Genomic DNA, 72,089 nt, shown 5'->3' on the forward strand with positions numbered 1-72,089 from the left:
ACCAAACGGAACAAGGTCCTTTGATGGCATGGATGAGACTGGAACGACATCAATTGGATTGTCAATTGAACTGATCAGAGTCTTCATCTTCTTCGGAGCTGAAGAATTTGAAGAAGTTGATGCCTTCCTTTTCTTGACTATTGGACGTTCTGCAGCCTTGGTCTTCTTCGCATCTGATGCGGATGGAAGGCTTAGAGTTGGTGTAGGCGCAGGAGGTGCAGAGGACTTTGGTTCATTTACCTCAGGCACAACTGATGCAGTTGTCCTGATTTGTTCACTTTCCTCAGTCACATCACTAGTGGATGCCCTGGCAATATCTTCAGTGGCTGGAATGGAGTCATCAGCCCTGGTACTCTCAGTTTCTTCAGCATCCTGACTGACATCAGCGGTGCTGGCATGTTCTTCAATAGGCTGGATAGATGCTTCAGCCTGAGTAACTTCAACGTGCACAGGTGGAGCAGTACTTGAAGTGAATTTCTTCATCAGATTGACAAAACAAACTTTTGCTCCCTTCCAATCAGCATAGTACCGATTGAAATCATCACTCAATTGCTTGATTTCATCTTGTACTGCAATGAGTTGTTCAGGGGTAAGAGTGAGGACATTGTCCTTGAGGTAGCGCTGTTTCTTATACTACGCTTTCTTCAGCCTTCGTCCTTCTTCATATTTCCAATTCTCTTCCTCAATGAAGTGAGTGAGAACATGACTTTGACCAAGAGTGAGGTTCATCTCTGCTAAAGGTGTAGTGGGGTCCTTGTGCCATAAGTCAATGAAATCAAGGATCAACTTGGGATCCAGAATTAGTGGCACATTGCTGCCTTCGGCTCTAGCGGCCTTGGCTTGCCTGTCCCTGATGATTTCAGCAAGTTCTTCGTCATCAGCCTCATCGTCATCAGAGGGGATTTGGAAGGCAACCTGCTTCTTGTGAGGACTTGGGCGAAGGCCTCGTCCAGCAGTGGCCTTTTTCTTCAGCAGAGATGGTCCGGCTGAGGAACTTGGTGCAGCAGTGGAGCTAGCAGATGCTCCTAAGGCAATAGAGATGCCAGTTGTCCTTTGGCACGTGGCAAGATGCACAGGTGCCGAAGATTTGGTCGGAGCAGCTGAAGACTTTGTCGGAGGAACTGAGGACTTTGGAGGAGGAGGAGCAGACTGAGGAATTTGCTGTGAGAGCTTTGAAGATACTGGCCTTGAGGGCATTTCTGAGGAGCTTGGCCGTGAGGGCATTGAAGGAGAAGCACTGGACTTGTGGGAAGGCTTATTTGGCATAGCCTTCCTAGGCTTACTACCAGAGGCCTCAGCAGCATTAGCAGCAGCAGCAGAATCTTCATTGAATTTCCTCACTACTTCCTTTGCTTGCCTAGCCAGTTTGGCCTGGCGCCTAGCCCATTCAGCAGCATAGTCCTCACCACGCTTGAGGCTGGTGGGATCCGCCAGTTGGCCAGGTCTCAGTGGTGGTCTTGAGCATGGAGGGTTGAGCGCGAATTTCTTCATGTATTTGGGAGTAACATACCTGTACTCCCTCCATTCTCGTGTCCATCTCCTCTCAATCCGTTGTATGCGCACTTTGCGCTGATTCTTGTCCTCCTTGCCAAACTTGGCCTCATTAGGAGTGCAGTATCCAGCATAAATATCCTCAGGGATTTCAAATGTTGTATTGACCTTGATACGTATCCAACGTATCTATAATTTATGAAGCATTCGTGCTATATTACTATGTGTTTTGAATGATTATGGGATTTATTATACACTTTTATATTACTTTTGGGACTAACCTATTAACCGAAGGCCTAGCCCATATTGCTGTTTTATTGCCTATTTCAGTATTTCGAAGAAAAGGAATATCAAACGGAGTCCAAACGGAATGAAACCTTCGGCATAGTGATTTTTTGGAAGAATATCATCCTGGAGGCTTGGAGATCAAGTCAGAAGACCCGCGAGGAGCCCAGGAGATAGCCCCCCCTACAGGGCACGCTCCCTATCTCGTGGACCCCTCGAGCACCTCCCAACCAACTTCTTTCGCCTATATAACCCTATGTACCCTAAAACTATCGAATATCAAGATAGATCGGGAGTTCCGCCGCCGCAAGCCTCTGTAGCCACCAAAAACCTCTCGGAACCCTTCCCGGCACCCTGCCGGAGGGGGATCCTTCACCGATGGCCATCTTCATCATCCCGGCGCTCTCCATGACGAGGAGGGAGTAGTTCACCCTCGAGGCTGAGGGTATGTACAAGTAGCTATGTGTTTGATCTCTCTCTCTCATGTTCTCTCTCGTGTTCCCTCTATGGCACGATCTTGATGTATCCCGAGCTTTGCTATTGTAGTTGGATCTTATGATGTTTCTCCCCCTCTACTCTCTTGTGATGAATTGAGTTTTCCCTTTGAAGTCATCTTATCGGATTGAGTCTTTTATGAGAACACTTGATGTATGTCTTGCCGTGCTTATCTGTGGTGACAATGGGATATCATGTGCCTCTTGATGTATGTTTTGGTGACCAACTTGCGGGTTCCGCCCATGAACCTATGCATAGGGGTTGTCACACGTTCTTGACTCTCCGGTAGAAACTTTGGGACACTCTTTGAAGTACTTTGTGTTGGTTGAATAGATGAATCTGAGATTTTGTGATGCATATCGGATAATCATGCCCACGGATACTTGAGGTGACAATGGAGTATCTAGGTGACATTAGGGTTTTGGTTGATTTGTGTCTTAAGGTGTTATTCTAGTATGAACTCTTGAATAGATTGATCCGAAAGAATAACTTTGAGGTGGTTTCGTACCTTACCATAATCTCTTCGTTCGTTCTCCGCTATTAGTGTCTTTGGAGTGACTCTTTGTTGCATGTTGAGGGATTGTTATATGATCTATCTATGTTATTATTGTTGAGAGAACTTGCACTAGTGAAAGTATGAACCCTAGGCCTTGTTTCCTACCATTGCAATACCGTTTAAGCTCACTTTTATCGCTTGCTACCTTGCTGTTTTTATAATTTCAGATTACAAATACCTTTATCTACCATCCATATTGCACTTGTATCGCCATCTCTTCGCCGAACTAGTGCACCTATACAAATTACCATTGTATTGGGTGTGTTGGGGACACAAGAGACTCTTTGTTATTTGGTTGCAGGGTTGTTTGAGAGAGACCATCTTCATCCTACACCTTCTACGGATTGATAAACCTTAGGTCATCCACTTGAGGGAAATTTGCTACTGTCCTACAAACCTGTGCACTTGCAGGCCCAACAACGTCTACAAGAAGAAGGTTGTGTAGTAGACATCAAGATCTTTTCTGGCGCCGTTGCCGGGGAGGTTAGCGCTTGAAGGTATATCTTTAGATCTTGCAATCGAATCTTTTTGTTTCTTGTTTTATGACTAGTTTAGTTTATAAAAGAAAACTACAAAAAAATGGAGTTAAGTTTGTCTCATACACTTCATCTTTTTAATATCTTTTGTGAGAATGATGGAAGGGAAAATTGTGCTCAAGTGCTAGAAGAAGAATGCATTAGAATGTTTGGTACTATATCTTTGTATGATTAGCATGATTGCAATGTTGTTAGTATGAATTCCTTGAATATCCATGATGCTAATGATATGCAAAGCCACAAGCTTGGGGAAGCTATGTTTGATGAATATGATATATTTTGGCCCCAAGTTTTGATGAGAATATTTATTCTGATGAAAGCGTGCCTCCTATTTATGATTATTATATTGATGAAAGTGGGTTTGGAAGAGTTTCAACTTTAGGAAGTAGTGATCCCACTATTTTGGAGGATGTTGAATCTTATTGTGATGAACATGAAAGTGGATTTGGAAGAGTGTCAACTTTATTTAGTGATGATTCCACTATTTCGGAAGAGGTTCCAATTGATTATGAGAACAAAGTTGCTATCTACGATGATTATTGTGATGACTTGTATGCTATTAAGAATAATGATAACCATGAAACTTGTCATCATGATTTTAGTTCTCAATTGGATTATGCCTCACATGATAGTTATTTTGTTGAGTTTGCTCCCACTATTATTCATGAGAAGAAATTTGCTTATGCGGAGAGTAGTAAATTTTCTATGCTTGTAGATCATGAAAAGAATGCTTTAGGTGCTGGTTATATTGTTGAATTCATTCATGATGCTACTGAAAATTATTATGAGGGAGGAACATATGCTTGTAGAAGTTGCAATAATGTCAAGTTTCCTCTCTATGTGCTTCAATTTTCAAACTTATGCTTGTTTTACCATCCTATGCTAGTTGATTATTGTTCCCATAAGTTGTTTGCTCACATAATCCCTATGCATAGGAAGTTGGTTAGACTTAAATGTGCTAGTCATATGCTTCATGATGCTCTCTTTATGTTTCAATTCTTATCTTTTATGTGAGCATCATTGCCATCATCATGCCTAGCTAAAAAGGCATTAAAGAAAAGCGCTTGTTGGGAGACAACCCAATATTTATCCTTACTGTTTTTGTGTGTCCACATGATTATGCTACTGTAGTAATCATGTTTTATAGCTTTTGTTTCAATAAAGTGCCAAGTAGAACCTTTGGGAAGACTTGGGTGAAGTTTATGTGATCTTGGTGTAAAAAACAGAAACTCTTGTGCTCACGAGATTAGCTGCCATTTTTACTGAAGAGTGCTTTTAGGTTGATTATTTTTGCAGATGATTAATAGACAAATTACTCAGGTCCAGAAATTTATTTCATAATTTTGGGTGTTCCATAGGTATACGTTTGATACAGATTACTACAGACTGTTCTGTTTTTGACAGATTCTGTTTTCTATGTGTTGTTTGCTTATTTTGATGCATCTTTGGCTAGTATTACGTGGTATGAACCATAGATAAGTTGGAATACAGTAGATTTTCACCAATGTGAATTTAGAATGAGTTCATTATAGTACCTAATTGGTGATTTATTTTCTTATACCAACGGAGCTTACGAGTTTGGTTTTGAGTTTTGTGTGGTTGAAGTTTTTAAGTTTTGGGTAAAGATTCGATGGACTATGGAATAAGGAGTGGCAAGAGCCTAAGATTGGGGATGCACAAGGCACCCCAAGGTAATATTAAAGGAAAACCAAGAGCCTAAGCTTGGGGATGACCCGTAAGGCATCCCCTCTTTCTTCTTTGTTCATCGGTAACTTTACTCGGAGCTATATTTTTATTCGCCACATGATATGTGTTTTTCTTAGAGCGTCATTTTCTTTTGTTAGTATTTGCTCTCTGTTAGTTAGAATAATGTTTTTCATCTTTATTTCCAATAAAAATGTCAAGGATAGCCTTTGCCATGCTTATTTTGCTATTATACATGTTGCTGTTTGAAAATAGAAAGTTTACTGCTGTTGCAAAAATTCCCTAGAGAAGTCGGAGAATGGTATAATGTTGAATCTTTTTGAATATTAAGCTGTGGTAAATTTATTACAGTGGGAATTTTAGTTCATAATTTTTGGAGTCAGGGAAGTATTGATACTCTTGCATTCTTTACATATTGTACTGTTTTCGCAGATTGCTGTTATGTTTGCATTGTTTGCATATGTTTGCTTGTTTAATGATTCTATTTGAGGATAGGAGTATTAAATATGCAGAGGCATTTAGTATTCAATGTTGAATAATAATTTTAGTGATTTGTTACAGTAGAAGATGATATGGTTTTGCATTGGTTTATACTAACCTATCTCACAAGTTCTTGTTGAGTTTGTGGTGAATGAAGCTTTTGAAAAGAAGAGAAACCATGATATGAGAGGAATTAAGGAGACACAAAAGTTCAAGCTTGGGGATGCCCCAGTAGGCATCCCACCTTTATTCTTCAACAATCATCGGTTAGTATCGTTTGAGCCTAAGTTTTTGCTTCTTCACATGAGTTGTGCTATCCTTGCGATGTCATTTTATTTTGTTTTGCTTGCTGCTTGAATACAATACCAAGGTCTGAAATTCTTTAATGAGAGAGAGTCTTCACATAGTTGCTTAATTATTTAGCTACTCATTGATCTTCACTTATATCTTTTTGGAGTAGTTTGTCATTTACTTGTGTGCTTCACTTATATCCTATGAGTAAATGGTTGAATGAGTTGAATGTCATAAATCTGAAATTATATATGTCTCGTTTGCTTATCCCATGGGGAGTAATGACTTCACATCTAAGAAGTAGAGGTTGTAAATTTATTGATGGTTAGCAAGCATTGCATTGGTCATTTGAACGATTCATGAAAGAATATTGAAGGAAGGGAGGTTTCACATATAAATATATTATCATAGACATCTTTTATAATTGTGAGCACTCATTATGTATGACATGCTAAAGAGTTGATGTTGGACAAGGAAGACAACGTAATGGGTTATGTTTGGGTTATGTTTTCTCACATCTCAGTTAAAGTATATTGTCATGGATCATTCAAACATGTTGAGTTTGCCTTTCCCCTCATGCTAGCCAAAAATTCCTAGTACCAAGTAGAGATACTACTTGTGCTTCCAAATATCCTTAAACCCAGTTTTTGCCATGAGAGTCCACCATACCTACCTATGGATTGAGTAAGATCCTTCAAGTAAGTTGTCATCGGTGCAAGCAATAAAAATTGCTCTCTACATATGCATGACTTATTAGTGTGGAGAAAATAAGCTTTGTACGAACTTGTTATGGAAGCAATAAAAGCGACGGAGTGCATAATAAAGGTCCATATACAAGGGGCAATATAAAGTGACGTTCTTTCACATTAAGATTTTGTGTATCCAACCCTAAAAGCGCATGACAACCTCTGCTTCCCTCTGCAAAGGGCCTATCTTTTACTTTATGTCTTTTATGCAAGAGTCAAGGTGATCTTCACCTTTCCCTTTTTCATTTTATCCTTTGGCAAGCACTTTGTGTTAGGGTGATCCTGATATATATATCCAATTGGATGTACGTTAGCATGAACTATTATTATTCACATCACCCAAAGGTGAATACGTTTGGAGGCAACATTATAAGCCCCAATCTTTCTCTGTGTCTGATTAAAACTTCATAACCACAAGTATTGCGTGAGTGTTAGCAATTGTAGAAGACTATATGATAGTTGAGTATGTGAAGTTTGCTAAATCAAAGCTCTGACATAGACTCTTCCTGAAAGTAAGATGAATTGCAATTGTTTTGATGACTAAGAATGAAGTTTGCTAGTTTTCAAGAAGTTTATGGTCTATGCTTTGACATGTGAATTGCTTGTTACTTGATTATGAAAAGTTTTATGAGATGAACTATTGTTATGACATATAATGATGCTAGTAAAGGTGATTGAAATTATCATTGATCAAACTTGTGCACCTGCTAGCATTCACACTTCATAAATTCTTTCTTTTATCATTTTCCTACTCGAGGACGAGTAGGAATTAAGCTTGGGGATGCTAGATACGTCTTCAACGTATCTATAATTTATGAAGCATTCATGCTATATTACTATGTGTTTTGAATAATTATATGCTTTATTATACACTTTTATATTACTTTTGGGACTAACCTATTAACTGGAGGCCCAACCCATATTGATGTTTTATTGCATGTTCCAGTATTTCGAATAAAAGGAATATCAAACGGAGTCCAAACGGAATGAAACCTTCGGCATCGTGATTTTTTGGAAGAATATCATACTGGAGGCTTGGAGATCAAGTCAGAAGACCCTCGAGGAGCCCAGGAGATAGGGGCCGCACCCCCCCCCTACAGGGCGCGGCCCCCTGTCTCGTGGACCCCTCGAGCACCTCCCGACTGACTTCCTTCGCCTATATAACCCTACGTACCCTAAAACTATCGAATATCAAGATAGATCGGAAGTTCCGCCGCCACAAGCCTCTGTAGCCACCAAAAACCTCTCAGGAGCCCTTCCCGGTACCCTGCCGGAGGGGGGATCCTTCACCGATGGCCATCTTCATCATCCCGGTGCTCTCCATGACGAGGAGGGAGTAGTTCACCCTCGAGGCTGAGGGTATGTACCAGTAGCTATGTGTTTGATCTCTCTCTCTCTCTGTCGTGTTCTCTCTTGTGTTCCCTCTATGGCACGATCTTGATGTATCCCGAGCTTTGCTATTGTAGTTGGATCTTATGATGTTTCTCCCCCTCTACTCTCTTGTGATGAATTGAGTTTTCCCTTTGAAGTCATCTTATCAGATTGAGTCTTTTATGAGAACACTTGATGTATGTCTTGCCGTGCTTATCTGTGGTGACAATGGGATATCATGTGCCTCTTGATGTATGTTTTGGTGACCAACTTGCGGGTTCCGCCCATGAACCTACGCATAGGGGTTGGCACACGTTCTTGACTCTCCGGTAGAAACTTTGGGACACTCTTTGAAGTACTTTGTGTTGGTTGAATAGATGAATCTGAGATTGTGTGATGCATATCGGATAATCATGCCCACGGATACTTGAGGTGACAATGGAGTATCTAGGTGACATTAGGGTTTTGGTTGATTTGTGTCTTAAGGTGTTATTCTAGTACGAACTCTTGAATAGATTGATCCGAAAGAATAACTTTGAGGTGGTTTCGTACCCTACCATAATCTCTTTATTCGTTCTCCACTATTAGTGTCTTTGGAGTGACTCTTTGTTGCATGTTGAGGGATTTTTATATGATCTATCTATGTTATTATTGTTGAGAGAACTTGCACTAGTGAAATTATGAACCCTAGGCCTTGTTTGCTACCATTGCAATACCATTTACACTCACTTTTATCGCTTTCTACCTTGCTGTTTTTATAATTTCAGATTACAAATACCTTTATCTACCATCCATATTGCACTTGTATCACCATCTCTTCGCCGAACTAGTGCACCTATACAAATTACCATTGTATTGGGTGTGTTGGGGACACAAGAGACTCTTTGTTATTTGGTTGCAGGGTTGTTTGAGAGAGACCATCTTCATCCTACACCTTCTACGGATTGATAAACCTTAGGTCATCCACTTGACGGAAATTTGCTACTATCCTACAAACATGTGCACTTGCGGGCCCAACAACGTCTACAAGAAGAAGGTTGTGTAGTAGACATCAGACCTCAGGCCTTTTTCCTCCCTTTTGTGGCTTATTGTCGTCAGCCATTTTCTTCAGCTGAGGATGAACAACTGAAGTTTCTGAAGAGGTATGCAACTTTTCTTCGAGGAACGCTGCAAATGAGTTAAGTTGATGAGAATCTAGTGATTCAGCTGCGGACATGTGTACCTGTGAACAAAGTATAGTTGCGAGGAATTTGGAGAGGTCATATGCGTTCTCAGAAGATTTTCAAGAAGAATAGGTTTGAGGAATTTGACCGATGAGTCTTGAAGAATTTCGCTAAGCGTTCTTTATCTTAGGTTCCATAGTTGTACAGATTTGAAAATCCACACAATTGAGGAATCTTGAAGAAAATCATTGCTTAGAGAAATGAATCAAGAACAAATAACATGTGAGGTGTTTAGTGTGTGAAGATTTGAAGAATAAACACCTTTGAAGATTTTTTAAGAAAACACATGAATCAAAGCTGGCAATAAAAGTAACTTTTAATTACTCGAAGTGAAGAACACGAAGAACTGGGAAGTGTTGAGGTGAAGTTCGTCCGTTCAGATCTTCCACGCCCTAACTCGGCAGAGGAAGACAGCTACTACGGCGGCGGAGTGAAGAAATCCGCAACCGGCGCGAGTACGACGGCGACGAGGTCGAGGCAGTGAAGCTCTTCCTCACCGGCAACGATGAAGTAGCGGCGACGCTAGGGTTTGGGAAGCTCGAGGTGGAGAGAGGTCGAGCGGAGTAAAATTGAAGTGAGGAAGAGGTAGGGGTATTTATAGCGGCAGTGAAAAACTGTGTGCCCGAAGATTTCGGACGAACGTGCCCCTGGCCCTTCTCATTCACGTGACATGTGTCACCCACGTACTGTGAGGTGGCGATCTTGTAGGATCGTGGGTGAATAGATACGTATATTATCGTGGAATGCGGAATGGTTTGAGCGACAAAGCCGAAAATTCAGATAAGATTATTTTAAGTATCCATTCGCAATTTCTTCAGCTGTCAAGGACACAGTGAAGATTTTGAACGAGTTTCAAATCAGAACGCACATGAATTATTTGTGAAAAGATTAGATTGAGTTTAGCATAGAGGGGGAAGGGTCCGATCACATTCACTTAGCGGAAAAAGTCAACTTGCAGAATTAGCAATAAGTGAATGTTGTAGAGGACATAAAACTCATATATATATATATATATATATATATATATATATATATAATTATATATATATATATATCCAAATGAAGAACAACACCGGAAAGAGTGAAGACAATGCAAAGTTGAAGAATTTGAAAAACTGAGGAAAAAAACTCGAATTGAAGATTTTCAACTTTTGTGGTGGCGTAACCCATCGTATAAGAAAGTTGGCTTTAGACACCGCGTACAATTGTCGTAGGGCTATGAGAGTCAATTTCTTCGTTAATTTCTTCACACTTAGAGGGTTAGTCTTCATTGATTGAAGAAGAACGGTACTTCGTGTGTTGCGCATGTAAGTCATCAAATCAGCATAAGTGTTAGGAGGTGTGTCCATTTCAGAGAACATTCGAAGATTCTAGGATATTTAGATCACACCGCAACTTGCTAAATCTCTTCTCATCCAAGGGCTTAGTGAAAATATCGGCCAGCTCATCTTCAGTGCTGACGTGGTCGATGGATATGTCGCCCTTCAACACATGACCGCGAAGAAAATGACGACAAATCTAGATGTGCTTTATCTTTGAGTGTTGAACTGGGTTGCGAGAAATCTTGATAGCACTCTCATTGTCGCAGTAGAGAGGCACATTCTTCACGTTGATGCCATAGTCCTTGAGTGTTTGCTTCATCCATAGTAATTGAGCACATCACGATCCAGCAGCAATGTACTCAACTTCTGAAGTGGAGAGAGATACGCAGTTCTGTTTCTTCGAGGACCAACAGACCAAAGATCGTCCGAGGAAATGGCATGTGCCAGACGTTGACTTGGGGTCCACGTGATCGCCAACATAGTCAGAGTCTGAATATCCAATGAGATCAAATGAAGAGCCCTTGGGATACCATAATCCAAGTGTTGGTGTGTGAGCTAGATATCGAAGAATATGCTTCACAGCCTTATGGTGTGATTCCTTCGGTGTAGCTTGAAATCGGGAACACATGCAAACACTAAGCATAATATCTGGCTGAGATGCACATAGGTACAATAAAGAGCCAATCATGGAGCGGTATACCTTTTGATCGAAGTCTTGACCATTTTCATCAGTGCATAGATGGCCATTTGTGGGCATCAGAATTTTTGACCCCTTTGCAGTCTTGCATGCCGAATTTCCTCAATACATCTTTGAGGTATTTCTCCTGAGATATGAATTTGCCATTGCGCTGTTGACGAATTTGAAGACCTAAAAAGAATTTCAACTCTCCCATCATAGACATTTGATATTCTTCATTCATCATATAGGCAAATTCACCACTATATTGTTGGTCAGTACAACCAAAAATGATATCATCAACATATATTTGGCACACAAATAATTCATCATCATAAGATTTAGTGAAAAGAGTTGGGTCGAGTGAACCGGGTTTGAAGCCTTTCTTCATGAAGAATTCCTTCAAAGTGTCATACCACGCCCGAGGGGCTTGCTTGAGGCCATACAAGGCCTTGTTGAGTCTGAAGACTTTGTCGGGATTCTTTGAATCTTCAAAACCTGGGAGTTGAGCAACATATACTTCTTCCTCAAGCTTACCATTGAGGAATGCACTTTTCACATCCATTTGATATAAGGTGATATTATGATGGTTAGCATAAGCAAGTAATATGCGAATAGCCTTAAGTCTAGCAACAGGTGCAAAAGTTTCATCGAAATCAATTCCTTCAACCCATGTGTAGCCTTGAGCTACAAGCCGTGCCTTATTCCTCACCACAAGGCCATTTTCATCTTGCTTGTTGCGGTAGATCCACTTTGTGCCAGTAATGTTGTGCTTGCGAGGATCTGGATGTTTGACCAGTTCCCAGACATTATTGAGCTCGAACTCATGTAATTCTTCTTGCATAGCCTGAATCTACTCAGGCTCCAGAAATGCTTCATCTACCTTAGTGGGCTCTGAGATAGAGACAAAAGCAAAGTGCCCACAAAAGTTAGATAAATGTGAAGATTTTGAGCGAGTGAGAGGACCTGGTGCTTCAATGTCGTCAATGATCTTCTCAATTTGCACTTTGTTAGCAATGCGAGGATGAGAGGGTTGTCTTCGAGGAATTTGATTAGCATTCCCTTTAGGAGCATTTTCATCAGCACCAGTTTCTTTAGGTGCGCCAGCTTGGTGATCATCATGATCTGGAATGAATTCTTCAACAGATTCTTCGGTAGGAATGACATCCTTAGTAGCCTTGAATTTGATAGAATCCTCATGTGCTGGTTCATCTATCACAGAATGTAGGTGCTCTCTTTGTGAGCCATTAGTTTCATCGAACTGCACATCTACAGTTTCAACAACTTTGTGAAGAACGCCGTTGAACACTCTGTAGGTGTGCGAGTCCTTTCCATAACCAAGCATAAAACCTTCATTTGCTTTTGAGAATTTGGAAGTGTGATGAGGATCTCTAATCCAACATTTAGCACCGAAAGCTTTGAAATAACTCACATTGGGCTTTTTGTCAGTGAGGAGTCCATACACAGTTTTCTTGAAGAATTTGTGAATATATACCGTGTTGATGACGTGGCACGCAGTATCAATTGCCTCAATCCAGAAGCGACGAGGCGTCTTGGTATTCATCAAGCATAGTGCAAGCCATTTCAACGAGGGTTCTGTTCTTGCGCTCCACGATGCCATTCTGCTGAGGAGTATAAGGAGCAGATAACTCATGAGTAATACCAAGTTCATCAAGATAGCCATCAAGACCGGAATTCTTGAACTCGGTCCCATTGTCAGTTCTGATGTGCTTGATCTTCACACCAAAGTTGGTTGAAGCCCTCGAGGAAAATCGTTTGAAGACTTCCTGCACTTCATGTTTTTAAGTGACAATGTGCACCCATGTGTAACGAGAATAATCATCAACAATAACAAATCCATATTGAGATGCATGCAAACACTAAGCATAATATCTGGCTGAGATGCACATAGGTACAATAAAGAGCCAATCATGGAGCGGTATACCTTTTGATCGAAGTCTTGACCATTTTCATCAGTGCATAGATGGCCATTTGTGGGCATCGGAATTTTTGACCCCTTTGCAGTCTTGCATGCCGAATTTCCTCAATACATCTTTGAGGTATTTCTCCTGAGATATGAATTTGCCATTGCGCTGTTGACGAATTTGAAGACCTAAAAAGAATTTCAACTCTCCCATCATAGACATTTGATATTCTTCATTCATCATATAGGCAAATTCACCACTATATTGTTGGTCAGTACAACCAAAAATGATATCATCAACATATATTTGGCACACAAATAATTCATCATCATAAGATTTAGTGAAAAGAGTTGGGTCGAGTGAACCGGGTTTGAAGCCTTTCTTCATGAAGAATTCCTTCAAAGTGTCATACCACGCCCGAGGGGCTTGCTTGAGGCCATACAAGGCCTTGTTGAGTCTGAAGACTTTGTCGGGATTCTTTGAATCTTCAAAACCTGGGAGTTGAGCAACATATACTTCTTCCTCAAGCTTACCATTGAGGAATGCACTTTTCACATCCATTTGATATAAGGTGATATTATGATGGTTAGCATAAGCAAGTAATATGCGAATAGCCTCAAGTCTAGCAACAGGTGCAAAAGTTTCATCGAAATCAATTCCTTCAACCCATGTGTAGCCTTGAGCTACAAGCCGTGCCTTATTCCTCACCACAAGGCCATTTTCATCTTGCTTGTTGCGGTAGATCCACTTTGTGCCAGTAATGTTGTGCTTGCAAGGATCTGGATGTTTGACCAGTTCCCAGACATTATTGAGCTCGAACTCATGTAATTCTTCTTGCATAGCCTGAATCTACTCAGGCTCCAGAAATGCTTCATCTACCTTAGTGGGCTCTGAGATAGAGACAAAAGCAAAGTGCCCACAAAAGTTAGATAAATGTGAAGATTTTGAGCGAGTGAGAGGACCTGGTGCTTCAATGTCGTCAATGATCTTCTCAATTTGCACTTTGTTAGCAATGCGAGGATGAGAGGGTTGTCTTCGAGGAATTTGATTAGCATTCCCTTTAGGAGCATTTTCATCAGCACCAGTTTCTTTAGGTGCGCCAGCTTGGTGATCATCATGATCTGGAATGAATTCTTCAACAGATTCTTCGGTAGGAATGACATCCTTAGTAGCCTTGAATTTGATAGAATCCTCATGTGCTGGTTCATCTATCACAGAATGTAGGTGCTCTCTTTGTGAGCCATTAGTTTCATCGAACTGCACATCTACAGTTTCAACAACTTTGTGAAGAACGCCGTTGAACACTCTGTAGGTGTGCGAGTCCTTTCCATAACCAAGCATAAAACCTTCATTTGCTTTTGAGAATTTGGAAGTGTGATGAGGATCTCTAATCCAACATTTAGCACCGAAAGCTTTGAAATAACTCACATTGGGCTTTTTGTCAGTGAGGAGTCCATACACAGTTTTCTTGAAGAATTTGTGAATATATACCGTGTTGATGACGTGGCACGCAGTATCAATTGCCTCAATCCAGAAGCGACGAGGCGTCTTGGTATTCATCAAGCATAGTGCAAGCCATTTCAACGAGGGTTCTGTTCTTGCGCTCCACGATGCCATTCTGCTGAGGAGTATAAGGAGCAGATAACTCATGAGTAATACCAAGTTCATCAAGATAGCCATCAAGACCGGAATTCTTGAACTCGGTCCCATTGTCAGTTCTGATGTGCTTGATCTTCACACCAAAGTTGGTTGAAGCCCTCGAGGAAAATCGTTTGAAGACTTCCTGCACTTCATGTTTTTAAGTGACAATGTGCACCCATGTGTAACGAGAATAATCATCAACAATAACAAATCCATATTGAGATGCATCATTCAGAATTGCAGAATAGTGGTTAGGATCAAAGAGATCCATATGAAGCAATTCAAATGGTCGAGTGGTAGTCATGAGAGTCTTCACTGGATGCTTGGCCTTTGTCATCTTTCTAGCTTCACAAGCTCTGCATAAGTGATCCTTGAGGAATTTGACATTCTCAATGCCAATGACATGCTTCTTCTTCGCAAGTGTGTGCAGATTCCTCATGCCAGCATGACCAAGTCATCGATGCCATAGCCAGCCTTTTGAAGCTTTTGCAAGTAAGCACACGGCTGGTTGTGGTCCTGGAGAGAAATCAACAATATACAAATCTCCTCTCCTAAAGCCTTCGAAGACTTTGGAATGGTCAGCTTCCATGATCACAACACAACGATTTCTTCCAAAGACAACAACCATATCGAGATCACAAAGCATTGAGACAGACATGAGTTTGTATCCTAAGGACTCGACAAGCATGACTTTGTCCATGTGTCGATCCTTTGAGATTGCAACCTTACCTAGACCCAATACCTGACTTTTGCCTTTGTCAGCGAAGATGATATGCTTCAAATGTGACGGTGATAAAGGAGCATCCATCAATAGATTCTTGTCACCATTCATGTGATTCGTACATCCACTATCGAGGACCCACTCTTTTGCTTTGGGTTGATCATCCTGCAGATGAATTAGTGCAACTTACAAACTCATATACTTCATCAGTGAAGAATATGACATCAGTGTCATCAGATCAATTTCATCAAGCAATAGCACAGATAAATCAATATGAGGACGTGAGAAATGAAAATTCATTTCTTCATGATTAGCCTGCGTCCTTTCAGGCACATTCAGGTCCCTAGCAAATTCTTCAGACACGTCTGGAGACCTGACCCTGCATAAGAGATTAGTTCTTTTTCTTCACCACCCACATCTGAAGGGGTGGCAAAGAATTCATCACTCCGCGAGCACCATATGAGAAAGGTGGCATGGACGCCAGTCCACTTCGTTTCACATAGGAGGGGTTAGGGTAAGCATATGAATAAGCAGAGAAATTCTTTGAGGACTTATGAACATAATGATTTGAAGAATAATGCACATATTCATAGCCCTTAGCTCTACCCTGCAAAACAGAAGAGTTAGCACGATGATGATCATATGAGGACTTTGATCCATTTGAGGAATTTGATCCACGTGAAGAATTTGGTCCACTTGAGGACTTGGATCCATATGAAGAATTTGGTCCTTATGAAGAATTTGATCTGGGGTTCCTATTCTTCACAGGTGGTGTCATGAGGACATTCACCTGAAGACTTTCAAGGCAACTTTTGGGAACCCAGATTTTCTTCATACAGGAACCGTTCCTGCAGTTAGTGCCAACATATCTAGCAAATACTTCACCATTCTGATATTTGAACAGTTTATAGTTAGAGTCAAATGACTCATCAGAAGAATGAGGAGATTCACATGTAAAGCCAGATAAGTTGGATGGATCAACTGGAGGTCCCTTTGCAGCAACCCATGAGGTTTTGGGGTACTGCTCGGGCTTCCAATATGTTCCATCAGCATTGAGTTTCCTCTCAAAGGCAATACCCTCTTTCCTAGGGTTCCTATTGAGGATCTGCTTTTTAAGCACATCACAAAGAATCTGATGCACTTTGAGGCTTTTGTACATGCCTGTTGTGTACAATTCCTTCAGCCCTGCATCATTAGTGGTACTAGCAATGTCCTCAGATGAGAAATTAGTGATAGCAGAGACAGGCGAAGAATTTGTAACATTTGAAGCATTTGAACATTCAGGTGAAGAATTAGCAGATTCACGTTCGATGCACTTCAGACATGGAGGAACAAATTCTTCCTGAGTAGCGCTGATTTGTTGAGCAAGTAATGAATCGCGCTCCTTCTGAAGATCTTCATAACTCACTTTTAGCTTCTCAAGATCTTGCTTGCTTTGAAGAAATTCATAAGAAAGCTTCTCGTGATCAGATAACAGAGTGTTATGATGACTTTGAAGTTTGTCAAACTTAGGCTGAAGTCTCTCAAGATTTTCAGTTAAGTCTTTAGTGCGGTCCATTTCTTCACCCAACATATCATCACTTTTGTCTAGCATGTTTTGAAGCTTTTCGATAGCCTTTTGTTGTTTCACAGCAATTTTAGCAAGTTTAGAGTAGCTGGGCTTAAGATTTTCATCAGATTTGTCCTCACTTGATTCAGAAGAGGGGTATTTAGTTACCTTGGCACCCTTTGCCATGAAGCAATAGGTGGGAGCGTAGTCATCATTGCCTTCATCAGCATTGTTGGTGTTGCCATTTTCTTCAGAGTTGAAGATAGACTTGCTGACGAATGCGGTAGCAAGAGCCAGGCTTGCCACACCAGACTCAGACTCCTCGGATGCCTCCTCTTCCTCATGATCCTCAGATTCAGCCTCAGAATCCATTTCCTTGCCAATGAATGCCCGAGCCTTCTTGTAGCTGCTCTTCTTGTGAGATGAAGACTTCGAGGATTTTGATGATGAAGACTTTGAAGATTTGTTCTTCTTCTTGGCATCATCAGAACTGTAATCCTTGTATTTCTTCTTCTTTAATTCCTTGTCCCATTGAGGACAATCTTGAATGTAGTGACCAGGTTTCTTGCATTTGTGGGACAACCTTTTCTTGTAGTCACTAGATGAGGAATCATTGCTCCTTGAGGATTTTCCAAAGCGACCACGTCTTGAGAACTTCTGAAATTTCTTCACGAGCAGTGCTAGTTCCTGGCTCAGTTCTTTAGGATCACCAAGGCTGTTGGTAGAGTCTTCTTCCTCAGACTCATAGACTGCCTTGGCCTTCAGAGCACGTGGTTTGCCATAGCTCGGACCATAGAGATCTCTCTTCTCAGCAAGCTGGAACTCATGAGTGTTTAGCCTCTTGAGGATATTAGCGGGATCAAGTGACTTGTAATCAGCATGCTCTTGGATCATCAGTGCCAGAGTATCAAATGAAGAATCAACCGATCTCAACAATTTCTTCACCACCTCATGGTCGGTGATGTCAGTGGCGCCAAGCGCTTGAAGCTCATTTGAGATATCAGTGAGGCGATCGAAGGTTTTCTGAACATTTTCATGGTCGGGTCTTTTCAAGCGGTTGAAGAGATTGCGAAGAACGTCAACACGAGAGTCGCGTTGAGTTGAGACTCCTTCCTTTACTTTGGAGAGCCTATCCCAGATAAGCTTAGCAGTTTCCAAAGCACTCACACTACCATACTACCCTTTACTCAGATGGCCAGACATGATATTCTTTGCTTGAGAATTGAGTTGCTTCAATCTCTTCACATCAGCAGCATTCAGGGAAGGTGTGACTGAGGGAACACCATTTTCCACAACATACCACAGATCATTGTCAATTGCCTCAAGATGCATTCGCATCTTATTCTTCCAGTAGGGGTAGTCCGTGCCATCGAAGGTAGGACACCCAGCAGAGATCTTGATCATACGTGCGGTCGACATAACTAGAACTCCAGGTGGTTAAACCAAAATCACACAGAACAAGGGAGTACCTTGCTTTGATACCAATTGAAAGTGCGTTATATCGACTAGAGGGGGGGTGAATAGGCGATTTTTATGAATTCTTCATTGAGGAATTTGCTAGTGAGGAAATTTCTAAATGAAGAACTACTTGCAGCGGAATAAGTACTCAGAAAGGAACATAACAGAACACTAGCATAGTCAGCATGATGAAATGAAGACAAGCACAGAGTACAGAAAGCGTAAACACATGATAACACAAGGAAGAAGACAGACAGACTGAAGAAATAGAACCGAGAAATTTGAGAAAGTCTTCAGTCAATGTCTTCAAACAGATATGAACAGGCACACAACAACATACATGAGGAAATGAAATAGTTGAGGAGATAGAACCAGTTAGCTCGGCGAAGACAATGATTTGGTAGACCAGTTCCAACTGCTGTCTCAGTTGTACATCTGGTTGGAGCGGCTGAGTATTTAAACTCGAGGACACCCAGTCCCGGACACACAGTCCTCACCATATTCTCCTTGAGCTAAGGTCACATAGACCTCGCCCAATCACTCGTGGTAAGTCTTCAGGTGACTTCCGAACCTTCACAAACTCGGTCACTCGGAGATCCACAATTCCTCTTGGATGCTCTAGACCTTGACGCCTAACCATCTGAAAGAAGCACAATCTTCAAAGGAAACAAGCGTCGGATCCACGCAGGATCAATCTCTTCAGTGATGCTCAATCACTTTGGGGTTTTGTAGGTTTGGGTTTGGCATTTTCACACTTGATGATTTTCACCCAAAGTCCTCGGAGGATGGGTTGCTCTCAAATGACAAGTGTCAGTTTCTCTCAAAGCAGCCAACCAACTAGTGGTTATAGGGGGTGGCTATTTATAGCCGGGGAGCAGCCCGACATGATAAGACATAAATGCACTTGTCTGATATGACCGTTAGGTGGGTAGATATTTTGGGAAAGCTGGCGCGTAGCACAGCAACGGTCGGAATATTTGAGGTTCGAATTCCTCAGGGCTATCATGTTCCTCACTTTGTAGGCAATCCGCACTGGCGAATTCCTAACTCCTCATTCAGAACAAATTCCTCAGAGACTAGAAGAACTTCATCTCTATCATTGAAGAATATGACTGAACTGTGCGAGATTTCCAATGGCTTCACTCGAAAGGATTGGTAGGTGTAGGATTTTGAGTTGAGCATCACATGGAAATTTTTCCTTCGTATTTCCTCGACCCCCTTTAACAGTACGGTGTTTCCTATGACTCAAGAAAGAGAAAATGAAACAGTAAAAACAAGAGTCTTCATGCTTCATGTTCCTCGAATGATTACCAAGTCTTCAAGGTCACACCAATTTCTTCACTTTCAAAGTCTTCAGAAAGTCTTCAGAAATCCAAAGTCTTCAGTTGAAGAACTTCATTTTTAGGGGTCGACTTTCTCTGTAAATATCAAACTCCTCATAGACTTATAGACCCATGTACACTCACAAATGCATCAGTCCCTTAACCTATAAGTCTTCAATACACCAAAATCACTAAGGGGCACTAGATGCACTTACATAGAACAAATTCTAGCTAATCCTTATGCAGGAGATGGAACCAAACATCCTGATATGCACTTGATACATGTGGATGAAATTTGTGGATTATTTAAGCTTACATGTTTACCCGAAGATGAAGCTAAGGAGAAGGTTTTCCCTTTATCTTTTAAGAGAAAAGCATTAGCATGGTATAGGCTATGCACTGATATTGGATCTTGGAATTGGAATCGATTGAAATTAGAATTTCACCAAAAAAATTATCCGATGCATCTAGTTCATCATGATCGGAATTATATATATAATTTTTGGCCTCATGAAGGAGAAAGTATCACTCTAGCTTGGGGGAGGCTTAAGTCAATGTTATATTCATGCCCCAATCATGAGCTCTCAAGAGAAATTATTATTCAGAATTTTTATGCTCGTCTTTCTCATGATCATAGATCCATGCTCGATACTTCTTGTACTGGTTCATTTATGAAGAAGACTATTGACTTCCGATGGGATCTTTTAGAAAGAATTAAACGCAACTCTGAAGATTGGGAACTCGAGAAGGTAAAAATTCAGGTATTGAGCTCAAGTATGATTGTGTTAAATCTTTTATGAATCCCAATGCTTTTCAAAAGTTTAGCACTAAATATGGACTTGACTCTGAGGTAATGGCCTCCTTTTGTGAATCATTTGCTACTCATGTTGATCTCCCTAAGGAGAAGTGGTTTAAATATCTGTCGGATTTAGGGATCCGACAACCCTTGAGAGGTTCGAATTTTGGGGTGCGTGCAGAGATCTCAACCTGCCCAGTCTGCCTACTCGCGATCCTCCTAAGCCTAGCGCGTGGAGCTCAAAGAGGCACAAAGACACAGAGATTTATACTGGTTTGGGCCACCGTTGTGGTGTAATACCCTAATCCAGTGTGGTGTGGTGGATTGCCTCGAGGGGGTATGGATGAACCAGTACAAAGGATGAACAAGCCTCAAGAGGTGAGGTGTTCTTGAGCTGGTATGGTGCTCTACTTGTTCTAATCTCGGTCCCTTTCTATGGTGGTGGCTAAGTCCTATATATAGTGGCCTTGGTCCTCTTCCCAAATATGAGCTGGAAGGGATTCCACAACAGCGGTATTTGGAACGGGACAAGTAGTACAGTCTATCCTGACAAAAGTATTCTTTGCCTGTGAAAAGCCTCTGGTTGTGACCCCACCGTGGGCTCGGTGATGACCTCCATCCTGTTGTCCTAGCGGTCTTGGTCTCGTTGCACTGAAATGGAAACCTTTGGCTGATTCCTCGGGACTCAGTGCCTGTGGGTTGCCTCCCTTGCACCAAAGAGGAAACCTGCACTCTACGCCCGCTCGGACTGGAGCTGGGCCGCACAAGGTCATCGATGAAGCCATGCGGCGGGCCGCGGGCACGCAGGACTTGATCCCCCCAAATCTAGGAAGCCAACAGTAGCCCCCAGGCCCAAGGCGCGCTCGGACTTGGCTTCAAGGCAAAGCTAGAAGGCAAGGGCAGAGCGCCACATGCCCCATTGGCCTACGGCCCTAAAGACACGTGGCGGTTGATGGGACATGGGTGTCTCCACTTCCCCACGCCGCCTTGATACACGGTAGACCCAGTAGTCGCCCGTTGTCAGTGCAACTCGCCCTTCGCTGAGTACCGTGCTCGACTCTTGTTTCCTGCTTCCCAACCTTGCCACCGCGTCCATAGATCTGGTGCCAGTACCTTGCCCTCTCTTGGTATTCACCATGGCCCCCAAGCCGAGGAAGAATAAGGGGAAACCGCTCGCACCGGCCGGTCCTCCATCGGCCCTGGAGCCAGCCCTTGAGTAGTCGACGGTGATCAATAAGGAGGGGCTGGACAAGGTTCACCATGCGCTCGTGCTACGTCTCGAGCTTGCGTTGGATTTCCCTGAAGAGGAGAGGATGATGCAGCACAGTAGCGTAAGTATTTCCCTCAGTTTTTGAGAACCAAGGTATCAATCCAGTAGGAGACCACGCGCAAGTCCCTCGTACCTGCACAAAACGATAGCTACTCGCAACCAACTCTTAGGGGTTGTCAATCCCTTCACGGTCACTTACGAGGGTGAGATCTGATAGAGATAATATTTTTGGTATTATTGGTCTAAGGATGCAAAGTAAAAAGTAAAAGCAAAAGCAAGTAAATAAAGTGATGGAGATTGATATGAGGAGAATAGACCTGGGGGGGCATAGGTTTCACTAGTGGCTTCTCTCAAGAGCATAAGTATTCTACGGTGGGTGAACAAATTACTGTTGAGCAATTGACAGAATTGAGCATAGTTATGAGGTTATCCAGGCAATGATCATGTATATAGGCATCACGTCCGTGACAAGTAGACCGAATCGATTCTGCATCTACTACTATTACTCCACTCATCGACCGCTATCCAGCATGCATCTAGAGTATTAAGTTAAAAACAGAGTAACGCCTTAAGCAAGATGACATGATGTAGAGGAATAAATTCATGCAATATGATAAATACCCCATCTTGTTATCCTCGATGGCAACAATACAATACGTGCCTTGCAACCCTTTCTGTCACTGGGTAAGGTCACCGCAAGATTGAACCCAAAGCTAAGCACTTCTCCCATTGCAAGAACTACCAATCTAGTTGGCCAAACCAAACGGATAATTCGAAGAGACTTGCAAAGATAACTTAATCATACATAAAAGAATTCAGAGAAGAATCAAATATTTTCCATAGATAAGCTGGATCATAAACCCACAATTCATCGGTCTCAACAAACACACCGCAAAAAGAAGATTACATCGAATAGATCTCCACGAGAGAGGGGGAGAACATTGTATTGAGATCCAAAAGAGAGAAGAAGCCATCTAGCTACTAACTATGGACCCGAAGGTCTGAAGTAAACTACTCACACTTCATCGGAGGGGCTATGGTGATGATGTAGAAGCCCTCCATGGTGGATGCCCCCTCCGGCGGAGCTCCGGAACAGGCCCCAAGATGGGATCTCGTGGATACAGGAAGTTACGGCGGTGGAATTAGGTTTTTGGCTCCGTCCCCGATCTGTTGGGGATACGTAGGTATATATAGGAGGAAGGAGTACGTCGGTGGAGCGTCAGGGGGCCCACGAGGTAGGGGGCGCGCCCAGGGGGGAGGGCGCGCCCCCACCCTCGTGACCGCCTCTGGCACTTCTTGGAGTAGGGTCCAAGTCTCCTGGATCACGTTCGGTGAGAAGATCACGTTTCCGAAGGTTTCATTCCGTTTGGACTCCGTTTGATATTCCGTTTCTTCGAAACACTGAAATAGGCAAAAAACAGCAATTCTGGGCTGGGCCTCCGGTTAATAGGTTAGTCCCAAAAATAATATAAAAGTGGAAAATAAAGCCCATTATAGTCCAAAACAATAGATAAAGTAGCATGGAGCAATCAAAAATTATAGATACGTTGGAGACGTATCAGGCATCCCCAAGCTTAATTCCTGCTCGTCCTCGAGTAGGTAAATGATAAAAAGAGAATTTTTGATGCGGAGTGATACTTTGGCATAATTTCAATGTAAATCTTCTTAATTGTGATATGAATATTCAGATCCGAAAGATTCAAGACAAAAGTTCATATTGACATAAAAATAATAATACTTCAAGCACACTAATCAAAATAATTATGTCATCTCAAAATAACATGGCCAAAGAAAGTTCATCCCTACAAAATCATATAGTTAGGCTATGCTTCATTTTCGTCACACAAAGATGTTCCCAACTTCTATACCCCCGATGACAAGCCAAGCAATTGTTTCATACTTAAATAATCTCAAACTTTTTCAACCTTCACGCAATACATGAGCGTGAGCCATGGATATAGCACTATGGGTGGAATAGAATATGATGATGGGGATTGTGTGGAGAAGACAAAAAAGGAGAAAGTCTCACATTGACGAGGATAATCAACGGGCTATGGAGATGCCCATCAATTGATGTCAACATGAGGAGTAGGGATTGCCATGCAACGGATGCACTAGAGCTATGAATGCTCAACAAAAGAAAACTAGTGGGTGTGCATCCAACTTGCTTGCTCATGAAGACCTAGGGCATTTGAGGAAGCCCATCGTAGGAATATACAAGCCAAGTTCTATAATGAAAAATTCCCACTAGTATGAAAAAGACAACTTATGAGACTCACTATATGAAAAACATGGTGCTACTTTGAAGCACAATATATGAGACTCACTACATGAAGAACGAGGTGCTACTTTGAAGCACAAAATATGAGACTCACTACATGAAGAACATGGTGCTACTTTGAAGCACAAGTGTGGAAAAAGAGATAGTAGCATTGCCCTTTTCTTTCTTTTTTTGGGCCTTCCTTTTTTATTTGGCCTTTCTCTTTTTTTTTTGGGCAATGCTCTAATAATGATGATCATCACACTTCTATTGATTACAACATGAGGATTACAACTCGAAACTAGAACAAGGTATGACTCTATATGAATGCCTCCGGCGGTGTACCGGGATGGTGCAATGAATCAAGAGTGACATGTATGAAAAATAATGCATGGTGGCTTTGCCACAAATACGATGTCAACTACATGATCATGCAATGGCAATATGACAAAAGTAATGTATGTCATAATAATGATGAACGGAACGGTGGAAAGTTGCATGGCAATATATCTCGGAATGGCTATGGAAATGCCATAATAGGTAGGTATGGTGGCTGTTTTGAGGAAGATATAGGGAGGTTTATGTGTGATAGAGCGTATCGTATCACGGAGTTTGGATGCACCGGCGAAGTTTGCGCCAACTCTCAATGTGAGAAAGGGCAATGCACGGTACCGAAGAGGCTAGCAATGGCGGAAAGGTAAAAGTGCGTATAATCCATGGACTCAACATTAGTCAAAAGAACTCATATACTTATTGCAAAAATTTAGAAGTCATCAAAAATCAAGTACTACGCGCATGCTCCTAGGGGGATAGATTGGTAGGAAAAGACCATCGCTCGTCCCCGACCGCCACTCATAAGGATGCACAAGCCAGGTACACTTCATGTTTCAAATTTGTTACACAACTTTAACCATACGTGCATGCTACAGGACTTACAAACTTCAACACAAGTATTTCTCAAATTCACAACTACTCAACTAGCATGACTTTGATATTATTACCTCCATATCTCAAAACAATTATCAAGCATCAAACTTATTTTAGTAGTCAACACGCTCAAAATAAAGTTTCACATATCTTGAACACCAAGTATATTAACATTAAGCAAATTACCATGCTATTAACGACTCTCAAAATAATCTAAGTGAAGCATGAGAGATCAAGTTTCTTTAAAACAAATCCACCACCGTGCTCTAAAAGATCTAAGTGAAGCACTAGAGCAAAAAAATTATCACGCTCAAAAAGATATAAGTGAAGCACTATGAGCAACTATCAAGCTCAAAAGATATAAGTGAAGCACATAGAGTATTGTATCAAATTCCAATTCATGAATGGCTCTCTCAAAATGTGTGTACAGCAAAGATGATTGTGGTAAACTAACAAGAAAAGACTCAAATAATACAAGACGCTGCAAGCAAAACACATATCATGTTGGTGAATAAAAATATAGCTCCAAGTAAATTACCGATGGAAGTGGACGAAAGAGGGGATGCCTTCCGGGGCATCCCCAAGCTTTGAATTTTTGATGTCCTTGGATTATCTGGGGGGTTCCATGGGCATCGCCAAGCTTAGGCTCTTGCCACTCCTTGTTCCTTAATCCATCAAAAAAATTCACCCAAAACTTGAAAACTTCACAACACAAAACTCAATAGATATCTCGTGAGCTCCGTTAGAGAAACAAAACGAAAGACTACTTCAAGGTACTGTAATGAACTCATTATTTATTTATATTTGTGTTAAACCTACTGTATTCCAACTTTTCTATGGATTTTAAACTATTTTACTAACCATAGATTCATCAAAATAAGCAAACAACACACGCAAAACAGAATCTGTCAAAAACAGAACAGTCTGTAGTAATCTATAACTAACGCAAACTTTTGGATCCCAAAAAATTCTACCAAAATTATAAGACCTGGAAAATTTGTTTATTGATCAGCATCAATTGGAATCAGTAATTTATCACGTTCTGGTGATTTTCAACAATTCGGGCACTGAGCACAAAGATTCTGGAAATTACAGCAAGATCAAATAACTATCATCCAAGAAGATCCAATAGGTTCAACTTGGCACAAACACTAACTAAAACATAAAACCACATACAAAAAGAAGGTATATGGATTATTTATTCCTAACCAGAACCAAAAACAAAAAACACAAAATAAAATTGGGTTGCCTCCCAACAAGCGCTATAGTTTAACGCCCCTAGCTAGGCATAAAAGCAAGGATAGATCTAGGTATTGCCATCTTTGGTAGGCAATCCATAAGTGGCTCTCATGATAGATTCATATGGTAATTTTATTTTCTTTATAGGAAAGTGTTCCATGCATTTCTTTAAAGGGAATTGGAATCTAATATTTCCTTCCTTCATATCAATAATTGCACCAATAGTTCTAAGGAAAGGTCTACCAAGAATAATAGGACATGAAGGATTGCAATATATATCAAGAACGATAAAATCTACGGGCACATAATTCCTATTTTCAACAATAAGAACATCATTAATTCTTCCCATAGGCTTTTTATAGTGGAATCCGCAAGATGCAAGTTTAGAGAGCAATCATCAAAATCATGGAAATCTAGCAAATCACACAAAGTTTTGGGAATAGTAGAGACACTAGCACCCAAATCACACAAAGCATGAAACTCATAATTTTTAATTTTAATTTTAACAGTAGGTTCCCACTCATCATGGAGTTTCCTAGGGATAGAAATTTTCAACTCAAGCTTTTCTTCATAAGATTGAATCAAGGCATCAACAATGTGTTCGGTAAAAGCCTTATTTTGACTATAAGAATGAGGAGAATTTAGCACGGATTGCAACAAGGAAATACAATCAATTAAAGAGCAATTTTCATAATTAAATTCCTTGAGATCCAATATAGTGGGTTTAGCAACATCTAGATTTCTATTTCTTTCAATCCCACTTTTATCAATTTCATCATTAAGATCTAAAAACTCCGAATTCTTAGAACGCCTTCTAGGTAAAGGAAGATCATATTCAGTTTCATCAAGATTCATATTGCAAAACAAAGATTTAATAGGGGACACATCAATAACTTTGAGATCTTCATCTTGATTTTCATAGGAATCAGGTTTAGCGGCCATCTTATTGACTAAGGTGGCTTGCATTTCTGAAATTTCAGCGGTCATCATTTCAAGACGAGCGATTTGGGCTCTTATACCATCAAATTCTTTGGACATATTATCGAGCTCTTTATTCATATAACTCATAAAACTCTTTTGTTCCTTAAGCTCGTTTCTAAAGAAATTATTACGCTCAAATTGCAAAACCATAAACTTCCTGACATTGTTTTCGATCTCCTCTAGCCTTTTATGGTGAAGATCACCAGATTTAGGTAAGGCCATTACGACAAACAAGCAAACTAACACATGAGCAAACAAAAGGCAAAGGGAAAAAGAGGAGGAGATTGGGAAAGAGAGGGTGAATAAAACGGCAAAGGTAAAGTGGGGGAGAGGAAAACGAGAGGCAAATGGCAAATAATGTAATGCGAGAGATAGGGATTGCGATGGGTACTTGGTATGTTGACTTTTGCGTAAGCCTCCCCGGCAACGGCGCCAGAAATTCTTCTTGCTACATCTCGAGCTTGCGTTGGATTTCCCCGAAGAGGAGAGGATGATGCAGCACAGTAGCGTAAGTATTTCCCTCAGTTTTTGAGAACCAAGTTATCAATCAAGTAGGAGACCACGCGCAAGTCCCTCGTACCTGCACAAAACGATAGCTACTCGCAACCAACGCTTAGGGGTTGTCAATCCCTTCACGGTCACTTACGAGGGTGAGATCTGATAGAGATAATATTTTTGGTATTTTTGGTATAAAGATGCAAAGTAAAAAGTAAAAGCAAAAGCAAGTAAATAAAGTGATGGAGATTGATATGATGAGAATAGACCCGGGGGCCATAGGTTTCACTAGTGGCTTCTCTCAAGAGCATAAGTATTCTACGGTGGGTGAACAAATTACTGTTGAGCAATTGACAGAATTGAGCATAGTTATGAGGTTATCCAGGCAATGATCATGTATATAGGCATCACGTCCGTGACAAGTAGACCGAATCGATTCTGCATCTACTACTATTACTCCACTCATCGACCGCTATCCAGCATGCATCTAGAGTATTAAGTTAAAAACAGAGTAACGCCTTAAGCAAGATGACATGATGTAGAGGAATAAATTCATGCAATATGATAAATACCCCATCTTGTTATCCTCGATGGCAACAATACAATACGTGCCTTGCAACCCTTTTTGTCAATGGGTAAGGTCACCGCAAGATTGAACCCAAAGCTAAGCACTTCTCCCATTGCAAGAACTACCAATCTAGTTGGCCAAACCAAACGGATAATTTGAAGACACTTGCAAAGATAACTTAATCATACATAAAAGAATTCAGAGAAGAATCAAATATTTTCCATAGATAAGCTGGATCATAAACCCACAATTCATCGGTCTCAACAAACACACCGCAAAAAGATGATTACATCGAATAGATCTCCACGAGAGAGGGGGAGAACATTGTATTGAGATCCAAAACGAGAGAAGAAGCCATCTAGCTACTAACTATGGACCCGAAGGTCTGAAGTAAACTACTCACACTTCATCGGAGGGGCTATGGTGATGATGTAGAAGCCCTCCATGGTGGATGCCCCCTCCGGTGGAGCTCCGGAACAGGCCCCAAGATGGGATCTCGTGGATACAGGAAGCTACGGCGGTGGAATTAGGTTTTCGGCTCCGTCCCCAATCTGTTGGGGTACGTAGGTATATATAGGAGGAAGGAGTATGTCGGTGGAGCGTCAGGGGGCCCACGAGGTAGGGGGGCGCTCGCCCCACCCTCGTGACCGCCTCTGGTACTCCTTGGAGTAGGGTCGAAGTCTCCTGGATCACGTTCGGTGAGAAGATCATGTTTCCGAAGGTTTCATTCTGTTTGGACTCCATTTGATATTCCGTTTCTTCGAAACACTGAAATAGGCAAAAAAACAGCAATTCTGGGCTGGGTCTTCGGTTAATAGGTTAGTCCCAAAAATAATATAAAAGTGGAAAATAAAGCCCATTATAGTCCAAAACAATAGATAAAGTAGCATGGAGCAATCAAAAATTATAGATACATTGGAGACGTATCAGCTCGCCGCCGATTCTAATGAGGGGAAGGTAACGCCTGTCCGCCCTGCGTCTTGGCGAACCAGAGAGATGAGTGCCACTAAGACCCCATCCATCTCCATGCTCTTCTTGCTGGGTTGATTCCTCCCTTCTCCCCTTTCTTCAACGCCGTGATGTTGCATTACCAGATCCGTCTACTGCATCCGGACCCTCACTCTGCCATCCTTCTTGCCGTCTTCGCCTTCCTCTATGAGGCCATGGTGGGCAGCACTCCCTCCGTGGCCTTGTTTTGCCATTTCTTCCTGCTTCGGTTGGTGGACACCCGTCAATGCTCTAGGTGTGCGACCTTCGAAGCCATGGCGGAGACTGCTGGCTCGGGGATCGACTTCGAGCTTTTGCCTATCGCGAAGGGATTCCGGAAGCAGTGGCTCTTGACGGTCGCCCGCGCATTTAGCCCCCTTCTCATGATTCCTGGGTCGCCAACTTCGCCTAGATCCGGCTAGTGCCATGAGAAGCTCGCTGACTGGCGTCTTGCTTTTGTCTGGAAGAGGTTGTCGAGGCTCCAGGAACTAGGGGTGACGGTGCCAATGGTGGTGAAGGAATTCGTGAAGCAGCGCATTGCTCCCCTCCAGCATCATTCTCGCCCGATGTGGGACTTCATAGGCGCCGGAGATCCGATGAAGCTGCAGAAGCCATCGCTTGCTGCTAATACCTTGAGCATGGTGCTCAAGCTCCTGACTGGCGAGCCCGAGCCTGCTGACCTTCCAGGGGGTGGCTGCCTTCTTTATCTGTGCTCGAACAAGGTGGCCTTCGCGGGGCAGATGCCTTTGTTCGATGAGTGGGGGTTGCTTCCTGAGGGCATTCAGGGGCCCCACGAGAATCCCATCTTTGAGGATCCTCTCCTGATCGACCCTGCCGTGTGCGCCTCGAGTGTGGAGGCAGGGGGGCGTGCACCTTCACCAACTATTGAGAACTCCTCCGGAAGCCCGACCCCGTTAGAGGCTCAGGAGCCTGAGGCTTCTAGGGCCCGGGAAGGAGCTGCTGCAGGACCGGTGCAACCCCAGGCTCCGGAGGCAGGGGCTTCTGACGCCTGGGACGGTGGCTCCAGAGTGGCTGCCGATGATGAGGAGCCCACTAACGGCCCCGGAGCCGTGAGCAAGAAGGTCTCGCCAGGCTCCCTGTCCTTGGGACCCCTGCTCCAGGTACCATGCTGAGCGTTCCCCCTCCCGAGGATCGCCCATCGGGATCGGGTCGGCGCCACCTGTGCCTTGAGTCGCTCCTAAAGAGGAAGAGGTCCCCGTGCCGCGACGATGGCACCCGCCGGCCGCTGAAGCCAAGGAGATACGTGGCTGCCGATGAGTAAGTACCTTTGCTCTTGTGCCCCAAACGCGCTGTGTCTTCTCATGGCTGGGGTTTTGCAGGGTCCCCAAGAAGGCGAAACCTCAGGAGACAGGCACCCCCAAGGACTCCGGCTTGGAGCATGCGTGCAGCCCCAGCGCCCCGAGTCTGGGTTGGGCATGGGACCAACTTCATCCAACATGACGCCGCGAGGGTGCCCTGGAGCCGGGCCCCATGTTCTCTCCCCCCGCGACTCTGCCTATGAGAAGAGGGGTGCGCCGGTGATACTTCCTCTTGTCATTACCGGCTGGGGGATGCCCTCTGGGCAGCCTTTGTCTCCAAGTTGTGGGGCTACGCCAGCCAGCCCCCGACTGGCGACTGGCGAAGCGCCCAGCGCCTCCCGAGCGACTTCCGGAGCTGGCGAAGATCTTTACTACGAGCTCGCGTTTGCTTGCGGGCGTAGAGCGGTGCGCTTCGAGCTCTTTGGTGAAGCTATGCGTGCGATGGTCCATCTTGGCAAGGAGATTGCCAATGTTGACACCAGGCTTGAGGCAGAAAACCGCCGCTTGGAAGATGAGTGGCAGCGGCTGAAGGTGGCAAACAACCTTGGGAAGCTTCAGCATGACGAAGCTGAAGCGCGCACGGCGGCTGATATGTCTTCGTCGTATCTATAATTTTTTATTGTTCCATGCCAATATTATTCAACTTTCATGTACTATTGGCAAGTTTTTATACTATTTTTTTGGGACTAACATATTGATCCAGTGCCCAGTGCCAATTCCTGTTTGTTGCATGTTTTATGTTTCAAAGAAACCCAATATCAAAGGAGTCCAGACGGGATAAAAACGGACGGAGAATTATTTTGGAATATTTGTGATTTTTGGGAGGTTGAATCAACGCGAGACATTGCCCGAGATGTCCACGAGGGTGGCCAACGCCACCACTCCAGGTGGGCGCGCCCCCCACCCTCGTGGGCCCCTCGTAAGGCAGTTGATGCTCTACTTTATCCGCAATAAAGCTATTTTTTGGAAAAATGTCTGGGTGAAGGTTTCAATCCAATCGGAGTTATGGATCTCCGGATATAAAACAAACGGTGCCAGGGCAGATGGGAACGCAGAAACAGAGAGAGACAGAGAGATAGATCCAATCTCGGAGGGGCTCTCGCCCCTCCCACGCCATGGGAGCCAAGGACCAGAGGGGAAACCCTTCTCCCATCTAGGGAGGAGGTCAAGGAAGAAGAAGAAGAAGGGGGGCTCTCCCCCTTTCTTCCAGTGGCGCCGGAGCGCTGCCGGGGGCCATCATCATCACTGCGATCTTCACCAACACCTCCATCATCTTCACCTACATCTCCATCACCTTCCCCCATCTATATTCAGCGGTCCACTCTACCGCAACCCGCTATACCCTCTACTTGAACATGGTGCTTTATGCTTCATATTATTATCGAATGATGTGTTGCCATCCTATGATGTCTGAGTAGATTTTCGTTGTCCTATTAGTCATTGATGAATTGCTATGATTGGTTTAATTTTCTTGTGGTTATGTTGCTGTACTATTGTGCCCTCCTTGTCACGCAAGCGTGAGGGATTCCCGCTGTAGGGTGTTGCAATATGTTCATGATTCACTTATAGTGGGTTGCTTGAGTGACAGAAGCATAAACTCGAGTAAGGAGGTTGTGGCGTATGGGATAAAGGGGACTTGATGCTTTAATGCTATGGTTGGGTTTTACCTTAATGATCTTTAGTAGTTGCGGATGCTTGCTAGAGTTCCAATCATAAGTGCATATGATCCAAGAAGAGAAAGTATGTTAGCTTATGCCTCTCCCACATAAAACTTGCTATCGGTCTAGTAAAGTAGTCAATTGCATAGGGACAATTTCACAACTCCTACCACCACTTTTCCACACTCGCTATATTTACTTTATTGCTTCTTTATCTAAACAGCCCCTACTTTTTATTTACGTGCTCTTTATTATCTTGCAAATCTATCCAACAACACCTACAAAGTATTTCTAGTTTCATACTTGTTCTAGGTAAAGTGAACACTAAGCGTGCGTAGAGTCGTATCAGTGGAAGATAGGACTTGAGAGAATATTTGTTCTACCTTTAGCTCCTCGTTGGGTTCGACACTCTTACTTATCGAAAGAGGCTACAATTATCCCCTACACTTGTGGGTTATTAAGACCTTTTTCTGGCACCGTTGCCGGGGAGTCATAGCGTGGGGTGAATATTCTCGTGTGTGCTTGTTTGCTTTCTCACATAGTAATTTTTATTTGCTGTTCTAAGTTGTTTTCTATCTTTAGTTATGGGTAGGAAACGCAAAATACCAAAAAAATTAGTTGTACGTACTGAACCAATGGTTGAAGAATCACTCAAAATCTATCACACTCCCGAAGCTTTTTACTTGGATCATCTTCGATCCCTTTGTGCTCGTGCTGAAACCCCCACTAGCTTAGTTGAGGGAAAATCTTTAGATGAGCATGCTTGTTATGTGCGACACCGTATATCTGAAAAGGGGAAACTTTTACTGGATCAAATTCATCCTTTGCAATGCTATGCTTGGAATTTATGTGAAATATATGATGTTACTTGTTGTTCTTAAAACCCTAAGAAACACCTTCCCTACCAACCTGAGTTTATTGATAATGGAATCATATCTTCGTATGCTAAGGGTGTTTATAATTACTATGATGTTCAACAAATTGAAGAATTTGTTGCTTTTAAGGGTGCTTATGAAATTGCTTCTTTGATTGAAAAGTATGATGCTACTCTCTACAAATCTAAATTTTTTGCCATACTTGAATATTGTTATGATAATTATGCTTCTAATGCCTATGTTAAACCATATATTGAGGACTTCTCCGCTGTCCAAGAAGAGACTAATATTTTGCAGGAGTCTATGGAAGAAGAAATTGATGAAACCGTGAGCTCATTGGATGAAAAATATGATGAGGAGAGCGAAGAACAAAAGGAGGAAGAGCGGATTAGCTACCCGTATCCACCTTCTAATGAGAGTAACTCTTCAACTTATACATTGTTTAATTCCCCTTCATGCTTACCGAAGGATGATTGCTATGATAATTGCTATGATCCCGTTGATTCTCTTGAAATATCCCTTTTTGATGATGCTTGCTATGCTTGTGGCCAAGATGCCAATATGAATTATACTTATGGAGATGAACTTGCTATAGTTCCTTATGTTAAACATGAAATTTTTGCTATTGCACCCACGCATGATAGTCCTATTATCTTTTTGAATTCTCCAAACTACACTATATCGGAGAAGTTTGTGCTTATTAAGGATTATATTGATGGGTTGCCTTTTACCGTTGCACATGATGATTTTGATAGATATAATATGCATGTGCTTGATGCTCCTACTTGCAATTATTATGAGAGAGGAACTGTATCTCCACCTCTCTATGTTTCCAATATGATAAAATTGCAAGAAACTGCTTATACTATGCATTGGCCTTTACTATGTGTCCATGAATTGTTCTTTTATGACATGCCGATGCATAGGAAGAGAGTTAGACTTCGTTGTTGCTTGATATATGTTACTTTTTGCTCACTACTAAACTACAAATCATTGTTAATTAAAATTGGCTTTGATATACCTTGGGATCCGGGTGGATTCATTACTTGAGCACTATATGCCTAGCTTAACGGCTTTAAAGAAAGTGCTGCCAGGGAGACAACCCGGAAGTTTTAGAGAGTCATTTATTTCTGTTGAGTGCTTTTATATAGTTTAAAAAAAAGAGGGGAACCCAAAACTTTTCAAAAAGGAAAGTGAAAGTGAGAGAGACAAGCATTGTTGAAGTGGGAGAGCTCCTTGAACTTTGTTCATGCTCACGGAAACTTTGTGAATCTTGATTACAGAAAATTCTCAACAAAAATAATTATCCCCTTGTACAATTCCATTGTATTATAAAAATAATGTGCCAAGGTTTGCCTTTAGGATGTTTACAATGCTTGTTGGTTTGTACGATGCAGGACAGAAACTTTGGCTGTAGTGCGCGATTTTACATTTTTAACTGGAACGCCAAACGGTTCTGATTCTTTTGTACTGTCTTTATGTACAAATTGTTTATTTTTCCTACGTTTTGTAGAAATTTTGGGGTACCGGCAGTATGGTGAATTTTCAGATTACTACAGACTGTTCTGTTTTTGACAGATTCTGTTTTTTAATGCATAGTTTGCTTGTTTTTGATGAAACTATCAATTTATATCAGTGGATTGGTTGGCAATAGTACTTAGAGTGGTGATTTGCTTTATTATACTAACGGATCTTTCCAAGTTTTCTGTTGAAGATTTGTGAGGATGAAGTGTTTGATCGAGGATGTCTCGATATGAGGAAAAGGAAGAGAGGCAAGAGCTCAAGCTTGGGGATGCCCAAGGCACCCCAAGTAAATATTAGGAGACTCAAGCGTCTAAGCTTGGGGATGCCCCGGAAGGCATCCCCTCTTTCTTCAACAAGTATTGGTATGTTTTCGGAGTCGTTTCGTTCATGCGATATGTGCAAGTCTTGGAGCGTCTTTTGCATTTAGTTTCCACTTTTCTTTTATGCACCATGCTGGTATGAGATAGTCCTTGGTTGATTTATAGAATGCTCATTGCACTTCACTTAAATCTTTTGAGTATGGCTTTATAGAATGCTTCATGTGCTTCACTTATATCATTTGAAGTTTGGATTGCCTGTTTCTCTTCACATAGAAAACTGCCATTTGTAGAATGCTCTTTAGCTTCACTTAAATTTGTTAGAGCGTGGGCATATCTTTTATAGAAAGAATTAAACTCTCTTGCTTCACTTATATCTATTTAGAGAGATGACAGGAATTGTTCATTCGCATGGTTAGTCACAAAATCCTACTTAAACTTATAGACCGCTGAATATGATATGTTTGATTCCTTGCAATAGTTTTGTGATATAAAGATGGTGATATTAGACTCATACTGTTGGCGTTCTAGGAACGAGGGTCCCCAGACTTGCCTGCCTGCAGCCTGCTGCGTGGCTCAGGCAGTGGCCCAGTACGACCCATCTTCATCGACTCAAGCTCAAGATCCTCGCGAGGAGCCAAGCCTCGCGGAGCGGACGACAGGAAGCTTCCTCAGGAGCGGCCTCGCCAGGCACACTCGTGAGGAGGGGGAGAGATCAAGGCAAGGGTACCTCGCGAGGTTCTCATGATGCAAGCCATGACGATCGAGACCAGGCGGGCGCCAGGCAGGCGCCGGCCTACGCAGTGTCCTTGTTTCCTCTTTGGTGCAAAGGGAGCAAGCACAGACCAAGGCATCAGGCAAAGGCTACCGTTTCGGTGCAACAAGACCAAGACCAGCAGAGCAGCAGGATGGAGGTCACCATGGAGCCCAAGATGGCGTCATCGTTAGAGTCTTTAGCAGTCGAAGACCAACTTTAGTCAGGATAAGTGTACTAGATGTTCCCCTTCAAAATGGTCGTTGTTGGTGTCCTTCCCGCTCAATAGTTGGGGAGAGGACCAGGGCCTCTATATATAGGGCTGAAGGAAATATGCCCTAGAGGCAATAATAAAGTTATTATTTATTTCCTTATATCATGATAAATGTTTATTATTCATGCTAGAATTGTATTAACCAGAAACATAATACATGTGTGAATACATAGACAAACAGAGTGTCACTAGTATGCCTCTACTTGACTAGCTCGTTAATCGAAGATGGTTATGTTTCCTAACCATAGACATGAGTTGTCATTTGATTAATGGGATCACATCATTAGGAGAATGATGTGATTGACATGACCCATTCCGTTAGCCTAGCACTTGATCGTTTAGTATGTTGCTGTTGCTTTCTTCATGACTTATACATGTTCCTGTAACTATGAGATTATGCATCTCCCGTTTACCAGAGGAACACTTTGGGTGCTACCAAACGTCACAACGTAACTGAGTGATTATAAAGGAGTACTACAGGTGTCTCCAAAGGTACATGTTGGGTTGGCGTATTTCGAGATTAGGTTTTGTCACTCCGATTGTCAGAGAGGTATCTCTGGGCCCTCTCAGTAATAGACATCACTTAAGCCTTGCAAGCATTACAACTAATGAGTTAGTTGTGAGATGATGTATTACGGAACGAGTAAAGAGACTTGCCAGTAACGAGATTGAACTAGGTATTGGATACCGACGATCGAATCTCGGGCAAGTAACATACCGATGACAAAGGGAACAACGTATGTTGTTATGCGGTTTGACCGATAAAGATCTTCGTAGAATATGTAGGAGCCAATATGAGCATCCAGGTTCCGCTATTGGTTATTGACCGAGAATAGTTCTAGGTCATGTCTACATTGTTCTCGAACCCGTAGGGTCCGCACGCTTAAGGTTTCGATGACAGTTATATTATGAGTTTACATGTTTTGATGTACCGAAGGAGTTCGGAGTCCCGGATGAGATCGGGGACATGACGAGGAGTCTCGAAATGGTCGAGACGTACAGATTCATATATTGGATGATATGGTTAGGCCAAGGGGTCAAGCCCATGAGGCTTTAGGTCGGTGCAAAAGGAGTTTTGCGGAGGCCAGGGGGCCAAACGCCGGAGACCCTGGCGTCTGGCTCTGGGCCAGATGCCGAGGCCCATGGTGTCTGGGCCAGATGCCAAGGATTGTGGCGTTTGGTCCTGGAGTCCGAGTGGGACTCTTGCCTTTTGGGCAAAACCGACTTTGAGGAGGCTTTTGCTCCAAGTTTCGACCCCGGGGCTCAACATATAAATAGAGGGGCAGGCTAGCACCAAAGACAACAACAATTGATCCCTTGGATCTCTTAGCCGTGTGCGGTGCCCCCCTCCACCATAGTCCACCTCGATAATATTGTAGCGGTGCTTAGGCGAAGCCCTGCGATGGTAGAACATCAAGATCGTCACCACGCCGTCGTGCTGACGGAACTCTCCCTCGACACTCGGCTAGATCGGAGTTCGAGGTACGTCATCGAGCTGAACGTGTGCTAGAGCTCGGAGGTGCCGTAGTTTCGGTTCTTGATCGGTCGGGCCGTGAAGACGTACGACTACATCAACCGCATTGTTCTAACGCTTCCGCTTATGGTCTACAAGGGTATGTAGATTACACTCTCCCCTCTCGTTGCTATGCATCACCATGATCTTGCGTGTGCGTAGGAATTTTTTTTTGAAACTACTACGTTACCCAACAAGGGCTAGCCACCACAGTAGGCGGGACGGCTCATCTAGAGGCATTTGGGATCGAATCCTTCCCAAGCAAAGCCACGCCACACATCCACAAGAACATGCCTCGCGAGGTTGTCCTTCCTTTGTATTGTTCATCATCAGCCCCTGAGGCAATCCACACACCACACACTGGAGTAGGGTATTACACCACAATGGTGGCCTGAACCAGTATAAACTCCGTGTCCCTTCTGTTGTTCTTAGCGAGGCTTTGGGACGTGGGTCGGTGGAGGAGAGATCTTCGTGCGCACCCTAGAGTTCGAACCTCAAGGGTCTGCCGGAACCCAACATCCGATATTTGGCGCGCCAGGTAGGGGTGCGTCGGAATCCTTGTTCTACCGCCTCGCGCTCCACCGCTTGGTCATCTCCATGTCCAGCGACCCAACGACCAACGCTGACTGCTGGGCAGCGTGGCCCGCCCACGTCGGGCCACCTGTCCAAGGCGACCTCAACCTCGTGCCCCAGGCAGCTCGCCCTCCTCAGGGTACTGTGGGGCGCGGGCGACCCGGCCAAGTGCCGCCTGCCCTCACACCGCGGCAGGTACGATCAGCAGCGAGGGCCTCAAACCACGCCGCGGGCACAGCGCCGCACACCCGACGGGAGTAGGCGAACATGAGAGCCGCACTCACGGTGGCCAGGGAGTTGCTACGGTGCAGGCTGCAGGAAAGCAGCCACGACGTGCTGTTGGAGCGTGTTGCCGAGCTCCTGGATGCCACCGCCTCGGGAGCACCTCCGTTCTGCGTCCAGCTGCCATCCCGGGCCCTGGGCGGGTCATATGGTGGCCCCATACGCGCCCGCACAGCTTCGGGCAAATCCCAAGGCCTCGTCGACACCGGCTTGGCCATCAGCGCCAGGCGACAGGTCGTGCCGGCTCTGCGTCCAACAGGTGAGGGTGCCACATCACTACCTACAGCCTAGGCGAGCCGTCATGCCACCATCCCCAAGACGGCGCTTCGAGCCGGACCGCAGGGCGCGTAGGGTGCTACAGCGAGGCCCTCGGGACGGCGCCCCTAGAGGCCTATGTGCCCTACATGGTGGATCAAGAGTGCGCGCTAGAGGAAGACCGTGGCTCGTTCCTCGGGCCAGGCTGGGGGAAGAGACGATAGAAGCCGAGCTCTTTCAGGAACCCCAAGGGAGCCTCGACGACCGCGCTAACGGCAGCAGCTATCGGGTACCAGTAATTCCTCAGGAGCAAGCTTATGTTAACCATGGGTCGCAGGAAGTACATGTCGCCGCAACAGATGGCTGCCCCAATGCTGCAGCCTCCTACCCCTCAGGAGCAGGGCATCGGGGGCTGCAGGAGAGGGGTCGGGATCCAGGCTCGCCCGCGCGGCGCTCAGAGCAAGGTGTTCCCACGAGGTAGGCGCTCTGCCGGGGAGGTGCCGCAGGGCCTGCCCCCGGCAGAGGACCCATGGTCGTCGGGGGAACCGCTGGTGACCACTCTACCCCGTTGGCGTCGTCCTTGGTTTTCGGTCGCCGTCAATGGTGGTAGAGTGTGGCGCAAGGCGGGGCCCTCGCCTGGCAATATGAAGCAGGGCCGGTACCTGTGAAGAAGGCCCAGTGCCTGTGACGCTCGCCGCCCGTGACACTCTCACATAATAACGAGTTGGGGCTGTACACGCCCCGGAGTCTCCGGAGAGCCGCCCTCGGGCCTCAGGGGCTCCCGCCCACGCCCAGTGGCAGCACTTAGCTCCGCGCTGGTGAGAAGACGTCGAAGACTAGACTAGGTGCCGGACGCGGCCTTTGCCTTTTGCCTCTTTCTCTGTTGTCAAGCTTTTTTGATTTGAATTTAAGTTGGATTTGAGCTTGAGACTTGCGTGCGTTTGTGGGAGGGGCGTTTAGTCTCGTTCGAGCAATTTCTCACGTTCTGATTTCGGATTTGCGTCCAAAGTTAGCATCAGTTGCCTCCCCCTCGCGAGCCCCTCGTGAGCTGGGCCGGGCCAAGCATGCAAACACCCCGGACCGCTGTCGCCACACCCTCACCGGAGCCTCTCATCGCGAGATCGATGGGTCCACCCAGAAGACACTCAAGACACTGCAGCCGCCACAGGCTCCCTCGAGGCCAATCGGGGTCAAAGGTAAAAGGAGTCAGCTGACCCACCACGGGGTCAGTGGCCCCGCATAAGCACGCGTTTGGCGTTTTTTCTACAAGTGTACTAGTTGCAATCCTTTACATGAGGGGCTTCCCCTCCCAAAATGCTCTCATAGTCTTCAGGGCCGTTCCCGAACTCTTTCCACGCAGGGTAAACAACGGAGGCGGCGTACAATCAATCGGACATGTCACTCACCGCATCCTCTGGGACGCCTTCGGAGGCATTGCTGGCATCACCGGCATCATCGCCACCATCACCATCACTATCATCAGCACCATGCTCATTCACAACGCCGCCTTCATCAGCAGCCACGACCACGTCGTCATTATGAGAAGCAAAGGCCCTAACGAGGGCATCCGCGTTGTCCTCCATCCACTGTGCCAGATCGCCCCGGATGGCTAGGGGCACCGGTGCGATGACGGCGTCGAAGTCAAAGTGGGGATCTCTGTCCTGAAGATGGATGAAGACACAGGAGAAGGCACGCCCAAGCAAGACTCGGCTCCTCTCCTCAACAAGCTAGCGGGCCCTGTCAGAGCGGTTCTCCAGCTACGTCACCACATCGGTGAAGAACTGGAGATTGCCGGCGTAGTTGGTCACACGAGGCTCCGCAGTAGCCGCCTCGCAGATGTGGCCCAGGGCCGCGTTGGCCCTTTCCCTGAGCGTTCGGAGCATCAGGCTATGCTCGTGCTCCAGAGTCAGCCGCTGACGGATCTCATCCTCGTTCCGCCGCGCGACGGCCTCGGCGTCATCAACCCTCTGTTGAAGAAGAAGCAGCTCAGCATGGGAGGATTCAAGCTTGGCCTGCGCAGCGCCAAGGGTGGCTGCGGAGGAATCCGCACGCCGCGTCGCGTTAGTCAGCTTGCCTCTAAGGGCGGCGGTCCTGCCCGCAGCTTCGGCCTTGACCAACCCCAACCTCTCTTCGTACTCGCGCTCAAGACCCAAACGGGCTTCCGCCATGCGGGGGTTGATCTCTTCTTGGACCCGGGCCTCCCGCGCGCCAACATCGTCCTCCGCCTGGGTCACCAGGCGCTCCCTCGTCTCCAACCGCTCAAGGTCAAGGTTGCGCTCGGCAGCCTCCAGCGTCAGCGCCTCCTCGCGCCTCAGGAGCTCCACCTCTTCGACGGGTGCCCCCTTCAGCAATGCAAGGGCAGCCTTACGTAACTCCACTTGCTGCTCCAGAGAGTTGCTCCAGGCTTGGAGCTCCCACGCGCGCTCCTCTGTAGCCTCGCGTCGTCGGTCAGCCTCCTAAGCCTCCTCGACAGCTTGGGAGCAGTCCTTCCACGAGGCTGCTAGCGACGCTTCGGCTTTGGCATTGTCAAGATCGCGTTGATGGTGCGCGAGGCTGACGGCCACCATCAGCTTGCGCCTCTCCTCAGCGAGGCGCAGACCTTCGGCCTCAAGGCATGCGTCCTCGCCAGCAAGCTCCATGTCGAGCTGGCTCACCGCATCTGCCGCCTTCTGAAGAAACTCTTGGTGGAGGGCGCTGCACTCTCGAGCGCGCCTGAGCACGTCTTCCACATCATCCTCCGCCATTAGCGCAGGCAGAGGGCCCTGAGGCGCCACGCCCCCTCCCGGCAAGGGGCTGGGGGCTGGCGCCCAGTGATCACCGGACGGGCCCCTTCAGGGACCCAGCCCAGCGCCGGTCCGTCATCTCAAGTGGAGCCCAAGATCGACCTCAGCCAGTCGCCGTCCACGATCAGGGGAGGAGCACGGGGCAAACCGGTTGTACCCCAGGAGAGCTCGCGAAGCAGGGGTAGCAAACACGCGGGCTCAAGATACCCCACGGGGTGGCCCGCCTCTCCAGTTGGCCCCGCGGCGAGGGTGGTGCTCGAGCTCGGGGTGCTCAAGGTTAGCAATGAAGATGAGGCTTGGGGGGATGGCTCCTCGGCCGTCTCCGCAAACTCGGCAGGAAGAGCCCTAAAAGGCCACAATCAGCTGAAGGAACGGTAAAATAAGGAACTGAGAGAGAAAAGGACTTACTCGTCGATGGCAAAATACTTCCTACACTTCAACGGGCGACAGGGGCGGTCATTGCCACCCGAGGCCTCCTTCCTCTTGCGGAGGGCCTCGAAGTCTATGCGGAACCGGCCTAAGCCTCCGACGCGGGGGCCAGCGCACAGCGTAGAAGAAACATCAGGATGACTTGCACCAAGGGCGCCAGACTGGGAGAGGCGATCGGGTGCCGCCTCTTGCAGGCCAGCCGAGGCCTCAGAAGTCCCGGCCTCGGGAGCCACGGGTCGCGACTCCTCATCGGCCACCACTCCAGGATGCACCTCGTAAGATAACGCCTCGGGAGCCATGCGCGGCGTTAGCGTCTCAACATCAGCCCCCCTCAGCTCCGGGCGGTTCTCGTCTCCCTGCTCCATCACCTAAGGCAGGACCGCCGTGGGCAACCGGAAGAGCGACCACATCAACTGGGTTCTCGCGGGCCCCATGAGTCCGACCAGGCGCAGCCCCCATTCGTCGAAGCTAGGCATTCGTCGAAGCTGGGCATCTACAGACTGGAGAAGGGTCGCCAGTCAAGGCCCTCAGCACCGTCCTCAGCGCTTCAGGTGCCAGATCCTCCTCCTGGAGCCTCATGCGGTCTCCGCGCCCCGCAAAGGCCCACATCCAACAGGAGTGGCGCTGGAGAGGAGCAATGCGACATTGAAGGAACTCCTTCACCACCTTGGGCACTGTCACACCGAGCGCCCCCAAACTCTCGAAGCGGCGCTAGAAAAAGGCTAGCCGGGGGCTCGTGAGGTTCTCATGATCCCGGCCTGAGTTGGGAATAGCAGGCAATGTTGGGCACGAGAGCAGGGGCTGGGCACCCCGACATCCACATACATCCACCGCTCTCGGAACCCGGTCGCAGGAGGAGGAAGGCTGAAATCGATCCCGAAGCAGCCGTCTCTGGCACGGCGAGGAAGCTCACGCACCACAAGCATTGAGTTGGGTCACTCAGGCGCAAGGAGAAGAAGTGGCGCAGGAGGGCAACGGAGGGAGGAATGCCCACCATGGCCTCGCAAACAAAGGCGAAGACAACAAGGAGAGTAATGGACTCGGGACCAAGGTGCATCATGTGGATCTGGTAATGGGAGAGCACTGCATTGAAGAAGGTAGAAAAGGGGGGAACCAGACCCACCCACATGGCATCCGTGAAAAAACGGACCTCCGTGACGACCCTATCGAAGGAGGTGTGGGACGTAGGCCAAACTGTCGTCCTTCCACACTCGTTGAAGATGGAATCAAGGGCGGAGCGGACCTTGTCCAAGGCTTCGAGGTTGAGTATGATCGACTGATCGATAGCGGGAGCAGCTGCCGGATGCAAGCGGGGCGAAGGCGCGGGCTTCTTCCCCTTTTCCTTCTTCGTTGGAGCCATGGCGATGGGAAGGGGGGAAGAGCTCGAGTTCGATTGGAGGCGGAGGCTGGAGCTCAAGGAAGAAGGAAGGGCAGGGAGCATGCGAACAGCAAAAGAGGAATAACTATGTGCAACCACGGGTCCGCCTAGCCGGCGCCTAATGAGGGGCATGGGGAAACGGAAATGCACACGTCCAATCAACTACCACGCGGCACCCAAGGCCGCAGGCTGTTGGGGCCCATGGCACTTCACACTTGCCCCTTCGCTTCTCTTCTAAGCCAAGTTCGGGCGCGCCTTGGGCCCGGGGGCTACTGTCGGCGTTCTGGGAATGGGGGTGTCGGTGTCAAAACCGGCGGATCTCGGGTACGGGGTCCCGAACTGTGCATCTAGGTGGATGGTAACAGGAGACAAGGGACACGATGTTTTTACCCAGGTTCGGGCCCTCTCGATGGAGGTAAAACCCTACTCCTACTTGATTAATATTGATGATATGGGTAGTACAAGAGTTGATCTACCACGAGATCAGAGAGGCTAAACCCTAGAAGCTAGCCTATGGTATGATTGTTGTTCGTCCTATGGACTAAAACTCTCCGGTTTATATAGACACCAGAGAGGGCTAGGGTTACACAGAGTCGGTTACAATGGGAGGAGATCTAAATATCTTATCGCCAAGCTTGCCTTCCACGCCAAGGAAAGTCCCATCCGGACACGGGACGAAGTCTTCAATCTTGTATCTTCATAGTCCGGGAGTCCGGCCAAAGGTCATAGTCTGGCCATCCGGACACCCCCTAATCAAGGACTCCCTTAGTAGCCCCTGAACCAGGCTTCAACGACGACGAGTCCGGTGCGCAAATTGTCTTCGGCATTGCAAGGCGGGTTCCGTAGAGAGAATAATATTCGCACAAATCTAATCTGCTGACATATTCCGCAGCGTGACATCATGCATCAGCCAAGCCTTTATTCGAATCGTTTTTTACTGCCCCACCTCAGCGTGTTTAGTGAGGCGGTTCCCTTGGCACATCTTGTCAAAGCAAAGATCATGTCCCATTATTCTGGGATTATCATCAATACGGGCGTGGGTAACCCAACCTTGCCATGGGTATGACTTCTCAATTGAAAGTGAATCCCAGACGATCACGGGGAGGGCTCTTGGTATTCAAACCCTTTTATAAAGGGACCAAGGCTCGACTCCTTTCTTTCAATCCCATCAAATCCACCTCGCGCCTCGAGTTCCAACACCCAAAGCGCCAGATTCAGGCGCTTCGGACCTTCGACGATGTCCGGCTCCGACCTCCAAGGCCGGTGGATGCCTTCCTCCACTACGGAAGAAGACGTGCGAAAGCTGAGAGATGCCAGGTATCTAACCGGCGAAATCTCGCATAGGCTGCCTGCTCCAGGGCAGGCTATCCCCACTCACTAGCCCGGTGAGAGCGTGGTGTTCATATCTCACTTCCTTCGGGGGCTCGGCTTCCCGATCGATCCCTTCGTGAGGGGGCTCATGTTTTATTACCGGCTGGATTTTCATGACTTAGCTCCGGAGTCCATCCTCCAAATCTCATCATTCATTGTCGTGTGTGAGGCCTTCCTCCATACTACTCCACACTTCGGACTGTGGCTTAAGACCTTCAAGGTAGAACCGAAGATAATCGAGGGGCAGCACGCGGAGTGCGGATGTGCTCTTATAAGCAAGATTGCCGATGCTTCGTGGCCCGAGGGCTCTTTCCAAGAGGAGTTCGGCTTATGGCAACGAGAGTGGTTTTACATCAGAGCTCCCAGGGACACCACATGGGCGCCGCCATCTGCTTTTCGCTCGGGTCCCCCATCACGGCTAGCGTCATGGGTCAGTAAAGGGCTTAACTGGGGGCCGTCCAAGGACATGCCCTTGCTCCAGGGCCGCATTCGAGATCTCCTAGAGAGAGATATCAATTTGGCCGTAGTGGCGCAGGTTATGCTGATTCGCCGCATACTGCCCTGCAAACGTCGCCCCCTCCACCTGTGGGAATTTAATCCGGAGGGACCGTGAGTCCTCCAACATTGTATGGGCACAACACCCATGGACATGTATAAATTGTTCTTCCGATCATAGGCAATGTGTCCGGACTCGTCCGAGGACGTGGGTCTGAGCTGCAATCGCCCAGAAACTCAAGTAAGTAGCCCTGTACCCAGACACGCTACCCGTATGTTTATCATAAAATTGCCCCTTTAAAAGAGTTGTCCTTTGAACAGGAGTGGATAGCGAAAGCAAAGCTTATCAGGTGTTCGACCCCCGTCCCTGAGACTACGCCGGATCCCGTGTTGACCAGGATGCTGGAGATTGCGCCTTTGGAAGAAGGCGAAGAGGGGAACCAATAAGCTACCGCCTCCACGAAGGAGGCTATCAGGAAAGGAGGAATCGAGAATTCCCCTAACCAGGGAAAGAAAAGGACCGCCTCTGAAGACCCGGAGGCGATGGCCTCAAAGCGGGGGAAGAAATCTTCGTCAGAGGGTCCGGCGCCGGAGAGTGCCCCGGCCGCATTGTGCCCCCAAGGGGATCGGCTCTCCACCGAGCCGTAAGTAAAGAGAGATGTTTTAAAATGAGTGACATCCCTGTTTTATTTCTGAGGAAGATAACCAAATTTTTACCATGCAGTTCGGATCTCGACCCTTCTCAGCAGAGCTCATCTTCAGGGGATCTTCGTCCGGAGATGATGGAGAGCGAAACGCCTCCCCCAGCTATACCGTCTTGCGAGGCGGGCGACCCCGAGGTCTCGTCTCGGAGGGTTTCTCCAAATCCGGACCTCAAAAAAGGTCTTCGGACTAGTCCGGCACCTTCCGGTGCACGGTCGGAGGATCTAAAAGATCTGCTCGGGCGAGCGTCTATCTCAGAAGAACACCGTGTGTTGATGAACACGATGATTAGAAGGATTTCATCCGCGGAAAGCGGATTGTACGAGGCCGCCAGGAGTTTACTGACAGGTTTTGAGATACGCGAAATGATGTACCTTTTGACAGAGCCGCATATATAAAAAGTGCCCTATATAGATAGTAGCCCCATAGACTCTGTGTGTTGTCAAAATGACGGCGCACAGAGGATCATAATCCCAGGTATAATATGTCGCCTTTCTTATGTAGGTGGCGAGGTGTTTGGTGGCTAGCCGGACTGATGAATTTGCCGAGCTAAAGCGGCAACTTGACGTGGCAGATGCCGACATCGCGCTTGTAAATGAGTGGCTGGACGAGGCACAAGGTATGTAATGTCTCCGAAGACATCTGGTAAGAGGAGCTTGACGCTCGTACCTTATAAAATGTGTGCTTAATGCAGATGGTGTTGCTGCCGTGGAGAACCTTCGGGCGGAACTTGCCCGAGCCAAGGAGCAAGCCAGGAAAAGCGATGCGGCTGCCTTAAAGGCAGCTGAAGAGCTAAAAGCTGAACAGGCTGCTCACTGCCAGAGCAAGAAAAAAATGGCCGAGATGGCTGTAAAATTGAAGGATGCTGCCGACCGTTGTAAGATTCTTGAAAAATAAGATAGGGTGGCATAGAAGGACCTAGAAAAGGTCACTACCGAGGCCAAGGACACTCGCTCTGCGATGAGAGCTATGAAGGAGGAGCTACATCAGGCCGGAGATATCACGGCTCGAAAGCCCTATATGCTGCGGATGAAGTTTGGGGATCCTAATTATGCTCCGTTGGACCGGAAGTGGAGTGCGGCGAACACTTATCTGGATTTGGCGGCGAGTGCCGCGGACGCGACCGAACACTTCCGGGGTCTAAGTGACCATGAATTGGAAGAACTTTTTTGGTCGCAGTTCCACAATCCAGAGCGTCCACTTTCGGTATCCGATCGTTTGGCCGGATGGGCGGAGCTGAACAGGTTATCCGGACTCGCCATGAAGCATGTCGTGAGTCACCTGTGGCCGAAAGGGCCCGAGCCGAAGAGTTATTTTAGCTTGGTGCAGCAGTTCCTTGGTGTGGTGCCGCGTATTGATGCAATGAAGAGGTCAGCGTGCATAGAGGGTGCACAGATGGCTCTTGCCCGTGTCAAGACATACTGGGCGGAGATGAAGGCAAGTGCTGTTGCATCCCGGGATTCGGACGAAAGCCAAGTACCTGCCGAGCACTATTTTGAGGAAGTTCTACAGGGCGCTCGTTTAATAGAGACGTAGTGCTCGAAGGATGTTATGTTCGAATAACATGTACTATTGTAAAACAATGTTTTGATGGAATATAAAAGCTTTTTATACTTGTGCTTTCAAGAATTAGAATACCTCCTGTGCGGCCGTTAATGTATATGTGTATATAACCTGAAAGATGGCAGTCGTTGGCTTCAGCCCCCACGCATATAATGCGGGGGTGTTTGCAGAAGGCGCACTTTCACACTTGATCCAACGTCTTGGTCCTATAAAGGAGGTGATAGCACAGCGAACTAGGCAACTGGACTATAATGCTTTATCACTTTAACTTAGCCATAGGAGTTTGACAGTGGGGCTACTGAATAGCCCCTAGGGGCACCGCGCTCGCCCGAATTCGGGGCGCTTGTGTGCCTGACCGGGAAACGGCCCTTCGTTAATGCAGAGGAATCCTAAAGATTCCGGCTAGTCATCGAGTGGTTGACCAGTCTCTCGCTATATCATGATAGTCAGTTTTCGGCTTTCTCTACTGAGGTGCTCGCCTAGCCGAACCGGGGCACAATCGCAGTAGTTCTCCTGGTGCCGCCTTAGCCGATAGAGCGCAACGTAAGGCAGCAAAACACAGGAGCCGGGCAAACCCAACATTTGACCAAAGACATGATTCGAAGCTGATGCATATAAGGCCAAACTCGCGACACCGAACACTCCCTAAGGTATTCGGTCTTTATGAAAACGGGCTGAACAAAAGCCCTTGGTAAGAAGCACCTGGTGTCCAGGTACGTGCAAAATTCTGGCATGGCCACATGCCAAGACGCTAGCCTCCTCGTTGGTTATAGCAAAAAACCGGGGGATGTTATCAACAAGAGACAGTAAAAAAAGGTTTACGCAGGGTCTTAATCTGAAAAGAATCCTTGAAACGGGTCCCTACTGCACGTTTGCGCCTGTGTCTCCGTTGTGCCGTATCCTAGATGGGTGTAGCATGGTGTTCGTCTGTAAGAGAGAGGAACTTACTTAAAAACAATCGTGCAAGAAATCTATGTTTAAAATAAACAAAGTATAATACAGAAAACAGATAAAATTGAGCTTTATTGTCTCTTGGTGTGAACGCGCGGAGCCCCTTGTACAGGGGTATGCGGCTATTAAGCCTTTGTATGTTTACGCCGGACTCGTCGATCCATGTCCAGGGTCTTGAACGACCTGTTTAGGTTCTCTAACTAGTAAAGATGGTTTAGTGTGGCAGCCGCACCCTCGTCCGCGCTCGAGGGACACTCGATATTTCCCTTTAATGAGATGATGCCTCGTGGACTGGGAATTTTGAATGTATGGGATGCATAATGAGGTATTGCGTTAAAGCGGGCGAAAGCTTTGCGTCCCAGTAGTGCTTGATAGCTACTTATGAATGGGGCGATGTGGAAGGTTAGCTTTTTGCTTCGGAAGTTGTCGGGGGAGCCGAACATAACTTCTAACGAGAGGGAACCCATACAATGGGTATCTGGGCCTGGCGTGACCCCTTGAAAGGAAGTGTTGCCATGGTGAATTATTGCTGGGTTTATCCCTATTTTACGGATTGTGTCCTGATATAGCAGGTTTAGATCACTGCCGCCGTCCATTAGGACTTGTGTAAAGTGTTGTCCGTCAATTATAGGATCTAAGACCAAGGCAGTCCAGCCTGCATTCCGGATATCTCTAGAGTAATCCTGATGATCGAAGGTGATTGGTTGTAACAACCAGTGGCGGGACTCCTCTGGGACAGGCCGTATGGCACGTCTCTCCATAGGTGCCACTTTGTTTTTCCCTTTTGTCACATGAAGTGAATTTACTGTTTTGACTTCTTGCGGGAACTCCTTTTCTTCTCCGGTGCTCTGCTTGTGGGGTTCGTCATCATCCTCGCTTGGTATGTCGAGCCCCTTGTGTTCGGCATTGAGTTTGCCGGATTGCTTGAAGACCCAACAATCTCTGTGGGTGTGGTTTGCAGGCCTCCCGGGAGTACTGTGGATTTGGCATATTTTGTACAAGATTTTGTTGAGGTTAGATAGCTCGTCCCTATTATCTTTGGGGTGGGCGGATTTTTCTGATTCTACCGAGGGCTTTTGAATCCGGCGTCGCCTGCCGTGCTCATCGGGCTGTTATCCTTGATCCAGCGCCATTCCTTGCTACGGCGTGGTTTCCCGTTTCCATCTCTGACTTCGGATGTACTTGGGTCGCTGGTGCTGCTTCTTGCCAGCCAGCTATCCTCTCCTGCGCAAAAACGGGTCATGAGGCTTGTTAATGTGGCCATTGTTCTTGGCTTTTCTTGGCCGAGGTGTCTGGCGAGCCATTCGTCTCGAACGCTATGTTTGAAAGCTGCTAGGGCTTCGGTGTCCGGACAGTCGACTATCTGATTCTTTTTAGTAAGAAATCTGTTCCAGAGTTTCCGGGCTGACTCTCTGGGTTGTTGAGTTATATGACTTAGATCGTCTGCATCCAGAGGTCGGACATAGGTCCCTTGAAAATTTGCCCGAAAAGCATCCTCGAGCTCTTCCCAACTTCCTATGGTGTTTTCGGGAAGGCTTTTGAGCCAATGCCGGGCTGGCCCTCTGAGCTTGAGGGGTAAGTATTTTAAGGCGTGGAGGTGTATGTGGAGGATATAATCCATGTGTATGTGGAGGATATAATCCTCAATCCAGACTCCAGGATCTGTTGTTCCATCGTATACCTCTATGTTTATGGGCTTGAATCCCGCTGGAAATTCATGGTCCAGCACCTCGTCGGTGAAACATAGGGGAAGTGCGGCGCCCCTGTATTTGGGTGTGCCGCGATGTTCGAATATTTGTTGCGTTGCATTGCTTACTAGAGCTTGCTTTCTTGGCCCGTAGATAGATCTAGTTGGGCTGTCTTTTTGATGTGAATCCTTGTGCGGATCGCGTGCTGGATTGAGTGCGGCGCCCTTTGCCGCTCGATGTTGGTCATGGGGTCGTCTATCCGACCCGGTGGCTTCCTTGTTTTTTGACTGTGGGGGCTGTAAGGCCTCCTCATCAAATTCCGGTAGTAATTTTCGCTTCGGGTACCTCTTTGTGTGGTGACTGTCGCCATACTTGCGTGCGGTGTTGAGTACTTTGCCCCATCTGATTCTGAGTGCATCTTCCGATGTTTTGAGCTTCCGCTTCTGCTTTTTCAGGCTATGCGCAGTGGCCACGAGCTTTTGGTGGAGGTTCTTCTTCTACAGCAAGTTGTCTGGCGTGAGGTCGTCCGGACTATTATCTTCGCCGGGGACGGGTTGTTCGGTTTGTTTATCCAAGTAGCCCTGTTCGGACGGTTGCTCGACGGCATGTTTGTCGTCCGCCGGTTCGTCCTGCTCTATGGCTGGGTCTCTGTCGAGGTGCGGTTTTGTGCGGCGCTTCCCTCGCCGCTTTGATTGCTTTTCGAGGGAACGATCCCTCGTTGCGCCTTTTTGATCCTCGTTGTTGTTTCTTTTAGGTTTGTCCACCAGGTATACATCGTGGGATGAGGTGGTTGTCCAGTGCCCTATAGGCGCTGGTTCTTGTTCGTCTTCTTCATCGGCGTCCATACCGTCGATGTCTTCGGAGTCGAAGTCAAGTATGTCGGTTAAATCGTCGACAGTGGCTACGAAGTGGGTGGTGGGCGGGCTTCAAATTTCTTCGTCGTCCGCATCCCAACCCTGCTGACCATAGTCCGGCCAGGGCTCTCCTGATAAAGAGACAAACTTTAGTGAATTCAGGATGTCGCCAAAGGGCGAGTGTTGAAAGATGTCCGCAGCGGTGAACTCCATGATCGGAGCCCAATCGGGTTCAATCGGGAGAGGTGCGGAAGATTCGGAGTCCGGAACGGAGTCCGGCACCTTGGAGTCTCGAGCTCCGTGAAGGACAAGATTGGTGTTCGGCTCGATCCCCTAGAGATTGTAGCCCCCGAGGCGGCGTCCAGCCGCCCGTCCTCGATCGGCGCAGTCGGCTCCGAGCTAAGGGTCGGAGCAGACACCTGAGCGGCACTCTGGGCGTTGTCCGGTGGCAATGCTAGATCATGCCCATTGTGACAGTGCGGCGCGCTCGATTGTGGCTCAAATCCGTTGAAGATCAAGTCTCCGCGGATGTCAGCCGTGTAGTTTAAACTTCCAAATCTGACCTGATGGCCAGGGGCGTAGCTTTCGATCTGCTCCAGATGGACAAGTGAATTGGCCCGCAATGCAAAGCCGCCGAATACGAAGATCTGTCCGGGGAGGAAAGTCTCACCCTGGACCGCGTCGTGGTTGATGATCGAAGAAGCCATCGGGCCTAAAGGTGACAACATAGAGGAACTCTCAATGAAAGCACCAATGTCGGTCTCAAAACTAGCGGATCTTGGGTAGGGGGTCTCGAACTGTGCATCTAGGCAGATGGTAACAGGAGAGAAGGGACATGATGTTTTTACCTAGGTTCAGGCCCTCTCGATGGAGGTAAAACCCTACTCCTGCTTGATTAATATTGATGATATGGGTAGTACAAGAGTTGATCTACCACGAGATCAGAGAGGCTAAACCCTAGAAGCTAGCCTATGGTATGCTTGTTGTTCGTCCTACAGACTAAAACTCTCCACTTTATATAGACACCGGAGAGGGCTAGGGTTACACAGAGTCGGTTACAATGGGAGGAGATCTAAATATCGTATCGCCAAGCTTGCCTTCCACGCCAAGGAAAGTCCCATTCAGACACGGGACGAAGTCTTCAATCCTGTATCTTCATAGTTTGGGAGTCCGGCCAAAGGTCATAGTCCGTCCATCCGGACACCCCCTAATCCAGGACTCCCTCAGGGGGTCCCCAGACTTGCCTACTTGTGGCCTGCGGCATGGCTCGGGCAGTGGCCCAGTACCCCCCATCTTCATTGACTCAAGCTCAAGACCCTCGCGAGGAGCCAAGCCTCGCGGGGCGGACGACAGGAAGCTTCCTCAGGAGTGGCCTAGCCAGGCAGACTCGTGAGGAGGCAGAGAGATCAAGGCATGGGTACCTCATGAGGTGCTCATGACGCAAGCCATGATGATCGAGACCAGGCGGGCGCCAGCTTGCGCAGTGTCCTTGTTTCCTCTTTGGTGCAAAGGGAGCAAGCACATACCAAGGCATTAGGCATTGGCTACCGTTTCGGTGCAACAAGACCAATACCAGTAGAGCGGCAGGATGGAGGTCACCATGGAGCCCAAGATGGCATCATCGTCAGAGTCTTTGGTAGTCGTAGACCAACTTTAGTCAGGATAAGTGTACTAGATGTTCCCCTTCAAAATGGCTGTTGTTGGCGCCCTTCCCGCTCAATATTTGGGGAGAGGACCAGGGCCTCTATATATAGGGCTAGCCACCATAGTAGGCGGGACGGCTCATCTAGAGGCATCTGGGATTGAATCCTTCCCAAGCAGAGCCACACCACACATCCACAAGAACATCCCTCGCGAGGCTGTTCTTCCTTTGTATTGTTCATCATCAGCCCCTGAGGCAATCCACACACCACACACTGGAGTAGGGTATTATACCACAATGGTGGCCTGAACTAGTATAAACTCCGTGTCCCTTGTGTTATTCATCTTGCTAGCCTAGATTCTTAGCGAGGCTTTGGGACGTGGGTCGATGGAGGAGAGATCTTCGGGCGCACCCCAGAGTTTGAACCTCAAGGATCTGCCGAAACCCAACATCCGACACATACTAGTGGGTAGTTGTGGATTGTAGAAACACTTGTGTTGAGGTTTGCAAGTCCCGTAGCATGCACGTATGGTAACCGTTGTGTGACAAATTTGAAGCATGGGGTGTTTCTTTGATTGTCTTCCTTATGAGTGGCGGTTGGGGATGAGTGATGGTCTTTTTCTACCAATCTATCCCCCTAGGGGCATGCGTAGTAGTACTTTGCTTCGAGGGCTAATAAACTTTTGCAATAAGTATATGAGTTCTTTATGACTAATGTGAGTCCATGGATTATACGCACTTTTACCCTTCCATCATTGCTAGCCTATTCGATACCGTGCATTGCCATTTCTCACCTCGAGTGTTGGTGCAAACTTCGCCGGTGCATCCAAACCCCGTGATACGATACGCTCTATCACACATAAGCCTCCTTATATCTTCCTCAAAACAGCCACCATACCTACCTATCATGGCATTTCCATAGCCATTCCGAGATATATTGCCATGTAACCACCATCATTATCATATACATGACTTGAGCATTCATTGTCATATTGCCTTGCATGATCGTAAGATAGCTAGGATGATGTTTTCATGGCTTGTCCATTTTTTTGATATCTTTGCTATGCTAGATCATTGCACATCTCGGTACACCATCGGAGGCATTCATATAGAGTCATATCTTTGTTCTAGTATCGAGTTGAAATATCGAGTTGTCAGAAATAAAAGTGTGATGCTCATCATTATAGAGCATTGCCCCACACAAAAAAAGTGGCCAAAGAAGCCTAAATAAAAAAGGGGGCCAAAGAAGCCCGCCCAAAAAGAGAAAAGAAAAGGGGCAATGTTACTATCCTTTTACCACACTTGTGCTTCAAAGTAGCACCATGTTCTTCATATAGAGAGTCTCTTATGTTGTCACTTTCATATACTAGTGGGAATTTTCATTATAGAACTTGGCTTGTATATTCCAATGATGGGCTTCCTCAAATGCCCTAGGTCTTCATGAGCAGGCAAGTTGGATGCACACCCACTTAGTTTCTTTTGTTGAGCTTTCATACACTTATAGCTCTTAGTGCATCCGTTGCATGGAAATCCCTACTCCTCGCATTGACATCAATTGATGGGCATCTCCATAGCCCGTCGATTAGCCGCGTCAATGTGAGACTTTCTCCTTTTTTCTCTTCTCCGCATAAACCCCCACCATCATATTCTATTCCACCTATAGTGCTATATCCATGGCTTGCGCTCATATATTGCGTGTGGGTTGAAAAGGCTTAAGCGCGTTAAAAAGTATGAACCAATTGCTCGGCTTGTCATCGGGGTTGTGCATGATGGGGGCATTTTGTGTGACGAAAATGAAGCATGGCCAAACTATATGATTTTTTAGGGATAAGCTTGCTTTGGCCATGTTGTTTTGAAAAGACATGATTGCTTTATTAGTACGCTCGAAGTATTATTATTTTTATGTCAAATGATAGACTATTGCTTTGAATCACTCGTGTCTTATTATTCATGCCATGATTAGACATAGGATCAAGATTATGCTAGGTAGCATTCCACATCAAAAGTTATCTTTTTTATCATTTACCTACTCGAGGACGAGCAGGAATTAAGCTTGGGGATGCTAATACATCTCCGTCGTATCTTTAATTTTTGATTGTTCCATGCCAATATTATTCAACTTTCATGTACTTTTGGCAACTTTTTATACTATTTTTTGGCACTAACATATTGATCCAGTGCCCAGTGACAATTCCTGTTTGTTGAATGCTTTATGTTTCGCAGAACCCCGATATCAAACGGAGTCCAAACGGGATAAAAACGAACGGAGAATTATTTTGGAATATTTGTGATTTTTGGGAGTAAGAATTAACGCGAGACAGTGCCCGAGGTGGCCACTAGGGTGGCCCACGCCACCACTCTAGGTGGGTGCGCCCCCCACCCTCGTGGGCCCCTCGTAAGGCAGTTGATGCTCTACTTTGGCCGCACGAAAGCTAATTTTTGGAAAAAATATCTGGGCGAAGGTTTCAATCCAATCGGAGTTACGGATCTCCGGATATAAAAGAAACGGTGCCAGGGCAGAATCTGGGAATGCAGAAACAGAGGGAGATAGAGAGATAGATCCAATCTTGGAGGGGCTCTCACCCGTCCCACGCCATGGGAGCCAAGGACCAGATGGGAAACCCTTCTCCCATCTAGGGAGGAGGTCAAGGAAGAAGAAGAAGTGGGGCTCTCTCCCCCTTGCTTCCGGTGGCACCAGAGCGCTGCCGGGGGCCATCATCATCACCGCGATCTTCACCAACACCTCCATCATCTTCACCAACATCTCCATCACCTTCCCCAATCTATAGTCAGTGGTCCACTCTCCCGCAACCCATTGTACCCTCTTCTTGAACATGGTGCTTTATGCTTCATATTATTACCCAATGATGTGTTGCCATCCTATGATGTCTAAGTAGATTTTCGTTGTCCTATTGGTGATTGATGAATTTCTATGAGTTGTTTAATTTGCTTGTGGTTATGTTGTTGTCCTATTGTGCCCTCCGTGTCGTGCAAGTGTGAGGGATTCCCGCTGTAGGGTGTTGCAATATGTTCATGATTCACTTATAGTGGGTTGCTTGAGTGACAGAAGCATAAACCTGAGTAAGGGGGTTGTGGCGTATGGGATAAATGGGACTTGATGCTTTAATGCTATGGTTGGGTTTTACCTTAATGATCTTTAGTAGTTGCGGATGCTTGCTAGAGTTCCAATCATAAGTGCATATGCTCCAAGAAGAGAAAGTATGTTAGCTTATGCCTCTCCCACATAAAACTTGCTATCGGTCTAGTAAAGTAGTCAATTGCTTAAGGAAAATTTCACGACTCCTACCACCACTTCTCACACTCGCTATATTTACGTTATTGCTTCTTTATCTAAACAGCCCCTACTTTTTATTTACGTGTTCTTTATTATCTTGCAAATTTATCCAACAACACCTACAAAGTACTTCTAGTTTCATACTTGTTCTAGGTAAAGCGAACACTAAGCATGCGTAGAGTTGTATCAGTGGTAGATAGGACTTGAGAGAATATTTGTTCTACCTTTAGCTCCTCGTCGGGTTCGACACTACTTATCGAAAGAGGCTACAATTATCCCCTACACTTGTGGGTTATCAGCGGCCTCGGTCGTGGCTTCTAACAAAGCTTGCGCCCGTGCCATGGAAGAGGCCGAGCCAGCCAACCGCCATCGCGAGGCAGATGAGGAGCGGGAGCGAGATCTTCTGTCTTCAAATGCGGCCCTGCTGCTCGAAGTCGAGGAGCGTGATGCCCTGCAGGCCTCCTCACTAGGTGAGGTGGCCCTTGCCGAGGCGGAGCTGTTGAGGCGCCATGAGGACTTGACGCTGGAGGCCTTGGAACATAGCTTGGCGTTGGAGAGGCTGGAGGTGAGGGAGCGACAGGCCGCCGTGGCTGAGGACGCCGTCGCCTTCCGAGAAGCTCATGTCCAGGTGGAGGTGGAGAAGAGGGTGGCGAAGGCACGCGCTGAGCTGTATGGAAGGCATCGCCCGGACTTGGAGCTGCTTCAGGCTGAGCTTGAGGGCCAGACCTCTGTCCTGAAGACCGAGCTGCAGGCTGTGGAGCAGCGTGAGAGCGCTGCCCAGGGAGCCCTGGCTTCCTCTGAATCTGCCCTGAATTCTGCCCGTGCCGAGATATCCTCTCTCCAGAAGCAAGCCGAAGACACCGCCTCCCTCCTGGAGAAGGCTTCGAGTGAGAAGTGTCTTCGCCTGACACTGGAGCACGAGCATGGCTCCATGCTCCAAGGTCTGCGCATCAGAGCCAACAATGCCCTGGGTGCCATTTGTGATGAGAGCGCTCCTCACACGCACGAGAATGACTACGCCAGCCATCTCCGCTTCTTTACTGACATCGTGACCCACCTGGAAGATTAGGCTGCAAAATCTCGCCATCTCGTTAAGGAGAGGAGTCAGGGCCTCCTTGGGCGCGCGCTCTCGCGCATCTTCAGCAACCTCTTGAACCTTGACTCCCACTTCGATTTCGGCACCATGCTAGCCCCCGTGCTTGCGGACACCCAAGACAAGCTTGCCAAGTGGGTGGATGATCATGTGCATGCTTTGGTGAAGGAGCTGACTCCTGAGGACGACACGGCCGTGCTCGCGGCCAAAGGAGCTGGTGCGGGTGGTGATGACGAGGAGGATGGCAGCTTCAGCACAAGCAGCACAGATGGGAGCGATGAAGAAGGCACGTCCAGCTAGGCCCGTGTTTCTTTGTTTTAACCTGTTACAATGACAACTCAAACATATTCTTGTGAGAGCATTTTGGAAAGGGGGTGCCCCTTATGATGTGTGAGATCGCTAAATGCTTTTGAAATGATATCTAGAGCGGGGTCCCGCAGGGCTGTGGGTCATTGAGCAAGGTAGTTGTTTATGACTTATCTTGGGTCTCGAGGGTCTTGTGTGGGGCCTGGTGTTGCGGCCGGGCCACTTCTATTGAGGCGAGCCTGCAGCGGGCTCGCGAGACTCTGTGCCTCCCAAGGGGCCTGCTGCCTCCCATGGAGTGACTTGTGAGGAGCCAACTGCTAGACTGTGAAGAGGTGGGTGCGCGGGGCAGCCGCACCTTCAAGCCCCCAGAGGGAGCGATCGGTACCAGCGTGTACACCGTACCCAGCCCCCGCTCATGAGGCTCACGAGGGCAGGATAACGGTCATGAGTTTCCAAAAAGAACACAAGAGCTGAAAGCAAGAGAGCGCACGAAACGGGAAAACTCCCCCCATTTTTATAAATGCACGAAAGACAAACTACTGCGAAAAGTCGGCAAGCAAATACAAAAAGGAGGCAAAAAGCAGACGGCCGCGTCTGGCGCCTTACTAGTCTTCAGTCTTCAGTCTTCAGTCTTCTCACCAGCGCGGAGGTAAGTGCTTCCACTGGCTGGGCATAGTCATTGGGGACAGTGTCGACGGCCGGCGCGGAGCATGGTGCTTCCACTAGGACGTGGGTGGGAGCCCCCGTGGGGCCCCAGGGCGGCACTCAGGAGACTCTGGGGCATGTACAGCCCCACTCATTATTACATGAGAGTGTCACGAGTGGAGATCTTCACAGGCCGGGGCCTTGCTTCATGTCGCCCGACGAGGACCCCGTCGTGCGCCACTCCTGACCACCGTTGGGGAGACCAGAAACCAGGACAAGACCAAGGGCAACTGTAGGCCCCCCGCTGAGGAGAAGGGCTCGCCGGCGCCTTCCCCGACAGGGAACCTACCTCCAAGCATGATCCTACTCCGCGTGGCGCGAGGAAGGCCCCATCGCTGGGCTTCCCCCCCCCCCCGCCGCTGCTCCCAAAGTCCTTCGCGCTCCTGAGGGGGGTCCACCGTCCCGAGAGCCCTGGTGGTCGCCGTGTCTTGGTTCACCTACGATCCATGGTCAGTGTAAGCGTGCCCCTGCGGCATTAACTGTACCCAGAGGCTGCCACTGTTGGGGATGTTGGCAGGGGTTGGTGGTGGTTCGAAGGAGAGCTCGGCCTCGTGTATGTCCAGCGCCCAGCCTGGCGTGGGGGGTCGGCTACGGCCCTCTCCTAGTGCATGCCTTGGATCCATCACGACAGGGACATAGGCTTCCGGGCTGTTCGCACCAGAGGCGCCGCCTGGCCGCCTAACGCTCCCGCCTTCTTCTACCATCCTCTGGTCCTGTTGGCCAGGGGCCAGCACTCCAGCACGGCCCTTGGTGGTGTCGCCTGAAGTAGCCCCACGCCGAGGGGGCATGTTTGGGATGGCGCGAGCTGCTCCACGAGGCTGGTCGGTGTCGAGAGGCTCCCTATGGCCCCTAGGAGGGGGCGCGCGGTTGTGTCGAGGATGAACGTGGGAAGGGTGCAGAATGGCGCTGCCCCCCTGCATGCCGCATCCAGCAGCTCGGCGACCCGTTCCAGCAAGGAGTCGCGACCGGTCTCAAGCATCCTGAACCGCAAGAGCTCTCGGGCCATGATGACCGATGCCCGCATGTTTTCTTGTTCCCTGCGCGAGTGCGGAGCGGTTGCTGCAGCGTAGTTCGCAGATCGCGCGGCTGCGTCACTACGCCAGGGGAGATGGCTGTGCCGCGCGCCCCCCGCGGCCGGTCGCACCTGGCGGAACGCGGGCCGAGAGCAGGGGTAGAGTGGAGGTCTTCTTCGCCGGTGGGTGCTGCTGAGGAGGTTTGGACGACCCAGTGCTCGACGTGGGCTCTCGAGGTGTCGGCCATGGCATCGGTGGAGCGGAGGAGGACTGGTCAACGGAAGGGAAGATCCGACACACCCGTACCTAGCGCGCCAAATGTCGGATTTAGGGATCCAGCAACCCTTAAGAGGTTCGAACTCTGGGGTGCATGCGGAGATCTCAACCTGCCCAGCCTGCCTACTCGCGATCCTCCTAAGCCTAGCGCGTGGAGCTCAAAGAGGCACAAAGACACAAAGATTTATACTGGTTTGGGCCACCGTTGTGGTGTAATACCCTAATCCAGTGTGGTGTGGTGGATAGCCTCGAGGGGCTATGGATGAACTAGTAGAAAGGATGAACAAGCCTTAGGAGGTGAGGTGTTCTTGAGCTGGTGTGGTGCTCTACTTGTTCTAATCTCGGTCCCTTTTTATGGTGGTGCCTAAGTGCTATATATAGTGGCCTTGGTCCTCTTCCCAAATATGAGCGGGAAGGGATTCCACAAGGCGGGATTTGAAAGGGGACAAGTAGTACAGTCTATCCTGACAAAAGTAGTCTTCGCCTACGAAAAGCCTCTGGTCTGACGCTGCGGTGGGCTCAGCGATGACCTCCGTCCTGCTGTCTTGGTGGTCTTGGTCTCGTTGCACTGAAATGGAAACCTTTGGCTGATTCCTCGGGACTCCGCGCCTGTGGCTTGCTTCCCTTGCACCAACGAGGAAACCTGCCCTCTGTGTCGGCCTGGCGCCGCTTGGCCTTGGTCGTCATGGCTCACATCGGCTGAGCCTCATGAGGTGGCTGCATAGAACTCTCCGCCCCTCAGGAGCCCTCGTGAGGAGGCCACTTCCCTCGGAGGTCTTGGTGTCGTCCACCTTGCGAGGCTTGGCCACTTGCTGAAGCCATGCGGTGGGCCACAGGAAGGCAGGACCGGATACCCCCAAATCCGGGACGCCGACAATATCACCAACCTATCAAAGAAGAAATTAAAGAATCGATAATAGCTAAATATGAAACTATTATTTATAATGTTGAACAAGTTGTTCCTACTGCTTATATTGAAGAACCACCTTTCCCGGTTAGGACAAAGGAACATGCTAAAGTTTCAAATGTGGTCAATAAAAGCTATATTAGAACTTCCAAACCCGCTAAACAAATCAAAGTAGAACCTAGTGTTGCTATGGTTAAAGATCTCTTGGTTGAAAATATAGATGGTCATTGTCAGATTTTGGGTTCCGGCAGACCCTTGAGGTTCGAACTCTAGGGTGCGCATGAAGATCTCTCTCTCACCAACTCGCGTCTTGAAGCCTCGCAAGGGATCTAGGCTACACGATGAACAACACAAGGGACGCAAGGTTTATACTAGTTCGGGCCACCGTTGTGGTGTAATACCCTACTCTAGTTTGTGGTGTGGTGGATTGCCTCAGGGGCTGATGAAAAACAGTACAAGGGAAGAACAGCCTCGCGAGGGATGTTCTTGTGGTGGTGTTGTCCCTTTGGAGGGGTCGATTCCAGATGCCTCTATACTAAGGTGGCTAGCCCTATATATAGAGTGACAGGCCCTGGTCCTCTTCCCAAATATTGAGCAGGAAGGGCGCCAACAATTGGCCATTTTGAAGGGGAACATCTAGTACACTTATCCTGACTAAAGTTGGTCCTCGCCTGCCAAAGACTCTGACGATGACGCCGTCCTGGGCTCCACGGTGACCTCCATCCTGCCGCTCTGCTGGTCTTGGTCTTGTTGCACCGAAATGGTAGCCTTTGCCTGATGCCTTGGCCTGTGCTTGCTCCCTTTGCACCAAAGGGGAAACAAGGACACTGCGCAGGCCGGTGCCCGCCTGGAGCCCGCCTGGCCTCGATCGTCATGGCTTGCGTCACGGGCACCTCGCGAGGTACCCCTGCATTGATATCTCCGCCTCCTCGCGAGCCAGCCTGACGAGGCTGCTCCTGAGAAAGCTTCCTGTCGTTCGCCCCGCGAGGCTTGGCCCCTCGCGAGGGTCTTGAGCTTGAGTTGATGAAGATGGGCCGCACTGGGCCATTGCTTGAGCCACGCCGCAGGCCGCAGGCAGGCAAGTCTGGGGACCCCCGTTCCCAGAATGCTGACATTAGCCCCCGGGCCCAAGGCGCGCCTGGACTTGGCTTAGCAGAGAAGCGAAGGGGTAAGTGAGAAGCGCCACGGGCCCCAACAGCCTGCGTCCTTGGGCGCCGCATGCCGGTAGATTGGACGTGGGCGTCTCCGTTTCCCCATGCTCCTCATTACGCGCCCGGCTATGCGGACCCGTGGTTGCACACAGTCATTCCTTTTTCGCCGTTCGCGCATCCCCCATCCTTCCTTCTTCCTCGAGCTCCAACCTCCGCCTCCAATCCGACTCGAACTCTCCCCCCTTTCCATCGCCATGGCGCCAACGAAGAAGGAAAAGGGGAAGAAGCCCGCGGCTTCACCCCGCTCGCCTCCGGCAGCGGCTCCCGCCGTCGGTCGGTCAATCATACTTAACCCTGAAGCCTTGGACAAGGTCCGCTGTGTTCTTGCCTCCATCTTCAACAAGTGCGGGAGGACGACGGTCTGGCCTGCATCTGACTCCTCCTTTGACAGGGTCGTCATGTAGATTCGATTCTTCGCTGATGCCCTCTGGGCGGGTCTGGTTCCCTCCTTTTCTGCTTTCTTCAATGCGGTGCTCTCCCATTATCAGATCCACATGATGCACTTGGGTCCCGAATCCATTACTCTCCTTGTTGTTTTTGCCTTTGTTTGTGAGGCCATGGTGGGCATTCCTCCTTCCGTTGCCCTCCTACGCCATTTCTTCTCTCTGCGCCTGAGCGACCCCACTCAATGCTCGGGGTGCGTGAGCTTCCTCGTCGTGCCAGAGACGGCTGCTTCAGGGATCAATTTCAGCCTTCCTCCTCCTACGGCCAGGTTCCGAGAGCGGTGGCTGTATGTGGATATCGGAGTGCCCAGCCCCCTGCTCTCGCACCCAACCTCGCCAGCTGTCCCCAGCTCAGGCTGGGGCCATGAGATGCTCACAAGCCCCCGGCTCGCCTTCGTCTGGCGTCTCTTCCGGAATTTGAGGGCGCTTGATGTGACGGCGCCGAAGGTGGTGAAGGAGTTCCTTCAATGTCGCATTGCTCCTCTCCAGGGCCATTCCCGCCGGATGTGGGCCTTTGCGGGGCATGAAGACCGCATGAGGCTCCAGGAGGAAGATCTGGCGCCCGAAGTGCTGAGGACGGTGCTCATGGTCCTGACTGGCGATCCTTCCCCAGGGAGCCTTCAGCACGGGGCTGTCCTCTTGTATCTTTGCTCGGGTAGGGCCGATTTTGTGAAGCAGATGCCTAACTTCAATGACTGGGGGCTGCGCCCAGTCGACCTCACAGGGCCCCGCGAGAACCCAGTTGTTGTGGTTGCTCTTCCGGTTGCCCACGATGGTCTTGACTCATGTGATGGAGATGGGAGACGAGGACCGCCGGGAGACGAGGGGCTGTTGTCGAGACGCTGATGCCGCGCGAATCCTCAAGGGTGGCCTCCCCCGAAGCCCATCCTGGAGCGGTGGCGGGCGAGGAGTTGCGGCCTGCGGCTCCTGAGGCGGATCTCGGGTAGGGGGTCCCGAACTGTGCGTCTAGGCGGATGGTAACAGGAGACAAGGGACACGATGTTTTTACCCAGGTTCAGGCCCTCTTGATGGAGGTAAAACCCTACTCCTGCTTGATTAATATTGATGATATGGGTAGTACAAGAGTTGATCTACCACGAGATCTGAGAGGCTAAACCCTAGAAGCTAGCCTATGGTATGATTGTTGTTCGTCCTAGGGACTAAACCTCTCCGGTTTATATAGACACTGGAGAGGGCTAGGGTTACACAGAGTCAGTTACAACGGGAGGAGATCTACATATCGTATCGCCAAGCTTGCCTTCCACGCCAAGGAAAGTCCCATCCGGACACGGGACGAAGTCTTCAATCTTGTATCTTCATAGTCCGGGAGTTTGGCCAAAGGTTATAGTCCGGCCATCTAGACACCCCCTAATCCAGAACTCCCTCAATAGCCCCCGAACCAGGCTCCAATGACGACGAGTCCGGCACGCAGATTTGTCTTTGGCATTGCAAGGCGGGTTCTTCTCCAAATCCCATATACCTGTTGAACAGTGTCCAGCTTCTGAGGAATGTTGCGCTCCTTGGCTTCTGCGCCCAATAATGGCCATCTTCCACATGTCAAAATAATGCGAAAAGACAGGGTGTTTTTCATTTACACCCCTAGCTGCGCCAAGGGGCCGCCTACAAAAGAGGCCGGGATTTAGATCCGAATCACACCATCTTCCCTCCGCGAGCATTCATCGGAGCGCATTCGACAGAGATCCATTCCATCATGGCCAGTCAACGCAGCTCCTCCTCCCGCCCCCCAGCCCTCATCCTGGAGATTGGGAGAGGTGTTCCGTCCCGCACAGCGAGCTAGTAGCGCTCCAAACCAAGGGGCTTCTCCCCCATCTTACATGGTCCCAGTTCGAGCTGGGATTGCCACTTATAATGGCGGAGAGAAAGCGGAGAGCGTCCCCAATCCCTCCAAAGGAGAGCGGGTATGCCTTGTCCCTTATTTAATAAGAGGGCTCGGATTCCCAATTCATCTGTTTCTCCGGGGGCTTCTGGAGTTCTATGGCCTCCAGTTACACAACCTTACGCCTGCCTCCATATTGCATATTGCGGGCTTTGTAGCCCTTTGTGAGCTGTTTTTGGGCATCGATGCCCATTTCGCGCTGTGGAAGAAGTTGTTCTGCCTCGTGCCCCGTTCTTAGAAAGGGTCGATATATCAAGTGGGCGGAGCCGAACTATGGCGCATCGCCGGGACCGGATATCTAACCGGAACCCCAAAGAAGGCGTCCGAAGACTGGCCTTCAGAATGGTTTTACATAGAAGATGTCCCCCTGCCGGACCCTGTACGGATCGGCCTCCCTGGGTTTGATAATGCTCCCTTGAAGAAGCGCCTGAGCTGGCGTCCACGGAGCCCTCAGAAGGAAAATGACAGGGACGTCCTTTACCTGATGAGCCGGATAAGGTTGTTAGCTCATTCTGGACTGACCATGATCGAGGTCATGGCCACATGCATTATGCGGGGGGTGCAGCCGCTTCAGTACAGGGGCCACCCCATGTGGGATTTCAACGGGGAAGACGACGCCACCCGGTGCGGCCGCAAGGAGCCGGATTCGGCAACCACTCTAACGAAGATCTTGTCCGCTTTGTACAAGGGAGAAGAGGAGGAATTCCTCCGTGTCAACCCACGGGGCGGATTTTCAATGTACAATCCTCCAAGCTGGGTAAGCGAACAATTTCACTTGCCCATCCGTTTTCACATTCCCATAGTTAAGTTCTTAGTCTAGCAATTTCAACGCAGGAGCTACGCCAGACTGTAAAGGAGATAAACAGCCCTCCTCCACAACCCGAGGACCTGGAACGATCCCTCGACCCGGACTCCCAAGAGGACCCGGACTTATGTGTGGAGCTGATTGATGGGGTGTTTCATCAATTGAGCAAGGACAACACCTTGGTGGCCATTACGGCTGATTATCCTGGACTACTTCCAGCCTCAAAGGTAACCGAGACCGAAGTCCCAGTACTTTCCAGAGGATCCATCCGTGCTTATTTTTGATCGCCATATACCAACGGCGTTTTTTGCAGGGGAAGTCCTTGAGGCGGAGGACCGAGCCCGTGGCAGCTAGCCAACAAGGGCCATCGAGGCCTAGTGGGCTAAAAAGAAGTGCGGACCAAATTGAGACGCCGACACAACGGTACGGCGTGCAACTTTAATGCCCAGGGTTTATGCCCTCAAAGCATACTAACGCTCATGTTCTCTTTAGTAACAAGAGTGCCCGCCTGACTATATCCACCGGCCAGGCTTCGAGGCCGGGTCCGGAAGCAAGGGCGAACACGGGGCGCACACTGGACGCTCCTCCGACAGAGGACGCAGACTGGCTATCTGCCACCAATTCCGAGGTGGAGAGTGCCATGAACCACAGGCCTCGCCGGACTGTTCTTCGTGACGCTTCTTTTCCCAAGAGGCGTTGGACGCCTTTAATACGAGAGATGCGTACCTCCGTGCCGCTCAAAATGGTCTAGCCAGAGCCACAGAGCAGTATGTAAAAGACATACATGAGAGAAAATTTGATGGTTATATATGCCAGTAACCCCCGAGACTTGAAACAGTTAGAACAACTGATTTAAGGATCATTTGTTATGCAGGATCTTATAGAAAAGAATACCCAACTGTCTCAGGAGCTGGAAGAGTGCAAATCCCAACTTGAGGTTGCACTAGCCGCAACAAGGAAGGCCACTGAGATCCCCTCTGGTAATATACGCTTCGAAAGATAAGTATGTTGTGAAGTGCGGCATGTGTGCAATTCTGACAATATCAGTGTAGATGGCGCCGGAGTGGATTCAGACAAGCAGCAACTCTTGCGCCAGTTAAAGGCCGGTGAGAGCATGCTTACGAGGGTGAGGCAAGAGAAGAACAAGCTTCAAGATGCCAACAGCCAGCTGGGCGAGGAACTAAAGGATGTTCGTGCTCAGTTGTCAGACTCCGTGAAGGAGAATTGGCGGCTTCGACGCGGCATGTTCAGTAAGTGCTTGAAAGAACTATGAAAACAAGAGTTCGGCGAGGAAGTCGAATTGACAGAGTTATGTCTGTAGGTATGCTGACAGGTCGACCTGTGGAGGAAATGCCCGGTTCTATGGGTGACCTTCTTCCCGAGCTCTCACAACTGCATGAACGAGTTTGGCAGGTGATGCAAGGCGTCGACCAAGCCTTGTGGTCGTCTGTCTCCGTGCCCGAAGGCCTTGGAGAGCTTGCAGAGAAGCTGAAGGGAGCGCGGCTGCGCTTCCAATTATGGAAGATATCAGCCTGCCATCAAGGCGCCAGGGAAGCCTGGGCCATGGTGAAGACGCGGTACACGAAGGCTGACCCTAACCATATGGCCGAGGTCGGACCTGTGGTGCCCGACGAGAAGGAGATCCCTGTCAGTTTAGTGTACGGCCAGGTAGAGTTGGTCGCAAAATATTCCCAACATGACTGTAAACTAGACAACTTGTTGGATGGTATGGAAGAGGAATATACCCAGTCAAATTGACTATGTAATTGAAAAAGACATGTAAAATGCCTTCTAGCTAGATTGTAGATCGTTTGTCATGGTGGACCGTTTCGCTTCAACCTCGGGACCCGATAGTCTGGAGTGTGTCCGAATACCCTCTCGGTTATGTAAGAACCGGGGCATGTGTGGAGACCAGGCGTAGGGGTCATTGGTGCTTTATCAGACAAGTGCCCAACTAGTTATGTTATATTACATGGTTAGTAAGAAACATCTTCCAGGGAGAATAGTTCCAAAGGGGTTCCTTTCCCTGGGAGGCATGCCCTAAGGTGCATGTCCGAACTGCGAAAAAAGCAGGAAAGCATCCGGGGGCGGATAATAAACAAGGTAAAAAACATCTTTTAGTTCACCGGCCGAATATTCCCTTAAGAACGCTAGCTTTCGGCTTCACCCAATCTGAGGTACACATCTGGCTGACCCGGCAGTAACAATCGCAGAGGTGCTCCCTTTACCACCTAGCCGAACAATCGGGAACGTAGGGGTAAGCATAGGAGCCAGGCAACCCAGCTTGGCCAAAACTTAAGTCATATTGATGCATATAATGGTGAATAAAAGGTACATGCGGAAGTGTGACGCACGTCTTGGGCACGAGGCCCGTATAAATAAGCTTTTGTTAAAGAAGCCCCTAGGTATAATGAGCGCGGATAGCGCGTCAATTGTGCGCGAACGAGGCGCAAATGAGCCCTTAAAAGGCTGTAATAAAAGAAAGAGGGAGAAGGAGAGAAATATAAGACAGCTAATGTGTAAAAAATAGACAGAGGAAGGAGACGAACACAGAGTCCGGCGCTAGGCCTAGAATCTACGTAGGCGTGCTGCGTTCCATGGGTTCGGCTCGAGTCGGTTATCTGATGCACTTCGTAGACGGTACGCTCCACCAGTCAGGACTTGGTCGATTATGAAGGGACCTTCCCATTTGGGCTTGAGTTTGTCCTTTTTCTTGTCCGGCAGGCGTAGAACTAATTTGCCAACATTGTAAGTTTTGGCCCGTACTTCTGTGCTTTGATATCTTCGAGCCTGTTGTTGATAGAATGCGGAACGGGCTTTTGCCACGTCGTGCTCCTCCTCCAATGTGTCCAAACTGTCCTGCTGATCGAGTTCGGCTTCTCTTTCTTCGTACATGTGCACGCGAGGTGAGTCATGAATTACGTCGCAGGGCAAGATTGCCTCTGCGCTGTATACCATAAAAAATGGTGTGAATCCGGTAGTGCGGTTCGGCTTGGTCCGCATCCCCCAGAGTACGGGGTCGACCTCCTCTACCTAGTACGTGTTAGATTCCTTGAGGGACCGCACTAGTCTGGGTTTGATGCCGCTCATGATTAGACCATTTGCCCGCTCGACTTGACCGTTAGTTTGTGGGTGATAGACTGAAGCGTAGTCGAGCTTGATGCCCATGTTTTTGCACCAGAGTTTTACCTCGTCGGCCGTAAAGTTCGTGCCGTTATCAGCGATGATGCTGTGGGGGACGCCGTAACAGTGTACGACCCCTGATATGAAGTCTATCACCGGTCCGGATTCGGCCGTCTTGACAGGCTTGGCCTCTATCCATTTGGTAAACTTGTCAACCATGACCAATAAGTATTTTTGCTTGTGGGTTCCCCCTTTAAGGGGTCCAACCATGTCAAGCCCCCAGACCGTGAAGGGCCGGGTGATGGGTATAGTTCGGAGGGCGGTGGGTGACATATGGCTTTGGTTAGCAAATAATTGGCAGCCGACGCATCGTTGGACTAAGTACTGAGCATCTGCCCGGGTTGTAGGCCAATAAAATACAGTACAAAAGGCCTTGCTTACAAGGGCCAGGGCTGCGGCATGGTGCTCGCCGAGTCCGGCATGAATTTTAGCCAAAAGGTTCCGCCCTTCCTCTTCGGAGATACACCTTTGAAGGACTCCGGTGGTGCTTTTCCTATAAAGCTCTCCTTCATGGACTTTATAGGCTTTAGATTGTCGCACTATGCAGCGTGCCTCGTTTGTGTCCTCGGGAAGTTCCTGCCTAGTTAAGTAGGCTAAGAATGGTTCTGTCCACGGGGCAATGACTGCCATTATTACGTGGGCGGAGGATGTTACTTCGTTGGCCGAGCCTTCCATTGTGTCAGAGTGCTCGGTGTTAGGTGGTGCGGCTGGATCCGGGTTGTTATTTCCGGATTCCCCTTCCCATTGTACGGATGGCTTGAATAGCCTTTCCAAGAAAATGTTGGGAGGGACTGCATCGTGCTTTGCGCTGATGCGTGCCAAGACGTCTGGTGCCTGATTGTTTTCCCGGGCTATATGGTGAAATTCGAGCCCCTCCAACCGAGCTGACATTTTTAGGACGGCATTGCGAGATGCTGCCATTTTCGGATCTTTGGCGTCAAAATCTCCGTTTATTTGGGATATCGCGAGGTTCGAATCCCCATGCACCTCTAGGCGTTGAATGCCCATGGAGACTCCCATCCGGAGACCATGCAGATGGGCCTCGTATTCGGCTGCATTGTTAGAGTCCGTATACATTATCTGGAGTACATATTGGACTGTATCTCCTATTGGGGACGTCAGAACGACGCCAGCCCCCAGACCCGCTAGCATTTTGGAGCCGTCGAAGTGCATAATCCAGTTGGAATATGTGCCGTACTCTTTAGGGAGTTCGGCTTCAGTCCATTCGGCGACAAAGTCGGCCAAAAATTGCGACTTGATAGCACGCCGTGGCTTATAGGTTATGTTGAACGGGAGGAGCTCAATGGCCCATTTGGCAATCCGTCCCGTCGCATCGCAGTTGTTTATAATATCATTAAGAGGTACTTCGGAGGCTACTCTAATTGAACACTCTTGAAAGTAGTGTCGTAGCTTCCGGGATGCCATGAACACCGCGTACGCTATCTTTTGATAATGCGGGTATCGTGACTTGCATGGAGTTAGGACAGTGGACACGTAGTAAACTGGTTTTTGAAGGTGGAATTTGTGTCCGTCCGTTTCTCGTTCGACGTCGAGCACTGCGCTTACAACTTGATGAGTTGCCGCAATGTATAATAGCATTGGTTCGCCGATATTAGGCGCCGCCAGGACCGGGTTTGTTGCCAATATAGCTTTTATTTCTTCGACTCTGGTCGTGGCAGCATCCGCCCACTCGAAGTGTTCGATGCGCCGAAGGAGGCGATAAAGGGGTAATGCCTTTTCTCCCAAGCGGGAGATGAAGCGGCTTAGAGCCGCCACACATCCAGTCAATTTTTGTATTTGTTTGAGGTCCTTTGGAATATCCAATTGTGACAGAGCTCGGATCTTGGCTGGGTTTGCTTCAATTCCTCTACCGGATACAATTAAGCCCAAGAGCTTTGCCAATCTGGTTGGCCAGACATGTCTGAATCATGCGCTGATATGTTGTGTCGGCGTTTTTGAGCCCGAAGGGCATTGTGTTGAAGCAGAATGGGCCGTATGGGGTGATAAATGACGTTGCGGCTTGGTCTGGCTCTGCCATCTTAATTTGATGGTAGCCAGAGTATGCGTCGAGGAAACACAATGAATCGTTTCCTGCGGTAGCGTCAATGATTTGATCAATGCGGGGGAGGGGGAAGGGATCCTTTGGGCAAGCCTTGTTGAGGTCCTTGAAATCGATGCATAAGCGCCAGGATTTGTTCTTCTTTGGTACCATCACCAGGTTTGCTAGCCAGTCCGGATGTTTTATATCTCTTATGAATCCGGCTTCCTGTAGTTTGGCTAGCTCCTCTCCCATGGCTTGTCTCTTAGGTTCAGAGAAACGCCAAAGAGCCTGCTTAACAAGCTTGAATCCTTTTAGGATGTTTAGGCTATGCTCGGCCAGCCTGCGTGGGATTCCTGGCATATCTGATGGGTGCCAGGCAAAAATGTCCCAATTTTCGCGTAGGAATTCTCGTAGTGCGGCGTCTACATCAGGGATTAATTGTGCCCGGATGGAGGCCGTTTTTGTAGGGTCCGTTGGATGGACTTGGAATTTGACTATTTCGTCTGCCGGTTTAAAGGAGGTGGACTTGGATCTCTTGTCGAGTATCACGTCGTCCCTGTCCACCGTGGAGCGCAGCGCGGTTAGTTCCTCGGTTGCTAGGGCTTCGGATAATGCCTCAAGGGATAGTGCGGCTATCTTGTTTTTGGCACGGAGTGCTATGTCCGGGTTACTAGCAAGAGTGATTATCCCGTTGGGTCCGGGCATTTTGAGCTTCATGTACCCGTAATGGGGTATAGCTTGAAGAATTGTGAATGCCTCCCGCCCTAACAGAGCATGGTACCCGCTGCTAAACGGGGCCACTTGAAATGTGACCTCCTCGGATCTGTAATTATCCGGCGTGCCGAACACTACGTCCAGTGTGATTTTTCCTGTGCAGCACGCTTCCCGACTGGGGATTATTCCTCTAAAGGTTGTGTTGCTTCGCTGAATGCGGCTCCAGTCTATTTCCGTTTTTTGAAGGGTTTCCTCATAAATGAGGTTCAACCCGCTGCCACCGTCCATGAGTACCTTAGTAAGTCGAAAGTCGTCCAGTATCAGACTAAGGACCAATGCGGCTGGTGCTCGGGCTGTTCGGAATTTAGGTTCGTCACTGGCATTGAAGGTAATAGCTGTATCACTTCATGGATTTATTGTTGCTACCTGGTAGACTTCGGTAAGGCTGCGGAGTGTTCGTTTCCGCATATTGTTTGATGCGAAAGTCTCGAAGACTATTGATACCGTACAGGTATTCCTGGGGTGGTGCTCTACGGATTCTGGAGTTAGAAGCTCCTCGCCACTTCTGGCCACCTGCCGGAGTATCCAAGATGCTCTAAGGCTATGAGTTGGTGTGACGCCCTCTGTACTATGAATTTTACAGGGTCCATTGAGCCATCCCTCCAGTACGGTTCCATACCCTATAGAAGGTTTTTGTTTTTTGGATATTAACCCCTGTGCGTGGCGATAATGCGCCCTTTTATTTCGGACTGGGGTTGTATTCAGGGCCGGATCGTCCCAGAATTTTATTTCGGTTTTCCGGATGCTTTCCATCGCACAGTATTTTCGTACCATGGATGCCAAGTCCGCGAAGCGTGTAATATCACGGCGACTTATGGCGTTGAGGATCCCGATGTCCATGCAATTATTGCAGAAGGATGAAATTGCATCCTCCTCGTGGCAGTCCTCTATCCTGTTCTTAACCAGGAGGAATCTGGCCCAGTAATGATGTATTGTTTCCGTGGGCTCTTGCCAAACTTGGGATAGATCCCTTATGTTAGGGTGGGCGGGTGGAGTTAAATCCGAAACCTCGCCCAATCTGAGGTTCAGGGGCCAAGGAGTTTCCGAATTCAAAAGCTTGGGTTCTTAGATGCTGTCCAATGAATCTGGCCTGCTGTCTGACTTTAGGTTCAGGGCTTGAGTGACGTCCTCCCCTCCGCGGATATCCAGCTTGGGGGGTACGGAAATTCGGACATATTTGGTCCTTAAGATGGGTATAGATTCGCCGCATTGTTCCTCCACCACTACAACATGGTGGGTGACCCAAGGAGAGTCAATTTCCCTTGGATCAGATTTAAGCCCAATCTGATCGTAGTCTGTAGCGACTCCCAGGGCGGCGATGCGATCCAAGAGCTCGTTTAAGGAAGAGAGCTCCATCGGATCTAACTGCTCGGCGAGTTCCGAGTTGACATGGGGATTTCTTTTGATGACCCGAGAAGTCATCGTCGGCACAGAGGCCGAACAGACAGTCATAAGAAAACTGCCTAGCCGGAGAGTTTGGCTGATAGCCAAAGCTCCTTTAGCAACAGTATCGTCCTTAAAGACGGGATGTGGCATCCTTCCTGATGGCGACGGCACAGAGGAACTCTCAATGAAAGCACCAATGTCGGTGTCAAAACCGGTGGATCTAGGGTAGGGGGTCCCGA

Source organism: Triticum aestivum, chromosome 1B, assembly GCF_018294505.1.
Source record: "Triticum aestivum cultivar Chinese Spring chromosome 1B, IWGSC CS RefSeq v2.1, whole genome shotgun sequence".
NCBI classification, from domain to species: Eukaryota; Viridiplantae; Streptophyta; class Magnoliopsida; order Poales; family Poaceae; genus Triticum; species Triticum aestivum.